We start from the raw sequence: 72,089 nt of genomic DNA, 5'->3' as shown, positions 1-72,089 counted from the left end.
TAAAAAAAAATAGCTGAACCTGATGCTTGGTGTTGTGTTGACTAAACACGCAGTGGCCTGACGGAATCATATTGAATGGCTGGGTTGGAGGCACATCAATATACAGTCCCAGAGGCCCAGTCAAGTAGAAGGGTGTGAATTGGATATGAGATTGGGTCTGAGGGGTGCACTGCAGGGCTACAGATGCTGAGCAAGTTTTGAGATGATGGGAGGAAATAAAAAGAAATGTGGCTTTCACATTATGCTGTTTTGTTTTATCCCTTTTGCTTTTGTGGCCATGAGATTGTTAGTAGATATTGCATAGTGTAGCTAATAGGTGCATATCTGTGGTTGTATGCATGTAACAACCCTATTCTGTCATTAGTCATTTAGTTCTTTGTTCCTCCCAACCCTAGTCCCCAGATGGTCTCAGGACAGGCAGGGCAAGCGGGAGGATAGTGTGGGGCACCTGAACACCAGGGGCCTGTAGGATGGCTTGGACCACAGGTAGCTGCTACCAACAATCATCTATAGTACTTTAGTTGGGGCTTTAATTTTGTAAGGGCATTTTTGAGAATAAATTACACTCACCAGGGAAAATTACCTAATCTTAACAAAATGTTAATTTACACATAATGTGCTGGAAAGGTGTGCATTTAGTCATGACCAATACCCACCCTGATGCTCACTCCCCGCATCTGACTTCCCCAGGGAATGGGCTGTCACAGCTTTGGACAATTCAGAGGCAAGGCATGGTGGGACTCTGGCATCACAGTGGCAGAGGGGAAAGGGATAAAGACTGTCAGGGAGTGGGGGAACTAAGCTGACTGTAGAAGCCATCCCTAGTTCAAGGCACATTGCCTTGAGCAGGGATTCTTCATCTAGGGATCACATTGGAATCATTTGTGGAACTTTTAAAAAATTAATCATCTGCCTGGGTCCTTCCCTAGGAGAATCAGTTTCTGGGTGAGGTATGGTCACCAAGGTCTTTTTAAAAAAAAAAAATATTAAAGAAGTTGTGGGTTTACAGAACAATCAGGCATAAAATACAGGATTCCCATACACCACCCTACCACGAACACCTGCATTGATGTGGAAAATTTGTTACAATCGATAATAACACTTTTTTGTAATTCTACTTTTTTTTAACAGTAGTTACATTTGTTACAATTGATGAAAGATCATTAAATTAGTACTGTTACTGTTGTTCATCGTTTACATAAGGGTGTTTTTCCTCCATATTCCTGACCTATTCTTCTTCTTATTATTTTTCATGCAAATCTTCATTTTGTTACTCATCTACCCATACACTGGATAAAGGGAGTGTCAGTTGCAATGTTTTTACTGTACATGGTCACATGATAAATGCTATATGGTTATATAATCATCATAAAAATTCAAGTCTACTGGATTACAGTTCAACAATTTCAGATATTTCCTTCTTGCTATTCAGATACACTAGAAACTAAAAAGTAATACCTACATAATGAGTCAGTAGTCATAATCATTTGTCAAATCCTAATTTCTCAGTTACATCTCTTTCCTCTCATTTAATCATTCAATCTTCAGGGATAACTGAGCAATGACCATTTCAGTTTCTTTGTGTTGGAAAGGGGTGTCGACCTTATGGTCACCTAGGTTTTTAAAAGCCCCTTGAGTTGTCCTGTTGTGCCCCATTGATTGAGAACCTCTGATTGGTGCAACAACCTCAGGCCTGAGTCTGATGATCTTACATATGGGCAGGGGCAATCTCATGGGGGCATTGTGAGATCAGTCTGTAGGTGGCAGGACCCCAGGAGCAGGATCTGGGGTCTAGGAACAGACTCTAGGGACCAGGATCTAGCCCTGGTCCCTGCTGGGATTCACAGTGGGGCTCTCCCTCACCAGCAGAAATCCAAACCATCGGTAGGGAATCCTGGGACCCAAGGCCTCTCGGCTTGTTCCTCACACACAGAATCTGGCTAATTGCACGGGAGACTGTCCATTATAGTCACTGTAGCTGGGACCCTGCAGCTGGATTTGGGGAGCGGTCAGTCTCATGTGGGGAAGATGAAGGTGGAGGAAATGAGGCAAGAGTCTACACTAGTCCCACGTCACTGGTCCAGGGTAGATGGCCTACACACCAACTCTGCAACTTGGGGTTTGATCCAGGCTGTTTATTTATGGGTCCACGTGCTTCCAGGGATCTGTAAACCCCTTGAAATTGTGAAAAAATTTTGTTCATCAGATTCTCAAAGCAGTTCTATACTCAAAGGTTGCGGAAGCTGGTCTGGTTGTTCTGATATGAGGGATCTGCTGCCTTAGCTGTACGTCCTCATGGCTTGCTTCCTTGTTTGCCTGTGCTCCTGCGTCTCTGCTAGCCATTGATCTTCCCTGGAGGCCACGCCTTCCCTACAATGTGTGCTAATTCCCTGATTTTGGTGATCATTTCCAGGCCACAGGTATGCTCTTTCTCTCACCTGCTGCTGATCTGCCTCTGAGCTCTCTCTGGCTGATACTGACAGCTTCTGCCAAGTCTGCATGCTGTCTCCACTTCTGCTGGTTTGTGGTTCATCCCTAACTCTTGAGACTCTCTTCTCCATGGGATGGACTATTTACTTCACTGCAGAAATGCCTCCATTTAGGAGGGAAGTGAATTGGCTTCTTGGCATACAGCTGCTAAAAAGACCCACTTCCTTTTCTTTGGGATGAAAAACAAATGTTCACTTCCTGGTATCTCAATTTTCAGTCTCTGCTTACATAGGGTTACCATATTTAGCAAGTAAAAATATAAGACACGGTTTAATTTGAATATTTGGGACATATTAAAAAATTTCTTCATTGTTCATCTGAAATTAAAATTTAACTGGATGTCCTGTATTTTATCTGTTCATTCTATGACTGCAGCAAAGCAGCTGAACTTTAAGGTAGTCAGATGAATACTGGAATACTGAGTTACACATATGCGCAAACGCATACAAACAAAACTTTTGAGTCTGACGGTTTCATTGAAGCTGTTAGGGTAAAAGACTGCTAGTTGAAGCCACCTTGGTGGGTGATCTCACTGCCCTCCCCCCTACATGGGACCTGACTCCCAGGGGCGTAAATCTCCCTGGCAATGCAGGAGATGACTCCCGGGGATGAATCTGGACCTGGCATCGTGGGATTGAGAACATCTTCTTGACCAAAAGGGGGATGCAAAATGAAACAAAATAAAGCTTCAGTGGCTGAGAGATTTCAGATGGAGTCAAGAGGTCACTCTGTTGGACATTCTTACGCACTCTATAGATAACCCTTTTTACGTTTTAATGTATTGGAATAGCTAGAAGTAAATACCTGAAACTACCAAACTCCAACCCAGTAGTCTCAACTCTTAAAGATGATTGTATAACAATGTAGCTTATAAGGGGTGACAGTGTGATTGTGAAAACCCTGTGGTTCGCACTCCCTTTATCCAGTGTATTGATGGATGAGTAGAAAAATGGGGGCAAAAACTAAATGAAAAATAGGGTGGGATGGGGGGGTGGAGATTTGGGTGTTCTTTTTTTATTTTTATTTTTTATTCTGATTCTGATTCTTTCTGGTGTATGGAAAATATTCAAAAATAGATTGAGGTGATGAATGCACAACTATAAGATGTTACTGTGAACAGTTGATTGTACACCATGGATGATTGTATGGTATGTGACTATATCTCAACAAAAATGAATTTAAAAAAAAAAGACTGCTAGTTGTCATCTAACATCCATTTTCCTCTATTTTTTTAGTAATAGGACTTCTGAATTTAATCTGAGGACAGAAAAAGAGAGAAAAGCATACATTTGCAGTTTCCTTTGCATCTAGCTGTTGCCAGAGGGATATGAGTGGGTGAGATATATACAACTTTGGGGTCATGCTCTCCACTCCCCTTTCTCTCTCCCTGACTAGAAGGCAGACATGGTGGCAGGAGCTGGGGCAGCCATCTTAGAACATGAGGTAGATGCTTTGAGCATGGGAGAGCAACAAAATAGAAGGAACCAACACCACGTCAACCCTGATTGCTTATATCCAGACTCTTATGTGTGAGAGAAATACTTTTCTATCTTTTACAGCCACTGTTATTTCGACTTTTGTAAGACCTGCCTAACTGGTATTCTGACTATCACGAGTATCACAGTTAATGCTCTAGAATAATTCCAGGTGATGAGATTTGAAGAGTATTCTCTAGGCAGCCCTGTTCTTATTCGCCATTGACTTTCCCTCCTGTTTGTTCCAGAGAAGCAGCTGAAGCAAGACATAGGTCAAGGAGAGGGCAGGAAAGTGGCTGTATCGATGATTTTTTTAAGTAATTTTATTGAGATATATTCAAACACAATATAACCCATCCAAAGTCTACTATCAATGGCTCATAGTATTGTTGCATAGTTGTGCATTCATCACCACAATCAACTTTAGAACATTTTCATTACTCCAAAAAAAAAGAGAGAGAGAGAGAAAACCCAAAACATCCTGTACCCTATTACCGCCCCATCATTGACCCCTAGCTTTGGTGTGCTACATTTGTTACTGTTGGTGAAAGAATATTAAGATATTACAGTTAGTTATAGTCCATTTTTGCAATAGTTATGTTTCTTCCCTTATAATACTCTATTGTTAACTCCTTGTAATAGTTTTAAACATTTGTTCTAGTTCATGGAAGACATTTTTTATACTTATACTGTTAATCGTAGTTATCATCCATGATAAGATTTACTGTGTTATATAGTCCCATGCTTTATCCTCTGGCTTTCCTTTTAGTGACATATATGACTTTAAACCTCCCCTATCAACCACATTCACACACCATTCAGCACTGTTAATTAAACTTACAATAATGTGCTACCATCACCTCTATCCATTTCCACACATTTAAATTTAACTTAAAAATTCTGCACATCTTAAGCAGCTGCTCCTCTTTCTCTAGCCTCATTCTATCTCCTGGTAACATACATTCTAGATTCTATGTCTATGAGTTTGCTCATTATAATTAGTTCATGCTATTAGTGAGACCATACAATATTTGTCCTTTTATTTCTGGACTCATTTCACTTAACACAATGTCTTCAAGTTTCACCCATGTTGTCGCATGCTTCAGGACTTCATTCCTTCTTACTGCTGAATAATATTCCATCTTATGTATATACCACATTTTGTTTATCCATTCGTAGGTTGATGGACACTTCAGTTTTTTCCATCTTTTGGCAATTGTGAGTAATGCCTCTATGAAGGTGGGCAAGTGTGTGTTCACGTCCCTGCTTTCAGTTCTTCTAGGTATATACTGAGAGTGGGATTTCCAGATCATAAGGCAACTCTATATTTAGCTTTCTGTATCAGTGATTTTTCAATGTGAATGAGAATGACCTGAGGAACTTGTTAAAATGCAGATTCCCTGGCTCTACCCTCTGAGATGCCAAGTTAACAAGTCTGATATAAGCCAGGGAACTAGCATTTAAAAAGTATCCCAAGTCATTCTGATGCAGGCAGTACTTGGACCACACTTTGAGAACCACTGATTTAGGAGTGGAGACCTCCACCGTGCTGGCCTCCTGGAAATTCTCCAGTGAATTAATTCAGGGAGCTTCTTAATTGCTATAAAGATGCTGTTGATGGTGGTGTTTAGCCATTCAGAAAGAGTGCCTTGGAAATGAATACTTGGAAATATTCAATGGGACACTCAACGAGATGCAGAAATTTAGAAAGTTATGAAATTTAGAAATGTATCCAGTTACTCTGGATGGTCTGTGAATCCCACATACATGCACTAATTAGGTAACAAGACACAATTAGGCTATTTGGAACAATGATTGAAAAATAAATGTTTTAAGGGACAAGAGGGCAAAATTTAAGCACTCCAGTTTTCATGCTCATTTCTTTAGTTCACAATGTTGACTGAGGAGTCAGGGTAATTACATGTGGTAATAATGCTTGATAATTATATATTTGCCTGTGTTTACATTGGACATGAACTAGGGGAGCTCTCTTTCTAAGTGAACCCTCATGGATGCCCTTTCACAGAGAGGTGCCCGAGAATGAAGTTCACATAACAACCAAGCAACAACAAGTGGCGAAAATTGCGACACCAACTACAGGAGAACAATTAGGGGAAAACTTTCAGTCACGTGTGGCATAGGTAGAATGAGGGAGTGAGACAGGGGCTGGAGAGAGGTAAAAGTGCCAACCGGCCAACCAACCAACCAGGTAAACAGCAGAGTGTTTTTTGAACATCTATGTGCAAGGACCCTATGCTTGGTACTGTGTGTGTGGTCAGGGGTGGCATGAGGGGGTCAGAGAGACTTTTAAAATGAGGAACTTCCAATGTGTCTGGGAGGAACAAAACACCTGAAAGGAAGGTACCACCTAAGCAGTGTGGAATTAGTGCCAAATCAGTACTTTAGGAACTCCAAGGATGGAGAGACTGGGACGGCGAGGACAGTCAGGAGAACCTTTTCAAGGAGGCAGCTCTCAGATGTCAGTCAACAAAAATGAACTGTTTTTGGTCTTGGGGGTACAGGGATGAGCAAGCAAGAGTCCTTCTCCTGAAGGGGCTCCTATTCTAGTGGAGGGAGGCCCAGCATCAATAATCTTAGAATAATATTATTAGATAGAAACATCAGATTTAATAATCAATATTTATTACTTATTAGTAACATATAATTGAGAAATAATTGCGATATTTTCAGATACTGATAAGAGCTGTGAAGAAGCTATGATAAGGTAAAGTGGTGGAAGTGAGTGGGGCTGGGTGGAGGCAGGTGGCAGAAGTGGTGATTGGGGAAGGCCTCTCCGAAGGGTAGATGCTTAATTGAGCCTGAATGATGAGAAAGTGCAGTGTGTGGAGATTTGGGAAAAGCATGTATATGAAGGACCAGCAAGCCCTGAGGTTGGATGGAGGTGGTTTGTTTGAAGGACAGAGCATCGAAGGCCACAGTGGCCACAGAAAGGGTTAGGAGGGGGTGGCAGTGTGCAGAGAGGGGCTGGGGAGAAGCAGGGACTGGCAAACAGGAACTTGAGGCTGGGGAATAGAGTTTAGATTTTATTCTAAGGATGAGAAGCCTGTGGTGGAGTGTCTCAGGAGAGGAGAGACATGATCTAATACACGTGTTTTAAAAAAATCACTCTGCTGTGAGGTGGTGGACACTGGGGGGCAGGCGTGGTGCTGGACTACCAGTGAGGGGCTATTGGGTGGCCCAGACTCCTTCATTCTCTTCCTGAGCAAGCACAGGTCGGCAGGCCAGGTGGGGCCCAGAGTGTGAGAACAGCCGGAAGCCAGCAGGGCACATGGAGAAGCTGGGAGGCCTCCAGTGTGGCTGGGATGGCTGTGTGGGAGTGGGGGAGGCCGGGAGGGGAAGGCAGTCAGCCTCCTTTTGCTGTTTTGGGAAAGGGCTCTCCAGCTTGGTGTGAGTTTAGCATAAGGTGTTTGATGCCCAGAGATCTCTGTGGGAAAGTGGTCAGAATTGCAGGTAGGATGGAGCCCAGAGGGCCTTTTGCACCTGAGAAACAAAGCCCCATCTGACTGAGGGGGCACCCACTGAAGGGAGATGCCTTCAGCCCCAACTGTGTGCCAGGGGCTTGGCACAGAGCTCTCCTGAGCCTCCCAACATCTCTCCAAGGTGAAGCTCGTCTGAATCCTCACTTCACAGAGGAGCAAACGGAAGTCTGGGGAGACTTTCAAAGGCAACGCAGGGGCCAAACCATATCAAACCCAGATCTTTCTGAGTCCTTAGTTGGTGTTCTTAACCAGTACACCACACAATCTCCACGATTGGTCAGCTGTTTTCCTGCCTGTTTGTTTTCTCCCAATACTTTTGTCCCTTTCTGACACTTGCTTCTCCTTTCTCCTCAGCATGTTCAAAGCCAATGACTGGTAAAAAATGTTTTTAACCTGACTGGGATCTTGAATCTTAAATCCAACCTTAAAAAAAGGGTGTGTGTTTATCCAGCAGGGAGGATCAAGCCCTGTGTGTTATACACATCAGCTCATTATCCTCACAAGATTGGGAAGTTCTCCATTTTGGAGGGAGTTTGACTTACTTGCAAAATGTCACACAGCTAATGGGTAGAAATGATTCTAAGTCCTATCTCAAATTCCTTTGGTGTTTTTGGCCTTCCATCAACAATCTATCCTGCTCTGAGTCCTTTCTCAAGATATCTCCTTTTCCTTTCTTGTTGCCCATAACACTGGCTGTAACACCTAACCCTTCCTGCCTTACCCCATCTGAGTCATGCCTCTGACATTGTCTCTGTCACTCCTGTCCCTGGAGTGTGGGAAACTTCTGTGACTCCTGACACCTTCCTACCTCCTGTATGCTCAGGCCTTTGGCTTCTCTGGCATACTTAAGGACAGACCCTTGGGTTCCACAATTTGTTCCTTGGCTGTGATGGGAGCTTTAATTTATAACCTGCAAATTGCAGAAAATCTTTTCTTGTTGGTGATAGGCTCCTTGAGTCATTACTTCCTGTGTCTTCAATTTCTTCAGCTGTGCAGGCAAGCTTATAGCACTGAAAACAAATAATTGCATGGAAAAACAAACTATTCCAGTTATCTACTGCTACATTACTAACAGCCCCAAACTGAATTGTATAAAAAATAGTTGTGTTATTGTGCTCATGGATTCAGTAGGTCAGGAATTTGGACAAGGCATAGTGGGGAAGACTTGTCTCGGTCCATGATTCTTGGGGGCCTAGGTGGGGAAGCCTTTAATGGCTGGAGGTAACTTGAACGACCAGGGGCTGAAACCATCTGAAATCATTCTACATTCTGTGTCTGGCACCTGGGCTGGGCTCAGCTGGGACTGTTGACCAGAGTGGCTCAGGTGTGACCATTTCACGTGACCTACATGTGACCACTCCAAGTTGCTTGGACTTCCTCACAGCATGGCCTCAGGGTAGTCAGGTTTTTATATGGAGATTCATGGCTCCAAAAGCAAATGCTCTAGTGAACAGGATGGGAGATGTATGGTCTTTTGTGCCATGGACTTGAAAATCACACAGCATCACTTCTGTCAAATTCTATTGTTCAAAACAATCACAAATCCACCCAGGTTCAAGTAGTAGTGACATAGACTCCACATATCAATAGAGGGAGTGTCAAGGAGTTTGCAGATATGTTTTAAACCCAGCATGTAAATAAACAAAAAATCTTAAAAACAAACTCCTAGTTTTTAACTCCTCAGAAAAATCTCTAAAGCCTGGAACAGCAGTTCCTAATCTTTTCTGCACAACAGCCCCTCCTACTTAAAGCAAAACAGAAATCCCTAAAACAAAACAGTTTTTATTGTATTTTGTAAAAATAGCACACACTCATTGCAAATAATTTAATGCAGCTATACACAAAGAATTCTGTATAGTACAAATAAAATAGAATATTCCTGAAATCTCACCACCTAGAGATAACCACTATTAACTTTTGAGGACTGTCCTTTCAGATATGTCTCTATGCTCATACACATATAAATATATGAATAGCTTTACATAAATAGGACCATACTATTCAATTCCCTTGAAATCTGTTTTTTTTTTCTACTAAATGATATGTCATAATCATCTGTCCATGTTGCAGCAGGAACTGTTGATTGCTTATCCAGAAGCTATTGGTCCTTTCTTCCTTTCTAACAGAACAGGTCCGTTACTCAGGTGTTCATCCTCCTTGAGACAGCAACTTGTTTCCAGGAAGGCAGACTCCATCTCCAACCCCAGGGGTCCGTTACTCTGCCCAGTGACTGGGGTAGCAATGGGAATGGAATGTAATTCTGGCTGCTGTTAAGTGAGGTCAAGACTGATGGTGGGTTTAGGGAAAGGGTTTCCTTGATGATAAAAAGATGTTTTGGAAAAAACAGCCTCTCTTCTTCTATCGTATATTGTCATTCCTGTGTATGATAGCTAGAAGTAGAGCAGTTCCAGTTATGTGTGAATTTAAAAAAAAAAAAATACATTAGTTATTGTTTAATTTAAATGGGTCAAATTGATGTTTTCTTAATAGCCAAAAGTATTCTAACTGACACACATCCACAAATAAACTTATACAAAATCGCTTTTTAATTTCATGTATTTATTTAATTAATGATAATTTTGAATTTACTTTTGGTAACTGGCTAGTGTTCTCCTGTATGGATATAACACCAGTAACTCAGTAAAATTGCTGATTATTAGACATTTAGGCTGTTTTCTAATTTTTCTGTCATGATCAGTGATGCTGATGAATATCAGTACTTTTATTTATTCAATTTTCTGGCAATGCTGGGTGAATCCATAGACTCTCCACTCTCTGATAAGAAGCCTCTGGAACAGAATTCTGTGGAACCCACAGAATTGGCCCCACTAATGCAGTTTCTTAAATCTGACTGTTTGTGGAAGACGAAAGCTTGCAGCCTCCGGTTATCCCCATTTTTTTCTCCCTGCCACTGGAAAGCATGAACTTCAGAATAGGACAGAAATGGCTAGAAACCCTGTGCCACTTCCTAGCTGGACAACCTCATGAGCCTGTCTCCATCCTCTGTGTAATGAAAATAGAAATATCTGCCTACAGAAGGGGTTGTTGTCAGGATTAAATGGGATGATGTATAGGAAGCACCTCGTGCAGTTCCTGATCCGTAGTGAGGGCTAAAATGATAATTATTTTTACCTTTTATTATTTATCTTCTGTGTGGAAAAACAGGAATAGGAACTACTGACCTCAAAACTTGGCAGTGGGCACTGTTTGCTTTCTTTCTAGAAGGACTAGAATATGCTAGTATTTTTTTTGTAAACTTTTAAATTTGAAATAATTCTAGATTTACAGACTTGCAAAGATAGCATGGGGAATTCCCATAAACCCTTCACTCAGCTTCCCCTAATGTCAACAGCTACATAACCAAGGCACTTTTATCAATAGTAAGAAATTAGCATTAGTACAATACTATCAAAGTCAAAACTATAGACTTTGTTTGGATTTAACCAGTTTTTCCACTAATGTCCTTTGTCTGTTCCAGGATACAATCCAGGATACCACATTGCATTAGGATCTGCTGGGTTTTTATGGATACGAAGCCGTTTCTTTGGAGGACTGAACTGAACACTTCTGCTGGCAAAAATATCCAGACCTAACATTTATTGGGTGTCATCAATTTACCATCTGGTTGTGAGGTTCTTGTCCTCATTTTACAGATGGGGAAACTGAGGCTCAGGGTAATTGAGAGGTCACCCAGAGGGAGAGCTGGATTCCAAGTCAGGCAGCCTGGTTCACGCTGAGCTGCCTTTCGTGGAGGTTGCATTCCCCAGGCCCTCACCAAGAGCTGGTCCTCCAAGTGTGGCCGAGAGGGGAAAGGGGGTCCTGCAGCAGGGGCCCCTTGCCCATGGGTAGAACTAATTTTGGCCTCCCCTCCCCGCTCTGAGTTACCTCTGAGCAGCCCAGCCTTAGCAGAGACCCTCCACACCCCTTTTCTCCCACCCTTTCCCTGTCGACTCTGACTCTTTGGGAAGCTGCCTCTTGCCAATCTTGCTGTGCACTTGGCCACAATGCAAAGGCGCCTCCTGGTGTTTGCATTTGAATAGGGACATGAGTCTGAAATCAAACAATGAGACTCGTGGTTGGAGTGGGGGCGAATGTGGACAGAGAGCAGCTCCTCCTACACCACCGTGAGGGCCCTTCCTTTGCTTCTCCACTTATCCAGAAGGCTTTTCACTCCGCTGGCTTCCCTTCTCCACCTCCTTTCCAGCTCTGCTCTTGCTCCTGGGGATGGGAACAGGATGCCCTTTCAGGCAGGGCCGCATCAGTACAGTCTGAAGTCTCCCCACTTTCCCACCCAGAAAACTGTTCACTGCCAAGTGAGAGGCAGCAGGCAGCCAGGTCTTGGGCTTGCTCTTTGAGCTCCCAGCTCCATCATGTCCTCCACCCTCTCTGTGGGGTTCTAATGACAGCCTATCTAGTACCAGGCAGGGGGCCCCTGCACCTTCTGAAACCTTAAACAACACAGCCAGCCCGGAGATAAACGTATCATGTTATTCAATAAGGAAACAGAGGCGCTGAGTGGTCAAGCAGCTTGTCCTTTGCCACTCGGCCGGTAAATGTTAGAGCATGGACTTGAACTTTGGTCTGGCTGGCTCCTTCCACTACACCAAATGTCATCATGACTATTGCTCTGGGTCATTGCCAAAACCAACCTCGGGTTCCTGCTGGCAGGGGTGCCCAGTGCTGTCCCGGGCTGCTCAGGGTCAGGAGCCCAGCTTCTGGGGACCAGGCTGGTGACAAAGCTCCTTTCTAAGGCCCCTCCTGAAGGCGGAAGAGGGCTCTTTGCCTGGCAGGCATGAGGGCCCTGGTAAGGGCCTGCAACCTGTCAGGGCACAGGCATTTCCTCATTCGAGTGACATAGCTTAAGGAACGCTGATAGGGGACTGCGTCTCTATTTATCCAGGCAAACTTGGCCTGGCTGAGGTGTTTCCTGGGGCTTTAATCCTTTTGTTGACATGAAGAGAGTTCACTGAAACTAGCATTGTGTTAAACTGGAACTGCATTTCAGCTGCATGTCTGCTCTCAGTCCTGAAACAGAAACCAGGATTTTGGGGGAGTAATCATAACATTCAGAGCTGCAACCTGGGGGGGATCATCTGAGTCACCGACAAACCATTTGCACCCTTCTTGCTCATGGGTGGCTTTGGGTCACTGGATCAACACTGGGAGTCTTTACTAAATAGTATGAGTAAGACGAGCTAACATGGATTGAGCTCTTACTATGCACTAAGGACTTTACGTGTATTAACTTGGTTAATCCTCATGACAGTGCTGAGATAGGCACAATTATTATCTCCACTTTATAGATGAAGATGTGGAAACACAGAGAGGTTAAGAATCTTGCTTAAGGTCACACCGCCAATAAAGGAGCTGGGCATTGAACCCAGGTCACACAGCCAATAAAGGAGCTGGGCATTGAACCCAGGCAGTCTGAATCCAGAGTCCATTATTCTGTTTGCAGGTATACAACACAGGCACTGGTCTGGAGGAACATAGACCAAAGGGTTTAAGCTGGCTGTATACAGGTAATTTCATTTTCTTTTTTTACTTCATGTTTTGTATTTCCTTATTTTCTACGATATACGTTTTGTGGGAGCAAACAATAAAAGGATTTATTATAGAAAAAAGGGGAGGTCCTTATGAGTGCATGGTACATGGGGCACTGGACAGGGCTCTGTCCTGGGGGTGTCCACAGAAAACCTGTGTGGAGAGACCACTGTGGCTCAGGGGGACAGTCGTTGACTCAAAATAAGGGAATTGCTTATTCAGTCATTCGTGTGCTCATTTGATTATTCGTTCATTCCTTCAAAAAGGTATGGAGTTCCTACTGTGTCCAGGCACTGTGGTAAGTGCTGGAGATACAATTATGCCTAAGACAAGGTCCCTACCCTCCAGGTAATCACAGTACAGGAGGGGAATCATACTTTTGTTAAAGCACCCATTAACTCATATTGGCACGTAATAGTTTGCAAGTTCTGTCTTCTCTACCAGAATTTGAACCCTTGAAGGCAGAGACTGGATCATGTCCACCTTGGTTTCTCCAGTGCCTGGTACAATTACCTGGCACATATTTCAACCATTTATTCATTCATGTACTTTTGCATGCATTAAGGTATTTTTGCATGGCTGTGTGGGTGGTTGAGTACACAGTGTGCAGCAGAAGGACAGCTTGAGTGGTCGTTTCTCCAGTTTGAAGGAAGCCAGGAAGAAGGTAGTTATAAAACTCTCCAAAGACACTTGAGTTAAGAATTGAGTTGAGTTGAGAAAGTTTTCACCAGGTGGGGGAAAGTAATTCCAGATAGAGGGAATAGCATATGAAAAATGACAGTGGTGTGAAGCTGCCTGGTGCATTTGAGGCACTGCCAGTAATACACTATGGCTGGGTGGGAGAGAGGTGTGGAGCCAGAGAGGCATGGGGCAAGAGGGGCATGCTGGGGCCATATCCTGGAAACCTTCTTTGTGATGCTAAGGAGCTGGACTTGAATGTGGTCAAGTTACAAGGAGAGAGAATCCAAGGATGGAGTGAAGGTTATATGTGTAGATGGGGGCTAAGGCATAGGAAAGTCACTGTTTCCTCCTCCTCCTCCTCCTCCTCCTCCTTTTTCTCCTCCTCTCTCTTTCTTCTTCTCCTTCTCCCCCTCTGCCTCTCCCTCCTTCTTCTGGTCATTTTTTTGAATGAGCCTCCTTCCACTCCTCCTCTTTGTTCTTTTTAATGAATCGTCCCCTCAGCTCTGGGGAAGAAATGGAAGCATCAGAAACCAACATCTTTAAGCACCTACTGCATGCTGAACCCTGCTGCCATCTGTAACCCTGCCATCTGCCCATCGCCAGCCCCACTTCCCAGGTGAGGGAACTGAGGCTCGGAGACACAATTATCTGTGTGACTTGCCCATACAGCCAGTAAATAGCTGAACTGAGGGCTGGACTGAAGAGCATTAGATCCCAGAAGCCACCCTCTTTTCTCTGGGCCAGACAAAACAACCTCAAGTGGAAAATCATGCTTCTATCTTTGCAAAGTGCTTTCATGTCCCTAGGCTCATTCAATTCTTACCATGACACTGAGTGGTAATTGTGCAAGTATCATCATTCCCATTTTACAGGGGGAAAACTGAGTTGCGGGAAGGTTACTGGCTACGTCTGAGTGATTGGAAAGTTTCAGGATTATATACATCCAAAGTACAAAACAGATACCCAATTGAAATAAACAAAAGTAAACCCCAAGACGGTTTCTCCGTGCAAAGCGGCTGGCCATGGAAATTCGCCATTTGCTTGCATGAGGACCTTTTTGCAGCTGGAATAGCCTGAGGGGTGAATCCAAGTGGCTGAGCTAATCCCTTTCTCTGCCTTCTGCCTGCTTCCTCTCGTCACCTTCAGCCGCCCACCCCCACCCCCACCCAGGGGACATCTGAGGCTTCTCCACGGAATCCCTCATTTAGCTCCTGAGACCCAGCACAAGTCTGGGTGCAGAATGTTGGTGCAATTTTGACAAGATGCTCACAGAGGTTCAGTGACTAGTTTTAATTAGGCCATCTTTGTTTACGTTTGATGTTTATCAGCTAATTGGCATGGCAAGGTGTGAGTCACACAGCTTTCCCCTGGCATGGAATCAGTTTGTCAGAGAAAAAACCAGGAGAACAAATGATCCCAATTATGAGAGAACCCACCGGGCTAATTATCGTCCCACCAAGGATGGCGCCTCGCCCCTCCTGCTGCCGTGGTGGCTGCTGTGGCTGCACCGAGCACCCAGGGAGCCCCTCACCCTTCCCCCCAGCCCCAGAAATCCAGAAACCCAGGACTGGGCTCCCAGCTGGCTGCCCGGAGATTTATTTTCTCGAATTCAAAACTCAGGAGTCCCTTCAGCTCAGACACTTGAGGGCAACCTTTCCCCTATATCAAGACCATTCTCCCATTTAACCCCTTCCACTGACAATTGCTCATATATGTTGTACCTTTCCTGCATGCCAGGGACTGTCAGAAGCATTTTACAATTATTTTTCCCAGTAACAGTCAGGTCCCATCATCATCTCCATTTTTACAGATGAACTGAGGTATGCAGACATCTGATAACTTGCTCAAGGTCACCCACTTTATGGACGACAGACCTGCGCTTCAGACCTACAGGATCTGTCTCCGTGGCATCTGCTCTTGACCCTCAGACAATTCCTGGAGGCTCAGAGAGCCGTAAAATCAATCAGGACTTTTCAGGCAGATTTCTAGAAGCCACTCTCCCTCTAACTATCAAAGTTCACCTGCCTGCTAGGACAGGGCTGTCTAGAACTTTCTGGAGTGATTGAAATGGATGACTGCAGTATCCAATACAGTAGACATGAGTAGCTACTGAGCACTGGAAGTGCAGCTAGTGGGACAGAGGAACTGAGTTTTTAATTTTATTTAATTACAGTTTCAGCTGAAATAGCTGCACGTGGCCAGTGGCTACTGTGTTGGAGAGCTTGGTTCTAGCCTGTCAGTCCGTACTCCTCAAAACACAGTTATTCCCTAATCAGCCACATATTTGTGTCCTTTCCTTCCTGTCCTCCTTCTGCAGCTTCCCGGCCTCCCCCGTGTGCTTTCTCTGTGTGGCTCTGTGTGGTAAGGGTCTCTTCGTTTTCAGTATCCTCCCCCTCCTGGTTCTCCCAGCCGCCTCCAGGCCGAGGGGCTCGTGCGGAGGAATGTGGCTTGGCTGCCCTGGAGTTGAATGATGATCCTGGACCCTCGGAATGTCCACAAAGCCCCGCACTCTCCGTCTCCCTTGTCTCCCTCCTTCGCCGGGGTAACAGATGGCCCCGGCTTTCACCAGCCGGGCCTGAGCACATTGTCACTCCCAGCTGAAAGTGAAATATTCAGTGGCATTTAAATTAAATAGACTCTAATGCTTCAGTAATATTAATTACGTTTTCATTCATCCCTGGCCTAATAAATCAATGCGTAAAGAGGGGATGCTCGGGAGGCTGGCAGCCGAGTGGGGCCACTGGGCCTTTGTGTGAGCCCGCACACAATGCTCCCATTCTTACCGGGCTGCGGTGGCCCCTGCAAACATCTGTGCTCAGCCCCACTTGAGGAGGAGCCAAAGTGGTAACATTTACACTCTGCTCATCCAATTTGTCCCTGCACCAGGGCCTGAGTTAACGGGAAATGGGAAGGCCACACGGAAAACCACATTCAGAGCTGGGGTGTATGCATGGATGTGAGTGTGTGTGTGTGTGTGTGTGTGTGTGTGTGTTTGGAGCTCAGGAGTTTGCAAAATTTCAGGGGCCAAGGTTGAGGACTGATGGAAAGGGGAGTCTGTTAGTCTTTTAGCTCTGGGACCTCTGTCATGGCTGCAGGATTGGGTTAGATCAACTTCAACCTGTAGGTAGGAGGAAAAATAGGAAGGAAGGAAGTGATGAAGGAAAGAAGGAAAGGGAGGGAGAAAGTGTTAACAGCTATCCTTGAATGATTGCTTCTTGTATGCTGGGCCCTGTGCTAAACATCTCACCGGCAATTTCTTATTCATTTCTTGCAACAATCTGTGACATGAAATAGCAACTCTTATTGGCCCATTTTACAGATGATGAATTTTGTTGTGGTTCAGAGAATTTAAGTAATTTGCCCATGGTTCCCGTCCACATCTGTCTGATTCCCAAATCCGTGCTTTTCATCTCTAGGTTATACTTCCATCAGAAGAAAGAACAAGGAAGGGATCTCTAAGGGTGTGGTCCGGGGTGGGGGGCAAGGGTGCAACGTATGAGAAATTTCCAACGTTCCCCTTGGTTTCTGAGCTTTTTGGCATTTGGGGAGGTCCGGCCCACCGTGCAGTGCACCCACCCCATTCTGGGGCTATACATATGTAAAAGACGCCAATAAAACAGTCCGAGAGAGCCTGGTCTCCTAAATCTTCCCAGGACAAAACCTCCCACTTGTGATGCTTCAAAGCTGCCCGGAGCTACCAGTTTACCCCCAGAAGTCCCGACTCAATGCCTCTGATTGGAAAATAAATAGCCTTGCACATAAAAGACGCAGGCCAATTGTTAGCCCAGGAATGGGAAAGTGCTGTGTGCACATCACTGTAAGTCCACCCAGAGCTGGACTCCTCCAGTGAGGAAATTTCTCTTTAGGATGATGGCACAGGACTTGGTGTGTGTGTGTGTGTACACATGTATGTGTGTGAGAGACAGAGAGTGAGAGAGAGGGGGGACCTAGGGGGAATTGAGGATTTCAAAAATTGTTCCTTAGAAGATTTTTAAAAACAAGATTTAAAAAAATAAATGTTAAAATTCCAGAAGAAATTACGTGTTCAGTGTAGAAGGCTAAAAGATACAGTCAAAAGGAAGGGAAAACATTTGAACCCTTGCAGCCAGAGTTAATGCTTAGTGTTTTTTCTTCCAGAGATCTCCCTCTCTTCCTCTACTTAGCAGAAACTAGGCCATAAGATGCAAAGTGCTTCACAATCTGCTTTTTGCCCCCTTAACATGACAAAAACCTTTTCCATGGCATCTCATCTATATCTCCAACATTATTTTTTGCATGACTAGTATTGCAGTTTATGGGCAAGCATGGTTTTTTAACCAATCCCCAATTGTTGGGAATTGGGGTTGTTTCTATTTTTACCCTTTCACAAGGATGCTCTAATGAATTTCCTGTGGCTAAATAGTGATGCATGCACATTCCTGATTATTCCCTTCAGATAAGGTCCTCAGAGAAATTGCTAAGTCAAAGTGAATATAATGCATATTTTGGGGGCAGAAATCCTGAGTGTCCATTACGATGATTTTTAAATAGACTTTATTTTTTAGCGCAGTTTTAGGTTTACATAAAAAGTACACAGAAAATATAGAGAATTTCCACTATGGTTTTTAAAATATGATTTAGAAAGTTAAGTCTCAACTCTTCACCCAATTCCTGTCCAATGTAAGTGGCCTCACCCTCCATCACCTCAGACCAACATTTGAATTGGTTGGATTGTGCACACCCAAGCTGTGGGGCCGACTGGTCATCTGTTGGTGGATTATGGCTCAGCACCTGCAGCTCCAGGGTAAGGGCAGCATCAGGACTCATAACTCAGGAAAGGGCTGACCCCATTAGTGTCCCACTGGGACCCTCAGTGGAGTTCCCAGCCTTTTTGATGTAGTCAGCCTAGCTCCAACACCAGCTTCACCTATGATTGGCTGTGCACCCTGTGGGAAATCACCCAACCTGTCTGAACCTCAGTTTTCTCATGCACAATTAAGTGGGTGATACTGTGTCTAACCACTGGATTACTGTGTAGAGTAAAGGTATGCAAGACATTGAGCACAATGCCTTGCTATGTGGTAAAGCTTCAGTAAACATTTGTTTCTACACTGTTGTTACATTGACCCACAAATGTCCTATTCAACCCGTCTCTTAATTATTCAAGTTTTTTCCTCGGAGGCAGCAAGAGAGGCCTTGAATTGCATCCTATCTGAATCTGGCTACACCCAAGGATAAGATGGTTTAATTCAATCTAATATTTATTGAGCGCTATTACAAGCCCGGCTCTGTGCTCCGCACTGCGGGAGTGACTGTGCCTCTGGGATCCCATCATCTAGTGCAAAAGCTGCAAACGTGTGCCAGGTCCAGTGTTATATGTAATGAGAGGCCTGAATAATGTGTATGGACCGAGACATCTCCAGTGGCATCTTATGGGAGGAGGAATTTGATGTTGAGCTCAGGGAAATCCAGTAACTTGTCTAAAATCATACAGTTAACTACGACATGGAACTGTGATTAAACTCTAGGTGTGTCTGATTTTTAAAATCCCTGCTTGTTTCAACATATTACATTATTCCACATTATTCTACGTATTAATAAGCAAATATGTGGGCAAAGTCACTTTAGATACACTAGGGCTGTCCAATAGAACTTGTCATGGTGACGGAAATGTTCTATGCCTGCCTGTCCAATATGGTGGAGCCACATCTGAAAAGTGGACACTTGAAATGTGATCAGTACGATTGAGGAACTGAATTTAAAATTTTATTTAAATGTGGCTAGTGGCTACTGTGTTGGACTGCACGGGTCTAGAAAGAGGAGATTGATTTAAAGAGAAGGGGCCATGTTGAAGATCAGAGCTTCCAATGATTAAGAAAGTAAGGGATTTTTAAAAATAAAATGGGAAAAGGAAGGCAGACTCTAACTTGAGAGCAACTGTTAATAATAAAAAATTGTTTTCACAGAGGCCAAATATTTCTCCACCCTTGGAGCAACACATCCATTTGGTTGATTTGCTCTGACCATGCCATCTTTGTGGCTCTTTGTCAGATATTTTGGGGCCAAGCCAAAGCCCATGGGGAGGGCTCCCTTTGGCAAATGAATTCCCCCTTCTTCTCTGTTTTGCATTTGGCATTAAACCGAGTAACTGTCTCATGCTGAAACCACCACACGTGTCTAATTCCCATTTTGTTCTCTGTCAAATTCAGGCAGAGAGCTGATAGAATAGTTGACACTTTAAGGTCAGAGAAAACTTCCTATCTGTACTTCTTAACGGTTGGAGCTGTGCTAAGGCACCCTTGACAACCTCGGGGGAGGCAAGTATTCCATTAAAAGTGTTCAAGTGCTGCAGAACAATCATGGGTAAGCTGTGTCGAGGTTGTGGACGTCAGATTGAGAGAGGGAGGTAGTTGAATTAAAAAGATTCTCTACCCACCCCCAATTGGAGTCTTTGTAAAGCAGGTACCTTTGCTCCACAAAAATTCTTATCTATTCCTACCCCATAGTCAAAGTTGGATCAGGAACCCCCTGAGGTCAGGGCTGTGTCGTATTCTTTATTGGGCCTGACACAGTGCTTAGCACATGGAAAGTGTTCAGCAAATGTTGGTTATTGTGGCTGAAAGCTTGCTCAGATTTTTATGTCTTCACCTAAATATAAAATAATAGTCTTCATTTGTTTCAATGAGCATCGATACACTAAATAAATTCATTGCAAATTTGCATTGATCTCCATAAGGACCAAACGATCATCCTGTATACGTTATCAAGTACCTCTTATGTGCCATCCCCATGAGATGGAAGGAGCAGAAGGGAATCACGATTACCAGGTGTCTACTTGTGCTAGGTGATTTGATAGGTGAATTCGCATACCTTTTCTAGTATAATTCCCACAACCACCATGGAAGAGGGCTTAATATCCCAATGTAACACATAAAGAAGCTGAGACTTGATGACAGAAACAATCCAAATTTACATGGCCAGTAAGTGGCTGAGATAACAGTCCACAGCTTTTAGTCCTACCCTTGGAATGGTTTATGGAGCACATGGATTGAAATTTACATAGGTGGGCTTGCTGTCGCTAAGGACAGGAGATTGGGGAGATGTCTTAGGCAATGTTATGGGCATCTCAGTGTTGGAGAGGTGGGGAGATGCCTTCTGCCTCTTTCCCAGGGAAAATACCGTGTCCTGATGCATCAGAGTGATTTAGGATCACAGTAGATAGCACCTCTTTCTCATCTCACCCACTCTTTCTCACCCTAATTTTTTAAAGTTCTCCTACTTGTCAATAGGGACACAGATTGATTTCTTTAAACTTCTAAAGAATTTCCTTAAATGCAAGACCTTTTTTCTTAATTCTATCCCCCTGTTCAATTTTCAAAGCTCACTTACAATGTATTAGCCAAGATTCTTTCTGTTTCAAGCAGCTCTTGGGGTTGAAAAGGCCAGATTTCAGGTATAGCTGGATATAGACACTCAAATGATGGTATTTGAAATGCCTCCCATGATCTTTTGTCTCTTCTTTCCTTTCTTTTGGCTCCATTATCAGGGAAGGCCACCAGCAGCTCCAGGCTTGCTTCTTACCAGCTTAGCCTCTTCTGCAGCAACAGTGCACCCTTTCCCCAATAATTCTAGCTTTGAAAGAAATGTAGCACTGTAAATAATGTTGAAACTGTGAGCCATCTCAAGCTAGATGTTCATGCTGGGGCTGACAGATGTCAAGTACTGTTGTGTTTCCCTTGAAAATTTAAAGTAAAGCCTGGAGGGTTCTCTGTGGTTTTGTTGTACAGTTTGGGAACCATGGTTCTAAGGACTCAACAAGTAACAAGAACTAAATTGTTCCTGGGTCACATTCTTCCCTTGCGTGATCTGCTGCTTTTCTCTTTCCTAATTCCTGGCTTCAACCCTCCTTTTTTGTAGAGTAGCATTTTGAATCCCTTACTGAGATTTTATTAATACATCAACTTTAGCAGGTTACTTATTCCTACTAAACCTCAGTTTCATCAGTGAAAAGGTGGTTATAGTATCCTCCTTATATGATTGTTGTGAGGATTAAATAGGATTCTGCATTTTAATGTGCTGAGCACAGTGCCTGGAACATAAGCAATGTTAAAAGTTGTGGCTTTTGTTTTACTTACTATTATTATTGTTATTACCATTGATATTCAAGGGAGGTATATTAGTCAGCATTAGGCTCACCTGTGAGTGATAGACATCCCAAATTAGGTGGCTAAAAAATCTGGAATTTTATTTTTCTCTCATGCAAAAGTCCAGGAAGGTGGTCCAAGGCTTGTGTGATATAACCCAGTGCCAGGGATCCAGACTCTTTCTAGCTTGTTTATCTACTATGCATAGCCCCCTTTTCAGGTGCACCTTATGGTCCAAAAAGGCTGCTCTAGCACCAGCCATCATGACTAACTCCAGTCAGAAGGAAGAAGGAAAGGGGAGGAGAAAGTTATACTCATTTTTTTCCCAAGAAATTGCACACTCCACTCCCAAACAAATCGCAATGCCAGAACTTAATCCACATCTGGCTGAAAGGGAAATGAATGCTATGCTGGGTCACCATGTGCCAAGCTAAAAGTTCCTTTACTACAGAGGAAGTGTTAGGCTCTGCCACAGAAGGGCACAGGGAAAGGGTTCTGGAAGCTGGGCTCCCCCTGGGTAACGGATCTCAGAGAAAGCCATGGTCTGCTTAAGAGGAAATATGGTGCATCTTTTGCCACATGAGGAATGTAAAATTGATTCCAGAATTTTTAAGAAAGCTGTAAGCTAAAACTCAAGTCTGAGGCTCTCTCCCCTGAGCCAAGGAGCTTCTAGTTTAGTCTGTCTCCTCTGACTGCCAGCCTGGGCTGTGGAGAGGCAGAGCCCTGGCCCCAGGCAAACTTGGTTTGAGGCCAAATTCCACGACTCTTGGGGCTGACTGGCAGCCACTCTGTCTGAGCAACCTGGGGGATCCTGAGAAAAGAATGAACATCCAAATCCCAGAACAAAATCAGCAGCCATGGTGCTCCTGCCGCCTGGCTCTGGCTGGGAAGCCACGCGGTGGGGAGGATGAGGTCATGGTGACAAATGAGGGGAGGGAAGGGCTGTGGAGTGTGGCACACACGTCTGCCGAGGAGCCCGAGATCCAGGGGCCCAGAGGAGAGCCAGGCCTCCTGGGCTCAGTCCCGTGTTCTGCTGTGTGATCACAGGGAAATCCCATCATCTTTGGACTTCAGTCTATCCAGCTAGAAGATGGGAGACACATCCACTGTCCTCTGTGCTTTATAAGGCTGCTGTCAGTGGCAGCTATGCTTAGGAATGTCCAGAAAGTCAATGGAGTTCTTCAAAGAACAAGGAGTTCACCTCGGGAGTTATATTGCCAACTCAGGGCTAAGAAAAGAGTTACTGAACAGCTGTTTAAAAAAATCAACCATGGATCTGTAATCATGTTTTGTTTTGTTTTGTTTTTTTTTACAGAACAATAATATCTTTATTTAATATAACTTTTTGTGTGCATAGAAACCATATAAGTACAAAACATGAGGTTATATAGGTGATTATATTACAAAAGGGGAAAACCAACTAGTATCTAAGTATTGCATTCTGAATAGCGTTCCAGGTGTAGGAACTCCAGGATCTGTATCACATGATATTTTAAAGCCAGCTAAAGGGCTATAAAGATAAGTAATCAGATACTAGGTAAGTAGTGATTATTTATCAAGGTAAATGTAGTAAAACAGATTGAGGCCCCAAACATAACGTAAGGTTGTTCACCTCTTGATGTTGAATGGTGCATTTCATGGGAATGGTAGTTTAATTTGGAACTTGGAGGCAGAAGGTAGATAAAAATGTGGTTGCCACATTATCTGCAACTTATAGGTGTGTTTTCAAACGGGCATTCATGATACTTGCCTTTCAGTACCTAGGAAGGATGGTCAACTTTTGCTGATCTGCAGGGACTCTTGTTCAGCATGTAATTTTCCACTCTTTGAAGAAGATCAGCTTTATACAGTGTCCTGAAGAAAATGCAAGAAGGGTGCCTTGTGCCTGGTGTCATTGTGGATAAAATGTGTATGGTGAGTCTAGAGCAGGCTTGTCCCATGGACCTGTCTGCTAAGATGCAACTGTTCTAATCTGCACTGTCCAATATGGTAGCCACTAGCCATATAGGGCTACTGAGCACCCGACATGTGACTACTGCAAATTAGGGACTTAAATTTTTGTTTTGTTTTATTTTAATAAATTTAACCTACAGTTTAAAATGGCCGCATATGAGGTGTGGTCACTGTCTTGGGTCTAGGGTCATAGTCCTCAGTATATACATGTGTGTATGTGATGGGGGGTGATGCATGCATTCACGCATGTGCAGGAATGCTGCAGAACTTCCCATGGATCTACTTAAAACTCACCCACAACGCACAAATATCCCAGGCGCCAAAGGTGGAGCATCCTACCATGTATGGAAAACCTTCTACCTGAAAAAAGCAGAAAATACATGGAGCCCAGGAAACAAGGCAGGGTCGTGTAGAATTTCTTTGCTGTACATCTTATGAATATTTTGTTAAAAATAGGTCATTACATTTATAGTTACATCATATCTAATGGGTCATGGGATCAGACCCAGAGCCAGGAGGTCTAAGGCTGGTCCTGTCCTTGCTAAAGTTGCTTTGTGAACATGGCATGTGACATCCCTCTCTGGCTCTGTTTCCCCTGCTTCGTGAAAGGGTTGAATAGATATCTGTTTTTTGAGTGAAAAACATAAAGACGGAAAACCTTACTTCAGCCTAGTCTAAATCCATAGCAGGTTTGGTCAAGTGTGTACCATGTTCTACAGGATGCTGCAAAGGAAAAAAAGGCCTTGTGGTTCAATCAGCTTGGGACACCCTGGGTTAAGGTTAGATTTCTTGACTGCAGGACTTCTCAGAGACTTTAAAATGTCAATGTGCACTAGGTGGAGGATCCAGCTGCTGTCTTTCCCAAGCTTAGTTGACCCCAGAAACTTTTCTGTTTGAGAAGCGTCATGCAGGAGAGACTAATGTTTTGTGGAACACACTTTGGCAAATGCCAATCTTGAGGCAACTGAAGTAGAATCTCAACTTGGGCCTCCCCCTGCCTCTCATGCTTGGTGTGTCAGGGATAGGGTTCTTTGCTCAGCAAAGGGCTGAATGGTGCCTTCCTCCTCACAGGTGCAGCTCCCCATGGCACCAGCGCTCTAGCTGCCCTGCACAGCCTGTTTCTTGTTGGGGCTATGGAAATTGCAAATTTCTCCTCTCAAGATCAAGTGCATGGACCCAGAATATGATGCTGCTGGAGGGACAATGTTGACTGAGACCCCCGGCTGTAGCACGACCTCTGTGGGAGCTGGCAGCACCTCGCAGAGGGCAGAGTTTGGTTCTGTGCTCGTACAATGGTTGTAAATTCTGCTGAGCTCTATGGATCCATCTGGATGAAAAGGTCTGTGTAAATGCAAGATCATTATCATTATCAGCTGTCCCAGTTGGAGCCCAGCGATTTGCAAGCCCACAATCAATGAGGCCTGTCCAACAATCCCATTCTACATGGCTTGAAAAAAGGTGTAATTACATGGAGCTGCATGTCCTCTGGAGAGACAGCAACATTCACGTCTGCTCCCAGAGTGGTGGAGAGAGGAATCTCCCAGGCCCTCATTAAGAATATGGAGAGAGGTGCCTCCAGGACCTGCCCAGGCCAGGGAAAAGTAAGAAAGTGCATCTTGGACAGATCCAGGGCTTTATCCTAGTTGTCACGAGGTGAGGAAATAGCACTGCCTCTGCCCCTCTGCAAGTCAGTTGCTCTCAGGAAACTGCATAGGTCCTTTCCCACCTATTTTATTTTCCCTGCTTTCATCTAGAATCTAGAAAAAGACACAGATTCTTCCTTTCTGAAGTTGCCTGCACACACACAGAGGCCAAGAGAAGCTCCCTACCTGAGCTGTCCTGAGCTGGAGAATGCATGCACAATAAGTGAATAAGTGCCACAAATCTCTGGCACTTCTAGCTGTGTGACCTTGGGGAAGTTCCTTAACCTCTCTGAGTTTTCTGAAATAGGGATGGCAACCCTTACCTGCCTGAGAAAAGGGAGCCAGGACCAAATGGTATTTTGAGGCCCTTTGCCCATTAAGATGAAAAGATTTTTATTCTAACTCAGAGTCCTTTGGTGCTATAAGAGGGAAAAATAAAGAGACAAACTTCATATTTAAAGCAATTCCTTCTGCCTCACTTCTTGTATCCAAACAGAAGATAACAGAAATCATGCAGGGGGCTTGAAGGCCAGCTCGGAGTCACAGTGCCTTTGAGAGCCAGGCTTTGAGGAAGTTCTCCAAGGCCAGCGTTTTCACTGCACAACTGCCAGAGCAGTAGCCTCCTGTCAGCCTCTGGGGCCCGTGTCCTCATAAATGGGGGAGGGGTAAGGGGCACGTGGTCCTCTCAGGGGCTTGCCTTGCCCTGAGCTCTGGTCTCCCGATCTTTAATGAAGCAGGAGGCTTTTTCCCATCTCCAAGTGTGCCTCACACACAATGGACCGAGTCATTAACCCCACCACTTGACCTCCCCAATCCTCTTGAGAAAATGCCCAGGGACCTTACCCCGTCAGCTCTAGAGATGCTGTGTCCAGGCCACTTTTGCCTCCAGAACGGTCAATTGTGTCCTTGGGAGTGTCCCTAACAATGATACTTCACTCAGGTTCATTTTAAACTATTAAGAATCGTCTCTGTGACCCAGCAGGGTGAGACTTTGGCCTTTTGGTGTGGGGGAAGCGACCATTCTATGGAAAGTCTCTGCTTGACACACAAAAAATTTTCTGTGACCTGCGGCCACCTCTATGATAAATTGACTGGGCGAGGAGTCCAGCTTGCTGACCTCCCAGATGGCCAGAGTCCTGGGTTATACTTTGTGTGACAGGACATTCCAGTTCACCGAGGGATCTGCTTTGCTGTGTCTGGATGAGCGGAACCCAGCTGAGCTTGAAGAGTACTTCAGCCGAGATTCGGAACTGTCTGCTGGGCTATGCCAGGGACATCTGCTGGCCCTTTGCTCTGCAGCTGTGAGTGCTCCCCAAACCACTCTCAATTTAAAACAGTGAAAACAAATGTAGCCTCTTGTTTATGACTAAGACTAAGGGCTCTTACAGCTTCCCTGCAGTAAAAAACACATCTTGGTGGGAATTGCTAATTTATCAGTGCATGGGGCCCAGTTTATGAAGTCTTAATAGTTAATGCTTTACAAGTCTAATAAAAAAATTAAGACTCTACTTCCTGTCATTCTTAAATATGAGCCTGATTTGTCCTGTTCATTAGATCTTTATGTCTGTCTGGGACAGGGATGTCACATCTTAAGGCTAAGTAACATTTAGAGTATGGAGGGAAATGTAAATAATGCCCAAGACTGCCCCCACCCCAAATCATAAAGAAATAAATAGGCTGCCCCAGGTTTACTAGCACACATTTTATAAGCTGTGCTTTACAATTCTCGTGAGCACAGCCTTTTATTTGGCCGTAAACCCTCCCTTGATTCCATTTGTAAGCTCAGTCTTAGAATGTGAAGGATCTCGTTAGCTAACATCAGCTGAGGAGGGCCCTTCCAGGTTGCTGATGATGTTTCTAAAATATGGTAGGTACTGGGTGAGGTGCCTATATGTTTTTCCACTTAAGCCTTACAACCAGATCCAGAAGTAGATTTTATTATTTTACAGAGCAGGAAACCAAGGTTTTGGGGGTATTAAATAAAGTATCCAAGACTCAATAGCCTTGGAATTGGGGTTAACTGGGGGTGCTGGGATTAATGCCAGGATATTCAGCTCTTCATTCTCTGTTCTTCTGACTATTCCACACTATTTATTTTGCCTTTGTTGGCTATTCCTCATGCTACCAAGGGGTAACCTTGTGACCGGGCTTAGAGTTATGTAATTTCTCTAAATCTCAGTATTCTGACCCTTTAAAGATTCTAATGGTGACAACTTGGCTAGGTTATGGTGTCCAGTTGTTTGCTCAAGTAAGCACTGGCATGATTGTTACTGTGAGGGTATTTTGAACATGGATTTGCATCTATAATCAGCTGATTCCATCTATGGCTGATTGCATCTACAACTAACAAAAGGATTACCCTCAGCAATGTGGGGAGTCTCCTTGTTCAATCACTTGAAGGTCTTAAAAGCCAGGACTGAGGATTTCATAACCAGAAAGAGGAATTTGTGCCTCAACTTCAGTCAGCCAGCTTCTCCTGGGGAATTTGGACCCACTTTTATCAGAGTTCCCAGCTTGTGTCTGGCCCTCCAGGATTCATACTTGCCAGCCGCCACAGCCTTGTGAGCCAATTCTTTATAATAAATCTCTTCATATCTGTCTATATCTCTATTTCTATGTATATCCTTTTGGTTCTGTTTCCCTGAAGAACTGTGATCAATACAAATAGAAAAAACAGTATTTGTCCCATTGCCCTTCTTGGTTGCTGTGTGGACAAAATGTGACAGTATATGAGAAGGGAAAAGACAAAGGCTTTCTCCACCTTTAAGGTTTGTGGCCAGTCCTATCCAATCCACTCAAGGAAATGAGAATTGCTCTAGGTGTGTGCAGAGAATAATATGGATGAGATGTGATTCTAGAGTAATAAACCATCTTTTTTTTACTCTATTCAAGCACATCTGACAGTATAGGAGTTAAAAAACACACACACACACACCTTAAGATGAAATTCTGTCCCATTGAGACCCTGCAGAGAAGAAAATAATAGGTATCAACCACCTTTCCTCAAAGCTTCCTGAGCCTGATGCATTAAAGTAACATGGCTGAAGGGAGGCTGGAGGTGTACAATGTTGGGGAGAGAGTTTTGTGACTTGCATGGCTTTTCACTAGGTCAGTTAGCAGTCTCCGTGACAGCAGGGGCAAAATTGTTACACAGAAACACCCCTGAGCTGCAGCAGCCAGGGGCCATGCTAAGTTGTGCCATACAGGATGTGTTATTAGGTTGAATTGTGTCCCTCCAAAAGACACATCCAAGTCCCAATCTTTAGTCCCGAGAGCGTGACCTTATTTGGAAATAGAGTCTTTGAAGATGTAATTAGTTAAGATGAAGCCAAATGTTAGGGTGAACCCTAATCCAATATGACTCATGTGCTTATTGGAAGGGGACAAGAGACCCAGACTGACACTGGGGAGAGGGCCATGTGGAGTTGGAGGAGGCAGGGATGAGAGGGACACCCCTAAAGACCAGGAATGCTGGGATTGCAAATACCAGAAGCTAGAAGGGGTGAGGAAGGATCCCCTCCTGTATGTTCCAGACACTTTAATTTCAAATTTCTAGCCTCCAGAACTGTGAGAGAATAAATTTCCATAGTTGCAAACCACCCAGTCTGTGATACTTTGTTACTGCAGTCCCAGGAAAAAAACAGGAGTTTTCAGAGCCCACATTTCCGCCCATTTGGAAATTTTTCAGATTGAACCTCAGGAAGAAACTCAACTAGCCAAGAAGAGGGAGAAAAGACAAGGACAGAGCCAGAGTCCCACCTAACATGGGGCTGGCAGGCCAAGGCGCACCGAGTACAGGTTAGAGGGAAATGGAAACCATAGCACCAAGCTCATTGAGAGAAGCCGTTTGGGAGAGGACTGAGGAATGAATAGAGGGTATTTACAAAGTATATTGAAGACAGCATTACTTTTGGCAAAGCCCATGTAATATTTTTAAAACGTTTAATTTTGAGACAATTTCAAATATGCAGAAAAGTTGCAAAAATATGCAAAATGCTAACATACCATTTTCCCCAATTCACTGATAAACATTTTGCTATATTTGTTTTGTCATTCTCTTTCTCTATATATATGCACATATTTTTACCCTGAACCATTTGGGAGCAAGTTGCAGACATGATGCCCCTTTATTCCTAAATACTTCAACGTGGGTTTCTCAAGAACAAAGTCATTCTTTTATCTAACCTTGGAACAATTATTAAATTTAGGAAATTTAACAATACTTTCAATCTAAATCCAGGGGCAGGCAAATTTTTCCTGTAAAAGACATTTTCAGCTTTGGGCCATACAGTCTCTGTCCCAACTATTTAACTATGCCGTTGTAGCACAAAAGCAGCCGTAGACATCATAAACAAATGACTGTGGCTAAGTTCCAATAAAACTTTATTTACAAAATGGGTGACAGGGCGGATTTAGTCCAAGGGCCATAGTTTGCTGACCCCCTGATCTAAGTTACAGTCCCTATGCACATTTCACCAATTGTCCCAGTAATGTCCTTTTCAGTATTTTTTTTTTCTGACTCAGGATTTAGTCCAGGATTACATGTTGCCCTTAGTTGTCATGTCCCTTTAATGTGCAACTGTTCCTCACCCTTTCTTTGTCTTTATAATTGACACTCCCGAAGAGTGCAGGCTATTTATTTTGTAGACTGTCCTTTCATTTGGGTGTCTCTGATGCTTCTTCACAATTAGATTTCGGTTTTGTGAGTTTGGCAGGAATATCACACAAGTGATGCTGCACCCTTCTTAGTGCCTCACATCAGGGTGGTGCTGATTTGTCCCATTTTGTCACGTTTTGTCACATGGTGCTGGTTTGTCCCATTCTTGCTGTTGAAGCCCATGTTATTTAAAATAGGGGATATGAGCAGTTTCAAACAGAGTAAGAAATGCTTCAGCAGACAGTGGCAAGGACCTTGGCACCAGAAGTGACACTGGGGCAACCTAACCTGGGCAAGGAGAAAGGGCATACACACCTGACCGGAGCATAGAATAAAAATAGCAATAAAAGTAGTTATTTGTAGAACTAATGAGATATTATTTATTGAGCATTTATGTGCCAGGCCCTGTCAGCATACATTCTCTCTTTTAATCCTCCAATAATGCTGTGAGGCATAATCTAGTATTACTACATTTCACATATGGGAAAAGAGAGGTGTGGAGGGTGTGAGGAATTGCAATAGGTGGCCCCAATTCTTCTCTCCTCCCTATATCTACTAACTTTGCCATGTGACTTTGTAGTTCTTTCCACGAAAGGGGCAGATTTTATTTCCCTACCACTTGATACTTAATTTTGCCATGTGGATTTTTTTGGCCAATAGAACAAGTTAAAAATAACTGTGTGAGGGTTTCGAGCTTAGGCCAAAGAAACTTTGTGTGTGTGTCTGCTTGCTCTCTGCACTTCTGTCATCACCAAGAGTAGAATACGGGTGGGCTAGCCCTCTGGTTCCAAGAAGAGAATGAGAGACACATGGAACAGAACTACTAGCAGCCAAGCCCAGTGTAGATTAACCAATTCATAGTTGACCTGTAGAATTGTGAGAAATAAAAATTGATTATTGTTTTAAGTAAGTGAGTTTTGGGATGTTTGTTATGCAGCAATAGCTAGCTTGTACAAAAGGCTTAAATAACTTGCTGATGCTTACACAACTACTAAATTGTGCAGCCATGTTTTGCAGAGACACTAAGGATTCCAGAAGCTTCCCCTTAACTTCCATGTGCTTATCATGTATTGTCCCTATACAATTTATGCTTAAGCTTATAATATGGCACACAGTATATCGTTCTCATTTCATAATGTGGATCTCATCCCAATAATCTTTTTATTGACTTTATAAAATCCATGTGTTCTTAGAGAATCAAGTATCCTTTAAATGTTGAGAGTCATAGATACCTTAGAGAGTCTGATAATAGCTCTGAACCTCTTTACCTTTTCCTTCTCCCTATAAAAATTCCATGCAAAGAAACACACAAAATATTGCATCCAGTTTTGGGTGGGTCATGAGTTCCTAAAACTTTTCCATGGACTGGTCAGAAATTTATGGACCCCAAGTCAAGAATCTGGATTTTACAAAATAATCTGATCCGGGTGGTTACAACTAAGATTGTTAAATATGAAAAACCAGCTGGACATACCCACTTGCCAGGTTCTTTCCTTTCATTTGTTTAGCATTTTCTTTACTTGCTGTGAAGCTATTTTGTCCAGTCTCATACCTGCCCTGCCTCCCCACCCCAAAGTCCATTGTCTACACTCGCAAAACGGAAAACATCTTTGTGGTGACCTGAAAACAAGTGAGTTTTGTCAGAATTGATCTCCTGTCCCATTTTCTTTGCCTTTGCCATAGCTACTACCATATTCTGCTTTGCTAAATTTCCATATTAAACAAGACCAGAGCAAGTGGTATTATACTACTTCAACCAGTGACACTCCCCCCCCCCCCCAATCCTTCCTTTCTTGTAGGGCTTGGTGTTAGGTTTTCTGCCAGGCCAGGATCCATTTAGCCAATCAAAAAATGGCTATTTAGTACATGCTATGAGCCATGTACAATGCTATAAAAAATAGTTACAGCTAACATTGATTGAATGTTTTCTATGTATTAGGCACAGGGATAAGTGCATTTTATCTGTCATCTCATTGAATCCTTACAACAAACCAGGAGGTAAATTGTATTATTATCCACTTTTTATAGTTGTGGAGAAAACTGTGGTTCTGGCCTAATAGTTCATAAGGGACCTGAACCGTGACACTACAGCCCATGTTCTCATCCACTGGCCTTCTCTAGCACTATTACTGGTCTCTGGACTCCTGAATTGTTCTTCGGGTCATCATTTATGCTAACTAAAGCCAGTATCTGTGTCCTATGATGGTATCTTGGCTCTAGTTTATTCCATGAGTTACAGTTCTCCCCATCCCTATGAGCTTCTATTCCCAGGATAGAATTATTGTTTTGGTTCCCACTGCTCCGTTTGTTCCTGCCATCTCAATTCTCAGGAATTAGGCCCTTTCTCTGAGCCCCAGTATGACAGATTGTCCTAGGTAGACTTCCTGGTTGATACTTGGTTCCTCCCTGCCTCCTGCCTCACCCTGTCCCTGACAGCTCGAGACAGGCAGGTCCCCTTGGAAGCCACCATGTTGGTAGTTGTTCAGTCTCACGAGCTGCCTATGCCTTCTCTCTGTGGGCTGAAAGAGCTAGATGTTTCCTGGGGGAGATGGAACATGGGCTGGGCCTTGAAAGCTGGCAATCTGAAAGGAATGGGAAAAACATTGCTCATGAGTGTAGGGATATACTAAAAAGAGTCTGTTTCCATGAACATAAACTGACATGAATTCAGTCACACAATGATGCTTTGTGTCCACCATTTTGGTGGAATCTTTCCTTTTTGAAGCAGTTGGCTCTGTACCACAGCCCAAGGAAGAGGCCTACTTTATTAGACACATACAGACAATAGAAGACTGTCCTTTGGATAAACAAGACACAAGGAGCTGATAAAGAAACACATCATCCCTTTATTAGAGGCAGAGTAGAAGGTGGTAACTAAGAGGTCACCAAAAAATGTCAAGGCTCCTACGGTTTTGTTTTGTTATGTTCTAATCTCTCTCTGGTCAAACAAGGACAAATGTTATCTAAATGCCTGAGAGGCAGCAAGTGGGATGGAAGGACCAGGATCCTGATAGCAGTGGGGAAGTCAGTGGTGAGTTCACAGGGAAAGACCCAAGGTGTTCCTACCCAAGGCCTTGAGGAGCTGCAATTTTTCAAGTGGCTAAAGGTGGCAAAAAAGAACCAGTTGGTTATATATAGGCAGGCCATGGGAAACTGATGAACTTGTCAAAGTCTTAAAGAAAAACAGTAAACTTCCTCATCTGTGTCATTACCATTGAGTCAGGAAGCTCAGCAGGTCACCTCAGACCATGTGGAGTGGGCTTTAAGAGCAACATGACAAACATTTGAGCAACCTGATTTACAGTGCATGGAAATGTGGATTCCAATTGGGTTATAGGTGAACTGGGAGGATGTCAGTCAATCTGTTATAACTTCAAGGTCTCTGGCTTTGCCAGCTGCCTTGGGGTGGACGTGGAACCCAAAAGAAGTAGCTGGATGCAAGGTTTGCTACAATCCCAGTATCCTCCATCCCCTATCTCCTTAGGGAATCCTACACTTGATGGGATAACAGGATTTCTTTGGAGAGAATAGAGGGCATAGCAGATGGAGGTGAGTGACCTTTGTTAACCTCTCCTTGCCATCTTTACAAAGTAGTATTGCCTTCTTGTTGGAGACAGGGGCTGTCTTCTATCATGCCTCTTTTTCCATAGGTTGAAAGTTTAAAAATTTGCTCAATTTCTGAGGAAAATGCTTCAATCCATTCTTAAGGTCCAGAATTTCCACTGTTTTCCCACCAGACTTTGTCTGAAAAGCTAAGAATAGCAAGCAGGGTTTTTCAAGCAAAGTTAGGGAGAGCAGAACTAATTTCTGGACTCTCAAGAGGCCCTATGGGCTGGAAGATGCAAATGAATGCTAGATTGATCATTGATAAGCTGGAAAACCTTCAACCCCAGGCTCTCTTGGTAGTTTTCTCTGACCTCCTAGGTCCTTCACGTCAGCCCACTGCAGAATTAATGGCTGCCCCATCTTTCATCCCATCATACTTCGTGTGTGTGTGTGTGTATATGTACATATGTGTGTGTGTGTGTGTGTGTGTATGTTTATGTGTATATATATCTGCTTTAGAATTTATCACACTGTTTTTTTAATTGGTTATGAATTCCATGAGAAGAGAGGCTATACCTTTTTTCATTTTTGCATGCCTCAGATACAGAAGGTATTCAATAATAATTTGGTTGATTTGAGTTACATTTTCATACACCTGCCAGAATAAAAATTCTTTAGAATGGAGTATATGAAATACAAACTTTCATAAACATGCTCTTTTCATTTTTGTAGTCAAGTTTTCCTTTAAGTCACCCCATCTTGTCCTCCAACAGACCACCTTGCTTTCCCCCAGGAGTCCAGGCAAACTTCCTCTCTGCTTTCTGTCAAAGATGATGAATTCCCTCCTATTACAGTCTTAGAAATATAGCACAGTAATTTCAAAATTATTTTTAAAATGAAGCAACACTTCTAACGGGTCTGATATATATGCTGTTATTACCAGATTCAAAACGTGTAAATTACATGATAGTGACCAGAAATGCTTTTTTAAAAGCAGGGTTCAATTAATTGAAGCAGTCCTTTACAGAGGTGGGTTTTCCTCCCACCAGTGGACTTTCTCTAATACTTTTTTTCAGAGAGTTATTATTTGATGTGAAGACAAATTTTCCACTTTGGAGTTAATCTGGACTCTAAAGTCCTCCGTATTTTTTTTTTTTTTTAATATATGAGTATTATAGAATTAATCACCCTTGTGCCTTGTTTGGGGCCTGAGGGGCCAATATATAGGGAAGTTGTGTCCACACACCAAGAACAGAGACATCTGGTCTAGGGATTAAGTATATGTACATATTAAGGAAGTTTATCCTGTTAAGCATGGAAACTTTCCTATTATTTAACAGTTTTCAGTGGAAATCTCTTTCAAATGCTTTACATGCTCACCATCTTTCTTTTTTGCGTTCCTCTGCCGATGTCTTAAATTCTCGGTCAGTGCTGCACATAGCTCACCCTTTTCCTAGTGGCTTGGGGCAACATTGCGATAGAGATTAGCTGTTCTATAAGGAAGCCCTGGGCTTTTCATTTCTAATTAACCCATCCTGGATGTCCGGGTGTCCCTCATCTTCCCACTCATCTCCCAAATGGAAATACCATTTTTTTTGCCAATAGGTATTTGGGCTAATAGGTATTTGTTGAAAATTTCAAGTAATAGGAGATATATAAAATGGAAAGATAATTTGGAACATGTGTTTTCAGAGTTTTAAAAATGCATGCAGATTCCCGGACCCCGCCGATCGTCCCAGAGGCTCTCCTGTGCGCTCTCAGTGTTGCCAGCCGCCCGCCCCTCACCCTGCGGACCGCGCCTCCTGCATCATGTGCGGTATATTTGCTTACTTAAACTACCATGTTCCTCGGACAAGACGAGAAATCTTGGAGACCCTAATTAAAGGCCTTCAGAGACTGGAGTACAGAGGATATGATTCTGCTGGTGTGGGAGTTGATGGAGGCAATGACAAAGATTGGGAAGCCAATGCTTGCAAAATCCAGCTTATTAAGAAGAAAGGGAAAGTTAAGGCACTGGATGAAGAAGTTCACAAACAACAGGATATGGACTTGGATATAGAATTTGATGTGCATCTTGGAATAGCTCACACCCGTTGGGCAACACATGGAGAACCCAATCCAGTCAATAGCCATCCCCAGCGCTCTGATAAAAATAATGAATTTATTGTTATTCACAATGGGATCATCACCAACTACAAAGATTTGAAAAAGTTTTTGGAAAGCAAAGGCTATGATTTTGAATCTGAAACAGACACAGAAACAATTGCCAAGCTTGTTAAGTATATGTATGACAATCGGGAAAGTCAAGATACCAGTTTTACTACTTTGGTGGAGAGAGTTATCCAACAATTGGAAGGTGCTTTTGCACTTGTATTTAAAAGTGTTCATTTTCCTGGGCAAGCAGTTGGCACAAGGCGAGGTAGCCCACTGTTGATTGGTGTACGAAGTGAACATAAACTCTCTACTGATCACATTCCAATTCTCTATAGAACAGGCAAAGACAAGAAAGGAAGTTGCAATCTTTCTCGTGTGGACAGCACAACTTGTCTTTTCCCTGTTGAAGAAAAAGCGGTTGAGTATTACTTTGCTTCTGATGCAAGTGCTGTCATAGAACACACCAATCGCGTCATCTTTCTTGAAGATGACGATGTCGCAGCAGTGGTGGATGGCCGCCTTTCTATCCATCGAATTAAACGAACTGCAGGAGATCACCCTGGTCGAGCTGTGCAAACCCTCCAGATGGAACTACAGCAGATCATGAAGGGTAACTTCAGTTCATTTATGCAGAAGGAAATTTTCGAGCAGCCGGAATCAGTTGTGAACACAATGAGAGGAAGGGTCAACTTTGATGACTACACTGTGAATTTGGGTGGTTTGAAGGATCACATTAAGGAGATTCAGAGGTGCCGGCGTTTGATTCTTATTGCTTGTGGAACAAGTTATCATGCTGGTGTAGCAACGCGTCAAGTGCTAGAGGAGCTGACTGAGTTACCTGTGATGGTGGAACTAGCTAGTGACTTCCTGGATAGAAACACTCCAGTTTTTCGAGATGATGTTTGCTTTTTCATTAGTCAGTCAGGTGAGACAGCAGATACCCTGATGGGTCTGAGGTACTGTAAGGAGAGAGGAGCTTTAACCGTGGGAATCACAAATACAGTTGGCAGCTCTATATCAAGAGAGACAGATTGTGGAGTTCACATTAACGCTGGTCCTGAGATTGGGGTGGCCAGTACAAAGGCTTACACCAGCCAGTTTGTATCCCTTGTGATGTTTGCCCTTATGATGTGCGATGACAGGATCTCCATGCAAGAAAGACGCAAAGAGATCATGCTTGGATTGAAACGGCTGCCTGATTTGATTAAGGAAGTACTGAGCATGGATGATGAAATTCAAAAACTGGCAACAGAACTTTATCATCAAAAGTCAGTCTTGATAATGGGGCGTGGCTATCATTATGCTACTTGTCTTGAAGGGGCACTTAAAATTAAAGAAATCACCTACATGCACTCTGAGGGCATCCTCGCTGGTGAGTTGAAACATGGGCCTCTGGCTTTGGTGGATAAGCTGATGCCTGTCATCATGATCATCATGAGAGATCACACTTATGCCAAGTGTCAGAATGCTCTTCAGCAGGTGGTTGCTCGGCAGGGGCGCCCTGTGGTGATTTGTGATAAGGAAGATACTGAGACCATTAAGAACACGAAAAGAACGATCAAGGTGCCCCACTCTGTGGACTGCCTGCAGGGCATTCTCAGTGTGATCCCCTTGCAGTTGCTGGCTTTCCACCTTGCTGTGCTGAGAGGCTATGATGTTGATTTCCCGCGGAATCTTGCCAAATCTGTAACTGTAGAGTAAAGAGCACCTGAAACTCGGGGCAGTTAAGCAACAGATGACACCTTTTGTATTTAAAATCTTGATTTAAAATATCACTCCTTTACACCTTTTTTAGTAAATTCTAATTTATATATTAGTTACAATTATTCCACTTAATTAGTGGTTTTTGTGAAAATTACCTCTTATATTTTTCCAGTGATTTGTGGGGGAGTTTGAATAATGAACTCTATATCAGAAAGAGATTTTAGCTATCATTTTCTTTTAAGAATACTGGGTGTTGAATTTCTGGGCCCTCCACTTCAATCTGAGAGGATTGCACGTTTTTAAAATAATTGGCATTTGTTTTACTATGCATCTATTCAGTCAGACCAGTGAAAGAGTAGTGCATTTAACTGGGATATCGAAAGCCAGCAGCAAAGTATGCTAACTCTTGGACAAGTGAATTAAGATTTTGCTAAGCTATATATAAAGAGAAGATGCTGTGATTTATTTGAAACATGTTTCTGTTTGTTTTTAAATCAAACTGTAAAACTTAAAAACTGAAAACTTTCTGGTGGGATTTCTATCTAAATTAGGTTAACCTTAGTTTCTCAGACTTTTTTGCCTCTTATAATCTGTAGGTCGAAGTAATTTAGGAAGCAATATATTATGGTACTGCATTGGTTTTTTCTGACCCTTAATAGAACGTATTTGCACAATTTTATAGCACAAGTTTAAATTTGAGCTGCTTTGGACAACCAACAATTTGAATATGAATTTAAAGATAGGTTGTGTAGGTATTGGATGTCATACTCCTTATTTTCTCATCAACTAAAAGTGGTTATTTATATTTCATTCTATCTACAGGTTATCGATCATTTTTTAAATGACTGCTGAATGACATATTTTATCTTGTTCTTTGAAACTGCAACAGAGAGCTGCTATCAGATGTCTCAAATTAAATCAATACTGATAAATCGATGTTATACCTCTTCAGTTTTGTCCCAAGGAAGAATTTCATGTAGTTAATTTTAACTTTCCTTCATTGCTTCCTTACATAAAACTACTACCTTAGTGCCAGTTTGGAAGCTCTTTGCAATTGTTTGGAAGATTTGCAAGTCTTTTGACTAATCATTTGCCTCTAAATTGCATGGTGAGCTAGCCTCAGAAAAGCTATTTGCTTTATACTGATAATGGTGAAGGATTGCATCAAATTTAGTATTATTTCGTTGTCATTTTTCTATTTGTATTTTCTGTGTTCTCCTAGAATATAGGTAAGAATGAAGGTGATACAAATGAAAAGATATTGAGGTACCTTCAGCTGATTAGTGTCAGAAATGGAAGTTGACAGCCTAAAATATTTAGGGTAGAAATATTAGTTTGACACCCAAAAAGTTGTAATAATTTCTTTAATGGAGTTTTTTTGTGTTTTTTTTTGTGTGTGTGTGTTGTTGTTTTGTTTTTTTTTTTTTTTTTTTTTGCCAAATCTTGGGGGCTGATTTGGATTTGTTTGCATTTGTTTTTGTTAAGTCCTTTCATGTGTTTTCGCTTTAAAATTGTGAAGGTGCGATATTTAGCACAGTTATTTAAGTAAAGTCAGTCTTTGCCTTTCTTTTTTTGAATTTCTTAATGAAGTTGAGTTTTTATTAGATATTGTTTCTGCAAGAGAAGCATAGAATTCTGCTGTGTATTAGGGTTAGAGAAAGAATTGGCATATTTTGAGGTAATCTGGCAGGACTGTCATAGATGGAGAATAGAAACCTAATTGTTTTTAAAAATAAAGTAGTGTCACTATTTACATCATATATTTAGCTACTATAGCTATATTTAACTTCCATTATTGTTTCTAAGACAATTTTCTGTAAGCCCACTAGTTTTAGTATACATATGAATGCCATTATTTCTTATGTTGGGTACGTTAGCTTTTTACACACACCATTTGTATAGATTTTGTAGCATTTGATTCAGAATTCTGAGTTATAACTAGTATGTGAAAGCAGTCATTAGCTTGAATTTAGATCATTTGTCTTTCTATCTCTCTGTGCCTCTCTATCTGTAAAATATACACACACACACACATATTCCAAGCTATGGTAAGTCCTTAACTGAATATCAAAAGCTGACATTTAGAACAAAGAAGTGGTATTTTCCAAACCAATGTGGTTTGTCCTCCCTCTTCCTTCTCCTTGCTCCCTACCTCATTTAATGTTATGATTTTTAAATGCTTTTATAAATTAATTCTGAACACAAAAAATTACTGTAATATGAGCTCAGTTAAAACCAATGTTATGTGCTCGCTTCAGCAGCACACATACTAAAACCAGTATGATTTAGGATAAGAAAATCTGACTTTTCAAGAAAGATATTCTATAAAAAGACTCAATAGGAAAAAAGGAGTCCTCTTTCTTATAGTACATTTAAAGTTTAAATTCACTCATATATAAGTTAGAGCTTTTTTAGGCAGGAGATTATATCTGTGTAGCACCTAGCTCATGGCCCAGGAAATGATTATTACTTTGGAGTAAGGTTTTCTAACTTTTTTAAATCACCATGCTATAGTAATAAAAGAGAAAAATTAATGTTAACTTTTTAGTTTGTTACAACTGTGTCGACAAGTATTTACTAATACCTATTATGGACAAGTCACTGTTCTAGGAATTGATAAATATGAGCAGAGTCGAGTTGTCCCCAGGATGTCTCATCATTGGTGAAGACAAGGTCCATTGGAAGGCACAGAGTGATAGCATGGAAGTGTTGAGTTGAGCTGGGTTGTTAAATGTTGTGAGTGGATATGTTTACTTAAATAACTGTACAAGTCTTGGGGTGTACCTGTTCATAAGAGGTGAAAATGCACTTTGTGAAGAAAGCTAGTGTCACAGGCTGTTAACGATCCATATATCTATGGTACTCTAAGGAACAGCTATGATTAATATGCAAAGATGAAAAACAATCAATCATCAGGACTACTCAAAGGGAACTGACATTCGGTGCTGTGCGGCTGAGGTTATTGGTTAAGAGAACTAACACAGGTTTTCTCTTAGATTTCTTGGAAGGTTGTTCCTGAGATGATACTGTCTTCTGAAAGCAGGTCTGTTGTCGCTGGTTAGTTGCTAGGATGGGAGGAAACAGACCTTCTTTGACTCCTTGTTAAGATTCCTCTGAGATTTATTTCTTTTACTCTTTAAAGAAGGAAAACCAACTGAAATACTTACTTTAGCAAACATTATTAAAAGCCTTTTAGGTAATGTTTTTTTCTCTTTTTAAAGATTAGGCTATACTCTAGTAATAAAAGAGAGACTAATACTGATTATTTATTGTGTGCTTCAACTTAATTGATTTGTCTAAAAAGCACAGTGTCATTGAAAAGTAATTCATAACTCACATTGAATTTGTGAAGGCCAAAGAAATCAAAGGGAATGGTAAAGAAATATTTTACTCTTATGATAATCTACATATTTAGTAGATTTTGTATATAAGAATACCAGATAGAGTGTTTTACCCATGGAAACAGATATTAGATTACTTTACTTTGTTTTCACTGTTAAGAGTCTCTAGATTAGAAGTTTTAACACTTAAGTTGGGTTTTTATCCACAATATTTGAAGATTGTTAATATTTTAATATCTCCCTAGCTTTATGAATTTAACCGTATCTTCAGATCTGTGACAATGACAACCAGCAAGACCGATAATGTTAGCTTCCTACCAGTAATATCCAAGATTAAAATTAAAATCGTAGTTAACTAGCAAGACTGTAAAGTCATGCCATATTAACTTCTAAGTCTGTAATAGCTTAGTATCAAAATGTTAATGGAATATACCATAAATAATGGCTAATGAGAGCAGCTTAGGACATTCTCTAATTACTTATCTTACTATACTGTTTTCAGAATGAATATAGAAATGATCCTATTGAATTTTAATGTTCTGTAGTTGAACACATTTTTGCTTAAATAAAACTTTTGGTTTTTGCTTAAGTTATACTTCTTGTGAGCTGGCAATTTTAGAATCTCCTTGCTTTGTTTCAGTTTTCTGTTCTTTGGAATGAATGTTTAGCTTTCTGAGCCAATTGATCATTTCTTCCTCATATCTTGTAAGTCCAGCAACTCAAAGCCTGAACTGTGAATAAATTACAAAAAACTTGCCAAGAATTACATTTTATAGCAATTTGCCAGTATTTGAAGTGTTCACATTTTTGCAGTTGTGATATTGTATGGTACTAAGAATGTAGCCCATGTTTAGTTTAGTTATGATAAACATTTCTGACACTAAAAGTTTATTCACTACCATTGCTTTTTAAAAGAAGAAATGATTGCATAAATAGGTATGAAAAGCTGTATCTCTCCACCCAACTTCTCAGTTGTTTTAGAAAGGCATGTTAGATAAAACAGAGTACTTTCTGATATCATACTCCACAGATACTTCATTTTTTCAAGTCTTAAAAAAAATTTTTTTTGACAATAATATGTCATTTGTTGCAAATTTCCAAGGTATACAGTGTTCAAACACTTGGTTTGAATGAAGTGATATTTGCAAAAGAAGGATATTTAAGGTGGGTGAGCATGCATTTCAAATCTAAAGTTTCTGTAGTATCTGGCAATCTATTAGTTTTAGAACAAAGATTCCCTTTACAGAATCCTTTCATGAACAGCAAGCTAGAATCTCCATCCCTAGCGCTTACAGCACTTGCTGTGTTTTGCAGGAGACAGAGTTATGCCAGGGTGGTTTGAATGAATAGATTTGCTGTTTTTCCTACCTTTAACATTGAGCACCCCCTCTGGCCTCCCTCCCTGCACGTTGCTCTGCAGCAAAGCCTAGGGCTGCCACATCAGCATTGATCATTTTCCCCACAGGCCACTTTTTTAACATAAAATTCAGCTTTACTTCTAGTAAATAATTTCTCTAAATTCCCTCAAATTGGCTGTCAGTAAGAATTTACTGAATGTGTTCTAAAGGCCAAGAAATAATTTCTTGGGAAATTAAGAGGACATTTTACATTGTAGTGGCATTTGGGCAAAAATTAATTCTTTAACTTATTTTGGACGAGGGAAAGAAGTAAAGGTTCATTTTTTCTCAATCTGAAGGTGAATCGTTTTCCCTTATTTTTAAGATGATGGAGGAGCTTTATTAACTTAACAAGCACCTAGGAGCTATAAACTAATCTTGTAATAATGTACAGAAAAGGTACCAAGTTATAGTTCATTTAAACAACTGACCCTTCCCAGGAAGTGTATATGTAGTAAGGATAAGTTCATGATTCTGTTTAGGTTAACGTGTTTGCAAGAGATGACTGCCAAGGTTGAAAAGGCACATTTGTGGACTTCACATAAGCATGACACATTGACTCCAATTCCAAGCTTCAATTATGCTTTTTCTCATAGGATATCTGGTAAAAGGCCATATTTGACTTTTTATATTTCAAGAGATTTTGAGTATAATTAATTCTGAGGATGGGAGGAAAGGAGCCTTTTTAGCTCCTTGTTAAGATCTCTCTGACTTGGTTTTCCTTCTGCGCAAAGTAAAAGAAACTGAAATATTTGCTTTAAGAAACATGTCTTTAAAAGCCCGTCTTCAGGTCAGTGAAAATATGGAATTAAAGAATGGAGCTTGTAAACAATTTTAGAGATGCTCTTTTGATAGAATTGCAATTCTTCCCATTCATATATATTGTTCTGCCTTTCTGTATGTGAGTATAAAAATTAGAGTGTTTATACTTATTAGGATGAAAGTCGTTGGCATTTTTTCATATGCTTTCGATTTCCATAGCATACTGAGTGATTTAGAAGCATCTGATAATTCAAAAACCAGAACCACCAAATGAAGTATATCATGGAACTCACAGATAATCAAAAAATTTTCGATGGCTTTTGTATACCCTGGTGATTAGGAATTAATTTTTGCCTCTGTTACTCAGCTTTGTGTGTTTTGAAATGAAGAAAAATATGGTGAGGTCTTAGAAGAAAAATTGCCAGAATTCCCAAAGCATATAATACAAGGAAATACTCAATGAGAAAGAATTCTAGGTACATTGTACCTAAAGGGCGAATAAGGGAAACACTATTGTGAACTGGGTATAGCTCCCTGGTACTTAATAATACTTTCTTCATTTGTGAGAACCCAAGGTTGATATCTGTTAACTGTAGATTGTCATACAACATCTAGGCTTCCGAGGCCTGAATGTATCGTGATCACTGCAGTTTGTTTCTGCCAGCAGCCCCCTTTCTGATGACACTGTCCTCATTAGGAAGGCCAGGTTGGCATCAGTCATTGGTGTTTTACTATGACAAGTTCAATGTGAGATGGCCTCATGAGACAGGTTGATACGTTGTCTTGGAATAATGGCCCTAATGGGAGGGAAAAAATCTGAGACAATAAAGGCTTAATTTCTAGGCAAGAGAAGTAACATTGCATTAAATTCTAGTTTCTCTCTGTTAGACTTGAATATGTCTGTCCAGTGTGATTTATGGGGGCTTTGTGCTTTTTTTTTCCCCCTCTTGTACTTTGTATGTAGAGTTGTTTTGAAATATCAAAGCATATTTGCTCTGAATTTTATTTTTTACTTTCTTAATTTTGTATTTAGCCTTTGAATAAAATATAAACCCAGTAAAAAAAAAAAAAAAAAAAATGCATGCAAATGCGTGCCACTTATTAGCTGTGAGACCTTAGATAAGCTTGTTAACCTTTTCAAGCCTCTGTTTCCTAGTCTATAAAATGGGATAATAGCTACCTTACAGGTTTGTTGTGAGGATGAGCTGAGTATTTAGCAGAGGGTCTGGCACATAGCAGATGTTCAGTAAATGAACATTTTTTGGTAAACTGGTTTAGGGTATCGTATGGTTTTAAATATCAGTTTTGTGGGCTCTTCACTGCTATCAATTTATCAGCGATATTTATTGAGATGTGAACACATATAGTAATGTCAACATGCATTGAATACTTTCCATGTGCCAAGTTATTATCTATTTAAATCCTCACAATGCCTATGAGTTAGTATTCCAGTTTGCTCAAGCTGCTGTTATGCAAAATACCAGAAATGGATTGGCATCTATACAGGGGATTTATTAGGTTACAAATCTACAGTTCTGAGGCCATAAAAGTGTCCAAACTAAAGCATCAACAAGAGGATACCTTTACTGAAGAATGGCCAATGACATCCGTTAACACCTCTATCAGCTGGGAAGGCACATGGCTGGCATCTGCTGTCCTTTGCTCCTGGGTTCTGGTTTCAAAATGGCTTTCTCCAAAGTGTCTCTGGGCTTCTGTCTGTCTTAGCTTCTCTCTCTCAGCTCTTGTGCATCCTCACTTGTTCTCCCAGGACTTTCTTTCTAAGTGTTTGGGGATCCTTTCTTAGCTTCTCTGGGATAAACTCTAGGATTCATCTCTTAGTTTAGCATCTCCGTATGTCTTTGTCTGCATCTCCAAGCATCTGGTCTGTGTCAGCCCCTGAGCTCTTTTAGGGACTCCAGTAAACTAATCAAGACCCACCTTGAATTGGCAAAGTAACACCTCCATGGAAATAATCTAATCAAAAGGTCTCACTCACAGTTGGGTGGATCACATCTCCATGGAAACAACCTAATCAAAAGATCCCACTTATAATAAGTCTGTTCCCACAAGATTTCATTTAAGAACATAGTCTTTCCTAGGGTACATAACAGTTTCAAACTGGCATAGGCAGCTACTATTGTCTCCCTCGTTTTACAGATGAAGAAACTAAGGCTTAGAGGCTAAGTAACTTGCCCAAGTTCACACAGCTAGGAGGGGGAAGAGCCAGGATTTGCACAGAGGAAAACTGATGCCACATCCTACATGCTCATTCATCACATTATTTTGTCTCCCAACAGATGGAGAGAAAACAAGATAGAAAAATGACAAGGATCTAGCTAGGAAGGTAAATTATGTAGTCACCAAAGATCACTAATTCACAAAGACAAGATGTCTACTCTCTCCTGGGCGTATCCTGTCCCATGGCTTCAACAGAGCTCCACATTGCTGACTCCCACTTCTCCATTTTGGACCTTGGCCCTCTCTGGCCCTTGGATGCTCTGCTCTTACTGCAGGTGGCCCAAATCTAACTGAGCTCCTCTCCACCAGCACCATCCCATGACCCTGTCAGTAAGAGGTTCCACTGCTCCTCCCTTCACAGGCTTCGAACCTCAACATCACTCTCCCCTTCCTCTTCCTTGGTCCCTATTCTCCTCTGTTGCCATATTCTGACCTTCCCTACTTTGAAAGTTCCTTCATTTCTGCTGGTTAGTCTTGATTTCCAATCAACCCCCTAGGCCAAGACTTCATTACCTCATGCATGGAAAATAACAAAAGCTTCACCCCTGCATTTGCCACAGCTCTTCTTATAGTCCACCCCTGTAACACAACCATCAATTATGCTGCACCATATTGTCTATGACATCAAAGCTAAGCTGGGCTCTGGTGCTCCTTTATACCCAAACTCACTTTCCACTGCTCGCCACTTGAGATATCTGCTCCAGATCTTAACATTCACCATCTCCCTTACCACCTCTTGCTTGCACCTGCCTCCAGGATATTTCTCAAGTTTTCTTCTTCTGTTTGGGCTGCCACTTCCAATGTGTCCCCACTCCATCCCACCCCTCCTCTTATAGAGAAAAACTCACAATTTCTTTAGATCCATAGAAGTATGGATTTTTATTACTAGAAAAATTTTTGGAAACCGTCTACTCAGATTTTCCAAAAATGTGGACCCCAGCTACCCTCTTTCTTATTTAAGATTCAACTAAAGAGGCGCTTCCACCATGCTGCCAACTCTGACTTCCTTAGAGAACATGATGTTTTTCAGTGTTTTGGGTAACATTAGTTCTGTTTGCTCAGCTGGGCTGTCAGCTTTTTGAGTGTAAGGACCAGGTGTTCTTATTTCACATTCCCCACAGCACCCAGCGCAGGGTCATGTACACAGAATTTGCTCAATAGATAGTTATTAATTGATGAATCAGTGAGGCAGACAATTACATAAATTAAGAGGGTCCCAAAGAGACTGCTGTAATTAGGAAAGACTCCAGGAGAAATTAAGATTTGTGGTGGGCCTTGGAGGATGAGCATTCTTATTTATTTGTTTTGGCCGGAAACAAAAAATTTAATCTGGAGAAGGATTTTTCATTGCTTTGAGGTAAAGGAGCAGTCTGGGAGACCTGGGGAATCACATCCTTCCCAGGGCTTTATACATCACCACATGCCACTGGCTCCCAAATTTGTATCTCCAGCCTGTACCGCTCCCCTAAAATCATGACATATATCCAACTGCTTGCTTGACATTCCCATCTAATTGACAGCACAAATTGCTCATGCCCGATTCTAACCATCACTGCTTCTCCCTCACCCCCTAGCCCTGCCACCTGCTCTGCTCACAGTCATTCCCATCTTAGTAAACGGTACTTCCATACTTCTAGTTGCTCGGCCCTAGAGTGGGTTGACTGGAGTCCTCCAAAATTCACATCTACCATGAACCTGAGAATGTGACCTTATTTGGAAACAAGGTCTTGGCAGATGTAATCAAGTTGTGATAAGATCATTTTGGATTCAGGTAAGCCCTGAATCCAATGAGACTGGTGTCCTTATAAGAAAAGGGAAATTTGGGCACAGAGCCACAGGGGAGAAGGCCACATGAGGACAGAGGCAGATTGCAGAATGATGCAGCGACAAGCAAAGGAACACCCAGTACGGCTGGCCAGCCAGGAGCTAGGAAGAGGCAAAGACGGATTCTTCCCTAGAGTCTTCAGCAAGATCCTGGCCCTCCCTGCCAATAGCTTTATTTCAGATTTCTATCCTCCAGACTGGGAGAGAATAAATTTCTGTTGCTTTAAGCCACCCAGCCCCAGGAAACGAATACAGGACCCAAACCCTGGGGACATCCCTGGCTTCTCTGTCAAACACTTCACATTCGATGCAACAAAAGTTCCAATTGGTTCTACCTTCAAAATATATCCAGAATATTTTTATTTATTTATTTATTTTTACCATTTCCAACCCTGCCACCTTACTTAAGCCTTCATGTTACACTGTGGCTCAAGATCCAGCAATGACTCCCCAATTCTCTCAGAGCAAAGCAAATTCCCTTCCAATGTCCTACACAACCTGGGTCCCCAGGACCTTTCTGACCTCATCTCCTACCACTCTCACCTTCACTTATTTTCCCTCCAGCCACACTGGACACCTGCCATTCCTCTACCTTGCTGGGCAGGCTTTGGCCTCAGTGCCTTGAAATTTGTAGCTCCCTCTGCCTGAACCACTTTCCCCCCAGGTATCTGCTGGGTCGACTACCTTACCTCTTTCAAACTTTTGCTCAAATACCATATGTTCCTTTTTGCCCAGGCAGTTCCAGTTTGCACCTGTTGTCCTAGTGAAATTATTAATTGTTCCCCCCTTGCACTCTTAAACATGTCCCAGTTTAAATGATAAATTACATGATCACCCTATTCAAAAGTCACTTTCACAAAAATGCCCACCCCCAACCATTAACATTCCCACTTCCCCTTACTCTGTTCTATTTTTTCCATTGCATATATCACTTTCTACCCTACTTATAATTTACCTGTTTATTGTAAATTGTTTACCTATCATTTATTGTCCTTCTCCCTCACTAGTACCACAAAAGTAGGAAATTTTGTCTTTGTTCACTAATATTATTCTGTAACCTTTTAGTGCATAATAGGAAATTAATAAGTGCTTAATGAAATAATATTTTGGAAGGCAAAATATTGGAATTTCTTGGAACTTTATATAGTTTATGAGGAAAATGGGGCTGAATATGTGATATCAGGCAGTCTTAGAAAATCCAGGATGTGTGCTTGCTGTTCTGACCTGCTTACAAAGGATTTTGAGGTACTTTATTAAAATCAAGGTCGGCATCCCATCTTGATGAGGTATGTGAAGAGCATGTGTTCAAGGAACATGTGTATTGGAGATTGTCTTAGTTTGCCAGACCTGCTATGACAAATATCACACAATGGGTTGGCGTAAACAAGACTTCAAGGTTTTAGAGGCCAGAAGTCACAAACCAAGGCATTGGCAATGGCATGCTTTCTCTCAGAGTCTGTAGTGTTCTGGTGAGGGCTTGCTGCAATCCGTGGGGTTCCTTGACTTGTATCTCTACCTCCATCACGAGGTGATGTCCTTGGTCTCCTTCTGTGACCTTTTCTGACTGCCTCCAAATTTCTTCTCTCTATAAAGCCTCTAGCAATAGAGATTAAGACCTATCTCGATTCAATTTGTCCTTTTAACTAATAATATCTTCAAAATATTCTATTAACAAATAAGTTCACACCCATGGGAACATGGATTAAGATTAAGAACTGATATTTTGTGAGGCACATGATTCAATCCCCAACAGAGGTAGATGAAAAGGGATTAAGGAAAGGGATTAGAAGATAATTGTACTGGGGATCTGAGTCTATGGATGGTTGTTGCAATTGACCTAATGCTTAATTTTTTTTTTAATTCAGTTTTATTGAAATATATTCACATACCATACAATCATCCTTGGTATACAATCAACTGTACACAGTATTGAACATATAGTTATGCATTCATCACCACAATCTATTTCTGAACATTTTCCTTACATCAGAAAGAATCAGAATAAGAATAAAAAATAAAAAGAAAAAAAGAACACCCAAACCATCCCCCCATCCCACCCTATTTGTCATTTAGTTTTTGTCCCCACTTTTCTATCCATTCATCCACACACTAGACAAAGGGAGTGTGATCCACAAGGCCTTCACAATCACGCTGTCACCCCTTGTAATCTACATTATTATACAATCGTCTTCAGGACTCCAGACTACTGGGTTGGAGTTTGGTAGTTTCAGGTATTTACTTCTAGCTATTCCAATACATTAAAACCTAAGAGGTGTTATCTATATAGTGCATAAGAATGTCCACCAGAGTGACCTCTCAACTCCACTTGAAATCTCTCAGCCACTGAAAGTATTTTGTCTCATTTTCCATCCCCCTTTTGGTCAAGAAGATATTCTCAATCCCAGGATGCTGGGACCAGATTCATCCCGGGGAGTCATATCCTGCATTGCCAGGGAGATTTACAACCCTGGGAGTCAGGTCCCACGTAGGGGGAAGGGCAGTGAGTTCACCTGTCAAGGTGGCTCAGTTAGAGAGAGAGAGGGCCACGTCTGAGCAACAAAGAGGTACTCAGGGGGAGATTCTTAGGCACAATTATATGCAAGTTTAGCCTCTCCTTTGCAGTAATGAGCCCCACAAGGGCAAGTCCCATGATGGAGGGCTCTGCACATCAAACCACCAGTCCCAATGTTTGCGACATCAACACCAGTCCAGGTGAGGAAGTCCAACACTTCTGCACCTTCCCCCAGCTCCTTGGGGTGGGGGGGTGGGGGGGCTGTAAATACATTTTTTATTCTCTGCCCAAATTACTTTGGGATGCTAACACTTAATTTTGAACATCCTAGCAGCCCAGGCAAAAGGCAAATGAGTACATAAGTCCATCCCCGCCCCATTGTGTGATGAAAAATGAAGGCATCAGTTCAATAGAAGACACATACTTCAAAGTTTTACATTTCAAGAGGAAATATTCATGTTGATATTTGTAAGTAGGGTAACAGCACATCACAGTTTATACGTGCTGTCCTCGGGAAATTGTTAATAGTGTCCCCTGTTCCCTTCCGTCCCAAAAATGTCTTGGTTTGTACAATACATTATAAGAGCACACTATTTGTAAGAGACATTGAATAACATGACAGATAATGGCTTCAATGTCTGTCCTTATAGGAGGGGATACAGACAGTTTCCTCGTACAACCTTTAGAAAAAGCAAGGCCTTGAGGATGAGTTGGGTTCCTTCGAGAATCAGGACACCTTTGAGCAGCTCACAGTTCATACTTGTTCAGAATCAACTAGAATTTGGGAACATTCTCATTGGCGCGAAGTTTCTGTAGCCATCTGGCTCTTGATGTCAGGGTCCTGGTTTCCAAAAGATTCATTAATAGAGAGCCCCTTCTTGACTTATGTACTCACTCTCTTTTGCAAGCAGCTGGTGGGTTCAGTCAGAGAGTTTTCTTTGGATCTGTATGGGTTGCTGGGAAAGCTCCTGTGACTGCTGCTTTCTGTATAGATTTGTTGTGTTTTTAGCACATGTCCCCTCCTACCCACTAACAAGATTACTTTTTTCAGGGAATAATAAGATTTAGACCACTATGTACTATATTTATAAAGTATAGATTTTGCATGAAAAGTTAAATTATTCATTTCAGACTGTTCAATTGTATGCTAAAAACAACAATAAAAGGCTACCTGGCTGAACTCAAGGCATTTTCTAAAATTCCAATCCATTTTCTAAGAATATTGCCTGAGTTTTATAGCACTTCATGCAATTCTGAACTGAGAGTGCAAAGACTTGATTTGTTACCTTGCCTCTGGCCACTCTCAGTTGTATGAACTTGGGTGAGTCCTTTTACCTCTCTGAGCTTTCATTTCCTCCTGTGTAAGGTGAGGGGTGGACTCTATTTCTATAGTCCCTTGTAATTTCATTGCCATGATTCTCTTGTGGAGCTGAGGTATCTGTTTATAAGTTATAACTTGAGCACAGGTAGGCAAGTATTTATCTTTCTTGAAAACCTGACCTCCTGGGCTGTCAGTCCCAGGAGCTCCTCACAGCTCAAGCAGTCAAGGCCAGCCTGAGGCCCAAACAGAAGGCCGATGAAGTTTGATTACCTCCTTGGTTCCTCCTTCCCAGCGTGCCACAGGAGGGCTCTCCAACAACCTGTCCAGACTGATGGTCTTATGGCAGCCCTCAAACCTGGGAGTTCTTATTGTCACCCCTCTCTCCACATTCATTAATATTAACACATCACATATTTTGGAGCACTGATCACGAACCATTTACAATGCTAAGTATTTACCCACATTTAATTACCACGAAAACTCCACCAGGCAGATATGATAATTATTCCCATTTTACAAGCAAGGGCCTGAGTTTCAGGGAGGTGGAAAGACTCACCAAAGGCCACAAAGCAAAGCAGCATTCCAAACCCATACTAAGCTGCTCCATTAGACCACTGTCAGTCTTCAAGGTGGCAGCCATTAATCTGATCCATTAAGCAGGGGCTAGTGGGAGAGGAGACCATTAATCAGCCATTCCCTCCAACCTAACATGTCCAATGAGGAAATGTCAGGTCAGGGAGAACAGGAGAGAAGGAAGCACTGCCCTTCAGAGCTATATTGCTCAGAGGGTTTCAAGGTCACACCAACTGAAGCCTGGGCCATGGGGCCATGAGGGAGGATTTGCCCCTTTGCCCCCTCAGAGTGGGCCTGAGTTGAGCAGGGCAGGTGAGCCTGACACACTCTCTTCTCACCTCAGCTCCAAAGTGACTTCCTGTTTCAAAGCCACTGAAGTGGATGCAAAAGGCAAAGAGAGCCCCAGGCCTTGGCACCTCCTCCCATCCTGCAAAGGTCAGCACAGTCTTACCTAGAACTGCACTGAGGAAGCAATTTCCCCAAACACTCTGGGCTGGGAGATAACTTGCTCCCTCCTCTCCCTTTCATGCTTCTCCTCCATCCCACAGGGCTCTAGCATCCTGCGCCACTGAAGTCTTTGGAGAAAGAGGTTTATGGGGCCTGGTGGTCCTAGCAGGAGAGGGAGGCAGGGAAGGAGGGTTACTTCTGGTCTGGTCTTTCCCCCATCCCACAGAGTACCCCTCCTTCACTGGAAGCCTCCTAACCTGAAGAACAAATGAGACCCCCTGGGATCCCAAAATAGCTCCCTTCACAGCTGCACAGCATCCATTTATAGCACAGCCTTCTCTGCAGCACCAGGCTGCTTCTGACGGGGGCACTTCTGAGGTCAGTGCTCGCGAACACCAGGTTCAATGTCGTTTGAGTACAGAAACGCTGATAAAGGACCTATTATGGTCTCGTCACTCTTTTTCAGGGCTTGCCCCAACCCTCAGAGACTTTGAAGGGCCAAATTTGTTTTGACCCAGAGCCAGACTGCTGTACCTCCAACAATAACCCAGAAGCTTGTCAGTCCCATCCCCTGGGCCCCAAAGCAGGTGACAATGTTCTCTTTGGTGGCAGTAGGACATGCAGTACCAAATTTATGCTTGGGCCTAAGGCCAAGTAAATCTGACACCCCCAGGGAAGCTCCCCCATAGATCTTTTTGTATATAATGCTCATTTATTAGCAATAAAAAAAAATGGTGCTCTTAATTGACTATCTACTCCTGTTATTCATACCAATTCTGAATGTCACCTTATGGAGTGAAGGCTCCCCAGCCCCACCCCAATGAGATGGGTTCTGAACTTCCTCCTCATACCCGATCTAAAATAAATTAACTTTGACCCACTTTCTTGCAAGTCGCTTATTTAGAGAAGGGCTGAAATAGTCCACTGATAACCAAGTGTATTTTGCTTCTTCACTCCTGACTCTGAGCAGGGCCACGAGGTCAAGAGTGACCCTGGCTGGCCTCTTAAATTTTAGGTAGCCTTCCTCTGCTTTCTGCAATGGCCAGCAGAACTTGTGTTCTTGAAACAAACCTTTTTTTTTTGTTAAAGCAAACTCAGGCCTCATCGGAGCTTGTTCAGCGCAGTTTTCTGGAACCAGACTTCCCTTCTAAATTTGCCGCACAGGAGCAAGTCTTGGCTGATGAAGGCCTGGAGTGAGCTTTCTGAAGCTGGGATGCTGTCTTGGCACATCTGCCTTGTTAAGGCAGCAGAGGCCCTAGAGCAGGGGCACCAAGAACCTGGGTTGCATAGCCACACTGCCTGGGGTGCTACGAAGTTCCTACTGACGGCCACGTGTGAGCGCTCAAATCAGCTATATCCGCTCCTGAGGGTCAGGCTCCTGTCCGCAGAGGGGGTACAGCGACGATCGTTTGCTGACATGAGATATTCACACAAAGCACTTGGGACATAAAAATGACTCGGTTTAGCCATAATTATTATTTTGACATGGGAATATCAAATATCACTTAAGATCTTTGTTACATCTTCTTTTAATGGCCAATACTTTAAAAAATTAACCATACGATGCCAGGTCATCTTCTTTCTTCCCATTGTACTGTGTCTCCTTCCCTCCGAACCCTTTCGTTGTCAGGAAAGGCAAGTGGCACAGAATGCCAGAGGACGGTCTGTGGATGTTGCCTTAAAACAAAGAAAGAGAACCTTCTCAGTATTTCTTTAAAACAGAACTTGATTTTTCTTTTTTTTAAAAACTTTATCAAAAAAAAAACACAAACATTTCAAACAAAATAAAACAAAGGAATAGGAAAAACAAATAACATAAAATAATTATATTGCTTCCAACATGCTCCTACCATACCCCAAGAAAATTAACAAACCATAGTCATTCCTGAGCACTCCCGCATCGTTAAAATTATCCTCAACATCTTATCTGAGAACTCAATTTTTCTGTAAATGAATCTATTTATTTATTTATTTACTTTGAACGCTCACCCTGCTGAATGGCAGAATCACAATTTCAGTCAATTCAGAGCCTTTCACTTTAAACCAGGGATTGGGTTTTTATTCTGGGAGTGGGTGGCGAGAGTGAAATGGACTTGGAAGTTAGCTGCTCCTCAGTCATCAGCCTATAGCCCTCTAGCTTCTGCTGTGAGGCCTTTGTTTCCTTTGGGCTTTGAATATTTTTCAGGGGTCACTTCTGCAAACTGGTCTCTCTTGATTTGGCTCTTTCTCAGTTGCCCTCAGCACACACTGGGGTTTGGGAAATTTGTGGAGCTGTCTGAGGTCCTGTCAGTCTCTGTGCCACTATTGGGCTCTCAGAAAATCACTTCACTTCCCCCACCCCATGGTGTTCCGTGGCATATGGGAAATCTATGGGAGGCAGTCTCAGACTGGCTTGTCTGTATATAACACCTGTGGCCTGGTTTGCATCAGAAAACGTGGAAGCATGGCATTTTCCTGGGCTCCACTCAAGAACAGACACGACCCCTGCCTTTTTCCTGTCTTGAAATTGGCCTCAGGTGTAGAATACTTCTTCAGAGTTGGTTGGTATGTACACTTGCTCTTTCTTCTTCTCTAATTTTCTCTCCTCTCTAGCTCATGGCATCTTTCACCTAGGAATAAGAAAAACTGTTCAATCATGTGTTTTTAAAAATCTGCTTTTTGTACTATAAGTTTTTATATGCTTAGTCCTTCTGGATCTACATTTTTTTTTTTCTTTTACTTACGGAAAATTTCAAACATATTAGAAGTGTTAAGAACAGTTTCTTGAACCCCATGTACCCATCATTCAGCTTCAACAATTACCAATTCATGGTCAATCTTACTTCATTTAAACCCTACCTACTTCTCTGCTGTACCACCTGATTATTTTGAATCAGATTCTAGATATACTACCACTGCAGCCATGAATATTTCAGCATGTATCTCTAAACTACAAAAGATTCTTTTTGTAAAACACAGCCGCCATACCATTATTTTACCTAAAAATCACAAACTAGTATTTACTTAATAGCATTAAATATCTAGGCAGTGTTCAAGTTTCCTCAACTGTCTTGTACATTTTTAATACTTTGTTGTTCAAGTCAGGAACTAAGTAAGATTCACATACTGCAGTTGTTTGATATGAATGTCTTTTAAGTGTCTTTTATTCTATAGGTTCCCTCCCTCTACCCCCTTAAATAATTTGTTGAAGAAGCTGAGTCATTTGCTAGTAGAGTTTCTCACCATCTGGATTTTGCTGCTTATAGCCTTGTGGTCTTCCTCTGCCCCCTGCCCTATACTGTGGTAGTCAGATGTAGAGGCATGATCAGATTAATAAGCGTACTTCATAGGTGGTGAGGGTGGGTTTCTATAAGAAGGCACTGATCTCCAGCAGATCCTGTTTTCTCTTATGTTAGCAGCCATTGATGATCATTGCCTAGACCCATTATTTGCAACCTTAGAGGTTGCAAAATTTCAACAAATATTCTAATTGTACTGTTCCTTATTCATTTATTAGCTAAAGTAATTTAATAAAAAGAAACTCCCCCTTATCAGCTATTTGGTTATCTAAGGTAGAGTTTGAATAGAAAAAAATACAGCAAATTTTTGATTATTAGTTTTACTTTTACTAGTTTTCAAAATATTATGTAGCATTCTCCAAAGGTGATCTTTTTTTAAAGTATCATTATGAATTCATGGATTTAAACATATTTGAAATGTTGAAATCCATTGCAGTTATTTTTGCAGAACCTCATTTTGTCCTTCTTTGGCCAATGGAAGCCTCTTCAAGTTGGCCCCTGAGTCTTTGATATGATAGCAGTAATTTTTGAGAACTTCTTTGTTATTTGGTATGATACAAATGTTTCCAGGCTCCTTTGCATATTTCCTGCACCAGATATGGAACCAGATATTTCTCTAAGGATCCTCAGTTATCTTGATGGGGAAAAGGTGATTCAAAATCACAATCTGGGCCACAGAACTATGCATTCCCATTGGGTTGATTATTGTTTCCAGTCTTTTTCAGAGGATAAAGGTAAGAATGAAGAAAAAATACATCATGAGTTCATATTCATAAATCATTTCAAATTCAGGACTACAAGGTTTTTACTTTGCTGCATTTATCTTACGTCAATTTCTCCTTTCTTCTTTTTGTAAAAAATCCTGGTTCCCAAGGACCCCAACATGATCACACATTTGCTTTAATACACAATACACACCCAACAGCATTAGAATACCAATTGTACCACCAACAATACAATGACAGAAAACATTTTAAGGTGAGTGTGTGTGTGTGTGTGTGTGTGTGTGTTTAGTTCTTTTTGCCTTTGGATAATATCCACTTGGGACATACAGTTAAATAACTGTGTTTTAAGGGGCATAGTCTTTTTTAAATGCAATTTTATTGAAATATATTCACATAACATATAATCATTCAAAGTGTACAATCAATTGTTCACAGTATCGTCATATAGTTGTGAATTCATCTCAACAATCAATCTTTGAACATTTTCATTACTCAAAAAAATAAAATTAAAATTAAAATAAAAAGTATATCCGAAACATTCCCTTCCCCTCCTCCCCACCATTGTTCATTTACTTTTTTTAAAATTTAGTTTTATTGAGATATATTCACACACCCTACAGTCATCCACAGTGTACAATTGATTATTCATAGCAACATCATACATTTGTGCATTCATCACCAGAATCAATTTTTGAACCTTTTCCTTACTTCAAAATAAAAATAAAAGCAAAAAAGAACACCTAGATCTTTCCATCCCCTCCATCCACCCATTCTTCAACTAATTTTTGTCCCCATTTTTCCATTCATCTGTCCATACACTGTATAAAGGGAGTGTGAGCCACGAGGTTTTCATGATCACACAATCACACTGTGCAAGCTACAAAGGTTATATAATCATCTTCAGGAATCAAGGTCACTGGGTTGCAGTTCAACAGCTTCAGGTATTCCCCTTTAGCCATTCCAATACACTAAAAACTAAAAGGTGACATCTATATAGTGCATAAGAATACCCCCCAGAGTGACCTCTTGGCTCCATTTGAAATCTCTCAGCCACTGGAACCTTATTTTGTTTCATCTCTCTTCCCCCTTTTGGTCAAGAAGATCCTCTCAATCCCATAGTGCTGGATCCAGGCTCATCCCCAGGGGTTGTTTCCTGCATTGCCAGGGGGATTTACACCCCTGGGTGTCAGGGGCATAGTCTTTTGAGATCCTCAAATCAAACTTCTGCAAATCAAAAGCTTTGACTTCTGAAACACCAAAGCCAAGAATTAGACTTTTTTGTTCTCCTGTCTTGAGAAAATAGATGCCACACATGATCTAGCTGCTTACACGGGGGAGGCTTAGAATAGAATAGGAAATATCTGGGAAAAACAAATCGGTTAATTGTGCAAAATGCCATCCCATCACTTTCATTGTTCAGAAATATGCTTTATTTTTTGGTGTCGATATGAACCTATTATTTCTTTCAAATGTATTAATTAAGATGGGATTATGTATTTATTTGCATGTATATGTGTCAAATTTTCTCAGACGAAAGATCCTAGTACAGGCCAGCCACAGATTCTATTGCTAACATTACCTGAGTCATTTAATGAGGGAAAAATCAATTTCTTTTTGAGACTTACTTGATTAGTGTAGTGAATGTTGGCACAAGTCAAAAGATTTATGTCTTAGAAATTTTTTTTGTTGCGGTTGTTGGCTGCTGCCTCTTTCTTTCCTGCTCTGTGCCATCTAAATTGAACTAAAACACATGAGCCATACAGACGAAGGGACTCCTGACTGCAGAGCTAAAAGTGAATGCCAAGAAAAAGGCAAAAGCAAGTGTGTTTAGTTCTTTTTGCCTTTGGATAATATCCACTTGGGACATACAGTTAAATAACTGTGTTTTAAGGGGCATAGTCTTTTTTAAATGCAATTTTATTGAAATATATTCACATAACATATAATCATTCAAAGTGTACAATCAATTGTTCACAGTATCGTCATATAGTTGTGCTTGAATTTTTTTTTTTAATCATTTTATTGAGATATATTCACATACCATGCAGTCATACAAAACAAATTGTACTTTCGATTGTTTACAGTACCATTACATAGTTGTACATTCATCACCTAAATCAATCCCTGACACCTTCATTAGCACACACACAAAAATAACAAGAATAATAATTAGAGTGAAAAAGAGCAATTGAAGTAAAAAAGAACACTGGGTACCTTTCTCTGTTTGTTTGCTTCCCCTACTTTTCTACATATCCATCCATAAACTAGACAAAGTGGAGTTTGGCCCTTATGGCATTCCCAATCCCACTGTCACCCCTCATAAGCTACATTTTTATACAACTGTCTTCGAGATTCATGGGTTCTGGGTTGTAGTTTAATAGTTTCAGGTATCCACCACCAGCTACCCCAATTCTTTAGAACCTAAAAAAGGTTGTCTAAAGTGTGCGTAAGAGTGCCCACCAGAGTGATCTCTCGGCTCGTTTTGGAATCTCTCTGCCACTGAAGCTTATTTCATTTCCTTTCACATCCCCCTTTTGGTCAAGAAGATGTTCTCCATCCCACGATGCCGGGTCTACATTTCTCCCCGGGAGTCATATTCCACGTTGCCAGGGAGATTCACTTCCCTGGGTGTCTGATCCCACGTAGTGGGGAGGGCAGTGATTTCACCTTTCAAGTTGGCTTAGCCAGAGAGAGAGGGCCACATCTGAGCAACAAAGAGGCATTCAGGAGGAGACTCTTAGGCACAAATACAGGGAGGCCTAGCCTCTCCTTTGCAGCAGCCGTCTTCCCAAGGGTAAAACTTATGGTAGAGGGCTCAACCCATCAAACCACCAGTCCCCTATGTCTGTGGTCATGTTAGCAACCATGGAGGTGGGGTAGGCGAATACCCCTGCATTCTCCACAGGCTCCTCAAGGGGGCACTACATCTTTTTTTTTTTTTTTCCTTGTTTGTCTTTTTTCTTTTCTTTTTTTTTTTTTTTAACTTTCCCTTCTTTTTTCAAATCAACTGTATGAAAAAAAAAGTTAAAAAGAAAACAAACATACAATAAAAAAACATTTCAAAGAGACCATAGCAAGGGAGTAAGAAAAAGACAACTAACCTAAGATAACTGCTTAACTTCCAACATGTTCCTACTTTACCCCAAGAAAGTTACATAATATAGCAACATTTCAGTGAACTTGTTCCTACTACATCCATCAGAAATTAACAGACCATAGTCATTTCTGGGCATCCCCAGAACGTTAAATAGCTTATCTGCTCTTCTTGGATTATTGTTCCCCTACATTCTACATTATAAACCATTTGTTTTACATTTTTCAAAGTTCACATTAGTGGTAGCATATAATATTTCTCTTTTTGTGCCTGGCTTATTTCGCTCAGCATTATGTCTTCAAGGTTCATCCATGTTGTCATATGTTTCACCAGATCGTTCCTTCTTACTGCCGCGTAGTATTCCATCGTGTGTATATACCACATTTTATTTATCCACTCATCTGTTGAAGGACATTTGGGTTGTTTCCATCTCTTGGCAATTGTGAATAATGCTGCTATGAACATTGGCGTGCAGATATCTGTTCGTGTCACTGCTTTCCGATCTTCCGGGTATATACCGAGAAGTGCAATCGCTGGATCGAATGGTAGCTCTATATCTAGTTTTCTAAGGAACTGCCAGACTGACTTCCAGAGTGGCTGAACCATTATACAGTCCCACCAACAATGAATAAGAGTTCCAATTTCTCCACATCCCCTCCAGCATTTGTAGTTTCCTGTTTGTTTAATGGCAGCCATTCTAACTGGTGTTAGATGGTATCTCATTGTGGTCTTAATTTGCATCTCTCTAATAGCTAGTGAAGCTGAACATTTTTTCATGTGTTTCTTGGCCATTTGTATTTCCTCTTCAGAGAACTGTCTTTTCATATCTTTTGCCCATTTTATAATTGGGCTGTCTGTACTATTGTCATTGAGTTGTAGGATTTCTTTATATATGCAAGATATCAGTCTTTTGTCAGATACATGGTTTCCAAAAATTTTTTCCCATTGAGTTGGCTGCCTCTTTACCTTTTTGAGAAATTCCTTGGAGGTGCAGAAACTTCTAAGCTTGAGAAGTTCCCATTTATCTATTTTCTCTTTTGTTGCTTGTGCTTTGGGTGTAAAGTCTAGGAAGTGGCCTCCTAATACAAGGTCTTGAAGATGTTTTCCTACATTATCTTCTAGGAGTTTTATGGTACTTTCTTTTATATTGAGATCTTTGGTCCATTTTGAGTTAATTTTTGTGTAGGGGGTGAGGTAGGGGTCCTCTTTCATTCTTTTGGATATGGATATCCAACTCTCCCAGCCCCATTTGTTGAAAAGACCATTATGGCTCAGTTCGGTGACTTTAGGGGCCTTATCAAAGATCAGTCGGCCATAGATCTGAGGGTCTATCTCTGAATTCTCAATTCGATTCCATTGATCTATATGTCTATCTTTGTGCCAGTACCATGCTGTTTTGGCAACTGTGGCTTTATAATAAGCTTCAAAGTCAGGGAGTGTAAGTCCTCCCACTTCGTTTTTCTTTTTTAGAGTGTCTTTAGCAATTCGAGGCATCTTCCCTTTCCAAATAAATTTGATAACTAGCTTTTCCAAGTCTGCAAAGTAGGTTGTTGGAATTTTGATTGGGATTGCATTGAATCTGTAGATGAGTTTGGGTAGAATTGACATCTTAATGACATTTAGCCTTCCTATCCATGAACATGGAATATTTTTCCATCTTTTAAGGTCCCCTTCTATTTCTTTTAGTAGAGTTATGTAGTTTTCTTTGTATAGGTCTTTTACATCTTTGGTTAAGTTTATTCCTAGGTACTTGATTTTTTTAGTTGCTATTGAAAATGGTATCTTTTTCTTGATTGTCTCTTCAGTTTGTTCATTTCTAGCATATAGAAACATTACTGACTTATGTGCATTAATCTTGTATCCCGCTACTTTGCTAAATTTGTTTATTAGCTCTAGTAGGTGTATCGTTGATTTCTCAGGGTTTTCTAGATATAAGATCATATCATCTGCAAACAATGACAGTTTTACTTCTTCTTTTCCAATTTGGATGCCTTTTATTTCTTTGTCTTGCCGGATTGCCCTGGCTAGCACTTCCAGCACAATGTTGAATAACAGTGGTGACAGCGGGCATCCTTGTCTTGTTCCTGATCTTAGAGGGAAGGCTTTAAGTCTCTCACCATTGAGTACTATGCTGGCTGTGGGTTTTTCATATATGCTCTTTATCATGTTGAGGAAGTTTCCTTCAATTCCTACCTTTTGAAGTGTTTTTATCAAAAACGGATGTTGGATTTTGTCAAATGCTTTTTCAGCATCTATTGAGATGATCAATTGATTTTTCCCTTTTGAGTTTTTAATGTGTTGTAATACATTGATTGTTTTTCTTATGTTGAACCATCCTTGCATGCCTGGAATGAACCCCACTTGGTCATGGTGTATGATTTTTTTAATGTGTCTTTGGATTCGATTTGCAAGTATTTTGTTGAGGATTTTTGCATCTATATTCATTAGGGAGATTGGCTGGTAGTTTTCCTTTTTTGTAGCATCTTTGCCTGGTTTTGGTATTAGATTGATGTTAGCTTCATAAAATGAGTTAGGTAGTGTTCCATTTTTTTCAATGTTTTGAAAGAGTTTGAGTAAGATTGGTGTCAGTTCTTTCTGGAAAGTTTGGTAGAATTCCCCTGTGAAGCCATCTGGCCCTGGGCATTTATTTGTGGGAAGATTTTTGATGACTGATTGGATCTCTTTGCTTGTGATGGGTTGGTTGAGGTCTTCTATTTCTTCTCCGGTCAGTCTAGGTTGTTCATATGTTTCCAGGAAATTGTCCATTTCTTCTACATTATCCAGTTTGTTGCCATACAGTTGTTCATAATATCCTCTTATAATTTTTTTAATTTCTTCAGGATCTGCAGTTATGTCACCTTTTTCATTCATTATTTTGTTTATATGGGTCTTCTCTCTTTTTGATTTTGTCAGTCTAGCTAGGGGCTTGTCAATCTTGTTGATCTTCTCAAAGAACCAACTTTTGGTGATATTTATCCTTTCTATTGTTTTTTTGTTCTCTATGTCATTTATTTCTGCTTTAATCCTTGTTATTTCTTTTCTTGTACTTGGTTTAGGATTGGTTTGCTGTTCATTTTCTAACTTCTTCAGTTGATCCATTAGTTCTTTGATTTTGGCTCTTTCTTCCTTTTTAATATATGCGTTTAGTGCTATAAATTTCCCCCTTAGCACTGCTTTTGCTGCATCCCATAGGTTTTGGTATGTTGTGTTCTCATTTTCATTCGTCTCTATATATTTAGCAATTTCTCTTGCTATTTCTTCTTTAACCCACTGATTGTTTAGGAGTGTGTTGTTTAACCTCCAGGTATTTGTGAATTTTCTAAGTCTCTGATGGTTATTGACTTCTAATTGTATTCCATTGTGGTCAGAGAATGTGCTTTGAATAATTTCAATCTTTTTAAATTTATTGAGGCTTGTTTTATGTCCCAGCATATGATCTATTCTGGAGAAAGTTCCGTGAGCACTAGAAAAGTATGTGTATCCTGGTGATTTGGGATGTAATATCCTGTAGATGTCTGTTAAATCTAATTCATTTATCAGATTGTTTAGGTTTTCAATTTCCTTATTGGTCTTATGTCTGGTTGATCTATCTATAGGAGAGAGTGATGTGTTGAAGTCTCCCACAATTATTGTGGAAACATCAATTGCTTCCTTTAGTTTTGCCAATGTTTCTCTCATGTATTTTGTGGCACCTTGATTGGGTGCATAGACATTTACGATTGTTATTTCTTCTTGCTGAATTGCCCCTTTTATTAGTATGTAGTGGCCTTCTTTGTCTCTCAAAACATCCCTGCATTTGAAGTCTATTTTATCTGAGATTAATATTGCTACACCTGCTTTCTTTTGGCTGTAGCTTGCATGAAATATTTTTTTCCATCCTTTCACTTTCAGTTTCTTTGTGTCCCTGTGTCTAAGATGAGTCTCTTGTATGCAACATATTGATGGTTCATTTTTTTTGATCCATTCTGCGAATCTATATCTTTTAATTGGGGAGTTTAATCCATTTACATTCAACGTTAAAACCGTGAAGGCATTTCTTGAATCGGCCATCTTATCCTTTGGATTATGTTTGCCATATTTTTCCCTCTCTCTATTAATATCCTTTATTGTACCCATACCGAATCTCTTTAGTACTGAACCTTTTTCCAAGTCTCTCTGTCCTGTCTTTGTTTCTCTGTCTGTAGGGCTCCCTTGAGTATCTCCAGTAGGGCAGGTCTCTTGTTAGCAAATTCTCTCAGCATTTCTTTGTCTGTGAAAAATTTAAGCTCTCCCTCAAATTTGAAGGAGAGCTTTGCTGGATAAAGTATTCTTGGCTGGAAATTCCTCTCACTCAGAATTTTAAATATATCGTGCCACTGCCTTCTCGCCTCCATGGTGGCTGCTGAGTAGTCACTACTTAGTCTTATGCTGTTTCCTTTGTATGTGGTGAATTGCTTTTCTCTTGCTGCTTTCAGAACTTGCTCCTTCTCTTCTATGTTTGACAGTGTGATCAGTATATGTCTCGGAGTGGGTTTTTTTGGATTTATTCTATTTGGAGTTCGCTGAGCATTTATGATTTGTGTATTTATGTTGTTTAGAAGATTTGGGAAGTTTTCCCCAACAATTTCTTTGAATACTCTTCCTAGACCTTTACCCTTTTCTTCCCCTTCTGGGACACCAATGAGTCTTATATTCGGACGTTTCATATTATCTATCATATCCCTGAGGTCCATTTCGAGTTTTTCAATTTTTTCCCCATTCTTTCTTTTATGCTTTCATTTTCCATTCTGTCATCTTCCAGGTCACTGATTCGTTGTTCAACTTCCTCTAGTCTTGTACTATGAGTGTCCAGAATCTTTTTAATTTGGTCAACAGTTTCTTTAATCTCCATAAGATCATCCATTTTTTTATTTAGTCTTGCAATGTCTTCTTTATGCTCTTCTAGGGTCTTCTTGATTTCCTTCATATTCCGTACTATGGTCTCATTGTTCATCTTTAGTTCTTTGAGTAGCTGCTCTAGGTGTGTCTCTTCTGGTCTTTTGATTTGGGTGCTTGGGCTTGGGTTATCCATATCGTCTGGTTTTTTCATATGCTTTATAATTTTCTGTTGTTTTTGGCCTCGTGGCATTTGCTGAACTTGATAGGGTTCTTTTAGGGTTTGTAGACCAGTTGAAGTCCTTATCTCTAATTTATCAGATCTACAGCTTCGTGGAGTACACTTTCTCTAACTAACCAGCAGGTGGCGTCCACGAGCCACCTGTTCTCCACAAGCCAGATCTCCCCTGCTTAGCCTTTTTGGTGAGTGGGGGAGTGAGTCTTGTGGGGCCCAATTGGTGTACCAAGCTTGCGTGTGTAGTTGGTGTTGCCTGCCCTGTATGTGGGGCGTGTTTCTGGGCAGTCGGGGAGGGGGGGTGGCCCTAACAGTCAAATCTCCCTGATGATCCTAGAGTTTTAAAGCTACTGCAATAGTCTAATCCTTCAGTTCAGTCCTGCCACAGTTTGTCTCTGCCACTGACCCACAAGTCTTTGGTATTGGCGTATGGCTCCTGAGACTTGCAAGTGGGCCCCTCTTCCAGGCTGTGCACCCCGGGTCCTCTGTTGAGGGATGACTGTGCTATGTCACAGGTGAGTGCCGTCCCCCCAGGGCAGTTCTGGGCTGCTGGGCTGTGTTGGGAGGCTCCCAGTCTGCTCAAATGATGGCTGAATGGGGCTCTGTTAATTCACACTGCTCCCCCTTCCCAGCTCTGGGACATTCAGCTGAGGTTGCAGGGAAGGCTAATGTCCACGCCCAGTTTTGTGGTGTGTGCCTGTTATTTGAAGCACTTCCGTCACACTGGGTTGTCTGGGGCAGCTCTGGGCTATGGGGCTGGCGATGGGCAGGAGTGTTTCCTGTCCACCAGGATGGTGGCTGTGAGCGGACACCCCCCTTTTCTTGGGAAGTTGTGTTGTTTAGTGAATTTTCTCAGCCACTGGATTATTGCCTTTTGTCTCAGAGCTCTCTTAGTTCTGCTCTTGACTTGACGTGCCCAAATTTCAATTCTTTGAAGCTTTCTGTATTGAGCTTCTTAGAGTAATTGTTTTAGAAAAAGCAAAAAGGATTTAAAAAAAAAAAAAAAAAAAAAAAAACGGCCCTCCTCAGAGATCTAATGGGTTATTGAAATGCTAATAGACAAAGCAACCAGGCCATTAAGGAAAGGTGCACAGGGCAGAGAGATCAGCCTTGCTTCGGGATTTGCATATGCGCCTCAAGGCCTGATCTCCGCCCTTCCCCTTTCTGTGTTCACCAGAACTCCAAAAATCCTCTGCTTTTATTTTGGAGTTTTTCGTGTTGTTTTTTTTCTATGCCTGTCTCCTCTCTGCTGGGCTGGCTGCTCTCAGAGTCTCTGGTGTCTGGTCTCAGTCTATCTATGGTTGGAGTTTGAATCAGTAGAATGAGTTTCCCATAAGAGCAGCCACTGCAATTCTCCCTTCTCCTTCCTGGAGCTGACAGCCCCTCCTCCCCCGGGACTGAGCCTGGCAGGGAGGGGCGCGGGTCCCCTGGCCGCAAAAACTTACAGATTTCGCTGATCTCAGCAGTTCCACGTTTTCATGAGTGTTGTATGAAGTATGCCCAAAGACAGATTGCTCTGTGGTGTCCAGTCCACGCAGTTCCTGGCTTTTTACCTACTTTCCTGGAGGAGTAACTAAAACATACAGCTCACCAGTCTGCCATCTTGCCCCGCTGTGCTTGAATTTTAAGTGATAGAAGTTGAGGACAAAATAACCCCTCTACTTCTTTATAAATTGGTGAACATCTAAGTTCATTACTGGGTTTATAATAGCCATTTGATAAATCCATATATGAGTTAGACTGGATCAGAAATGGCTTTAGCCTGGACATTTAAACCAACAGCCAATTGCTACAGTGAGTTATGCCAGAGCAGATGTTTCTCTGGATTCTGGCAGCGCTGAGTTTTCAGGTGGACTCCTGTCTTCTAGGGGGCTGCAAAGTCTGGTGTTTGGAACTTGATGAGGCCCTTGTGAAGCTCAAGTCACCTCAAGGTAAAGTGCATCTTTATTGAGTCACCTGTTATTTGCCTGTTCACATAACCTGATTCAAAATTTCTGCTTTTGTCAAGGGCAGGGTGTAACAGTTTATCAATCATTACTTATAGAATATGTTAATATAAATATAATAACATATTGACATAAATGTATTACTTATATTAATATATGTTACCTATCATTTTCTATTTAGTCAATAACCATGCATCATTCATGTTTTCAGATGATGAGTTGCATATAAACAGCCACCCAGTGTGTTGCTGTGTTCTGACTGGTTGCACTAGTTTGAGATCCAATTGGTCAAAGGTTAAGCTAGGGACATCAGGGCACAAGTCTTGTTGTACGTAGGTTTTAAAAGTAGAGCATGCATATAGCTTTTATTTTTTCTAAGCAGACACCTGACAAGGTCCTGATCAATGGATTTTGCAGATGAAATGTTTAAAAACACAATTTGCCTTTTCTTCATTCATTCAATCAACAAATACTTATTAGGTGCTTATTAAGTGCCAGGCACTGAGGTAGGAATAGAAGTTACAGCAGTGAACAAAATAGACAAAAATACCTGCCCTCATAAAGCTTACATTAGAGTGAGGAGCAGGGCAGACAAAGACAATTACAAAGAAATAATAGATATATATAGCAGGTCAGGTAATAAGTGCCATGGAGAAAAATAAATGAGGAAAGAGGGATAGGGACTGTTGGGGATGAGGCTAGAGTGCTGCTTTTAACAGCATGGTCAGGTGGCAACATTACAGAGGTGACATCTGAGCAAGCACCTGAAGAAGGTCATGGAGTGAGCCAGGTGGAACTCTGGGAAGAGGGAACAGTGAGGCAGCACAGAAAAAGAATTTTACCCCAGGTCTTTCAGAACTTAAGCCCAGGCTTATCATCATGCTGCTATGGGACAGTCCCAAACACACTGAGACCAGGTCCTACTCAGTGCTGCTCACGTATGCACGCACAGAGAATCGTGGGGAGGTCTAGTTAATATGTGGATTCCTGGGCCTATCTCCAGAGATTCAATTCAGTAGGTCCTTGCCAGGGTCAGAGAATTTTTTTAATACAGTTTTACTGAGATATATTCATATACCAGATAATCACCCAAAGTGTACAATCAATGGTTCATGGTATCATCATATAGTTGTGCATTCCTCACCACAATTAATTTTTGAACATTTTCATTACTCCAAAATAAATAAATAAATAAAAAAGAACATTCAAAACTTCCCATATCCCTTATGCCCCTGTTCTGGTTTGCTAATGCTGCCATTATGCAAAACACCAGAAATGGATTGGCTTTTACAAAGGTGGTTTATTTGGTTACAGTTACAGTCTTAAGGCCTTAAAGTGTCCAAAGTAAATCATCAGCAATAGGGTACCCTCACTGCAGAAAGGCCACTGGTGTCCGGAAAACCTCTGTTAGCTCAGAAGGCACATGGCTGGCATCCGATTGCTCCCAGGTTGCCTTTCAAAATGGCGTTCTCCAAAATGTCTCTGTATCAGCCTCTTGGGGCAAACTCTGGCCTAGTAGCTCCAAAGCATCAGCAAAACTCTGCTTTCAACAGCTGTCTTCAAAATGTCTCTGTAAGTTGCAGTAGCAAGCTCCTTCTGAGCTCTTATATAGTGCTCTAGTAAACTTATCAAGGCCCACGCTGAATGGGTGGGGCCACACCTCCATGGAAATTATCTAATCAGAGTTATCACCTACAAGTGTGTGGGTCACAACTCCATGGAAACAACCTAATCCAAAGGTTCCAACTTAATCAACACTAATATGTCTGACCCCACAAGATTGCATCAAAGAACATGGCTTTTTCTGGGGGACATAATATATACAAACTGGCACCCCCCCATTATTTATTTATTTTTTGTCCTTGTTTTCTTACTCATCTGTCCATACACTGGATAAAAGGAGCATAAGTTGCAAAGTTTTCACAATTACATAGTCATACTGTGAAAGCTATATAGTTATACAATGATCCCTAAGGTGGATTACAGTTCAAGAGTTTCAGGTATTTCCTTCTAGTTATTCTAATACACTAAAAAGGGATATCTATATAATGCATAAGAATACCTTCCAGAATGACCTCTCAACTCTATTTGAAATCTCTCAGCCACTGAAACTTTATTTTGTTTCATTTCTTTTCTCCCTTTAGGTCCAAGAAGGCTTTCTCAATCCCATGATGTCAGGACCCAGCTCATCCCTGGGAATCAAGTCCCACGTAGGGGGAAGGGCAATGAGCTTACCTGCAGAGTTGGCTTAGAGAGAGAGGCCACATTTAAGCAACAAAAGAGGTTCTCTGGGGGTTACTCTTAGGCATAATCGTAAGCAAGCTTAGCTTCTCTTTTGCAGGAATAAGTTTCATAAGGGCAAGCCCCAAGACTGAAGGCTTGGCCTATTAAATTGGTTGCGAGAATACCAGAAATTTCCCAGGTGGGGAAGTTTAATATTTCCACATTTTCCCCCAGTCCCTCAAGGGGGCTTTGCAAATACTTTTTTTATTCTCTGCCCAAATTATTCTGGGATGTATCAGGGCATCACACTAACCTATACAAACCAACAAGATTTCGCTTCCTATTCAAGGTTCCATGTAATTATGGTGTTAGAATAAACTGAACATACAAATTAAATTAGATAGTGTGCTACAGAAAATACAAATTTTGCACCAAATAAACACTTCTTCCTTTGGTCTCACACAGAAGTCGAAGTTTTAAAACATAGTCAATATCGTCCTTTACCCTTTAGTCTGATTTACATTGGTCTTAACCAGATCAGCTTCATTCACATCTTTAATTAAGTCTGATCTCTTTTTCAGCTTTTTTTTTTTTTTGTAACTGTTGCTGTATAGGGTAGTGCTGATGTTCATAGTTGCAGAACTCTAGCTCTGAGTCTCAGGTGTCACATAGATACCCAAATTCTGGGGAATGACCAGGTTATATACATAGAGCTCAGTATCTCAGAATTTAGATATAACTGTAACAACTCAGGAATAGATGTAACTGCTGTAAGAGCTTACAATCTAGGAGCCTTTACAGTAAGCCTTCCCCTGATAACCTGTGCTCTAAGATTCAATTCTAAGAGTTTGCACATTGTATTTATTCCATATTAGTGAGGCATTATATTTGTCTTTTCGTTTCTGGCTTGTTTCACTCAACATGCTGTCCTCAAGCTTCATTCACCTAGCATCTGAGAATTTGCATGTCTAACAAGCATCTAGATAATGCTGACGATGTTGTCAGGGATCACTCTATGAGGGGCACTGTTAAAGGACCTTGCTAAGCAAAATGGGGCATAAAGAGCAGAGAAAGTCTTGTGGGTTTCTTGGGATGCTTATAGATGCTGCTGTTACTTAACATTAATTTCCAACAGCCTCACTTCCACCTTACCCACTCTCCCTAAGAGGAACAAGTGTTCTCTACTCAACACACACACATCACAGACACTCACACTCACGTATTTGGTCAACCCAGCCCCCCAAATAAACTTCAGTCATCACTTAATCTAATGTTAATTAAGAAGTTCAGTCCCTGAATCAGAAGTCCTGGGCCAGTTCATAGCTAGCTGTGCCACCTCGGGTAAGTCACTTAACCTCTCTGGGCTCTTGTCTCATTTGTAAAATGAACAGATGGGGTGAGATGATCTCAAAGGTCCCTTCTAACAATAAAATTCTCTGGCTCCTGCTCATGCTAATTCTCTAGGGTGATGAATAAAAGGAAAGTTTCTGGTATAATGTGAGCTTCCCATGAGCTACAGATTGTAGTTTTAAATTTGAGGATAAAAATACACAGAAGTTTTGATTTATTGCAAAGTTTGGTAAGAGAGGGAAGCATTTGGAATTTGCAGTTATTCAGCGAAAAGACGTAAACCTCTTCCTAGCAAAGCATTAGCCCCACGCTACGAAGTAGGGAAGAGACCATAAGAGGATGGAGAGGGAAAGTAATTGGAGAAAGTACACCCAAAGTACACCCAGCATGCAAACAGTGCATGCCTCCCTGTTAACAAGGCCCTACCTGCCATTCTGGGGCTCTTGCTTGGGGCCAACACCCCACAATGTGGGTGTTGGAGTAGGTAATTTTCCTTTGCCACATTTCCTCATCTTCCAGGTTATGAGGAAAATGGTTTTCCCTTTCTCACTGTGGCTGGTACCTGTCTGTGGCCCCCCTCAGGTTCTCAACAGGCAGAATAGCTGTGATTTCTACATTCTCCTAGGATGCAGGAGTAGCACAAACTGACCATGCAGCCAGAAGACCAAGCTCCTACTAATGAGCATGCAAAACACAAAAATATTGAAAAAGTGGTAAACATATCTTTTCTAATATCAGTAATAACTGAGGACATTTATTGAGTACCTAGAATTTGCCAGCTGCTGTGCAAAGTCCTTTTCTATGATTCCCCTATGAAAAAGGTACAGTTATCATTTCCATTTTTCAGATTAGGGTGTTGAATGTCAGATAAATTAAATTACTTTCTACCAAAGTCATACTAGGTGATTAGGCTGGTATTCCACTGAGAACTGTCTCCATAGCCTGTGTGCTCAACACTATGTGCTATTGCCTAATTTCCATGGGTAAAGCTGTTGTGTCTCCTGTAACAGGAAAGTTGGCTTTATAAGTCTATAAACTGATGTTCTAGTCTTGGGGCTGCTTGTGGTTAGGAAAACTGACATTGCTACACTATTTGGCTTACAATTAAATGCTTCTGTTTAGGCTACGACTTCATTTGATCTCCCCTTGTCCTTGCTTTTTGATTCGGTTTCAGTCCTCTCTCAGGAGTGATTATAGTCTGCCTTTCCAAACTCCTGAAATACTGACCCAACACAAAAGCCTTCTGCTGGGACAATTTGGTTGCACTCTAACTTGTGCCATAAAGCTGCTCCTCTCACCCTCTCTTCCTTGAAGGAAAGGGAGAGAGTTATTACCCAGGAGCTTCTTGACATTGAAAAGAAGAAAGAGGAAAATAAATGCCAAGCTTCCAGACCCTCAAGCCAATTGTTGAGGTCACTTCTTCCCAGTCTTAGTTCCAAAGGGCCTGGGGAGCACTGCCTGCCCACCCCTCAGAAAGAACAATCCGATTGTAAATATGATCTGTGCGCCTAAGAACATTTGAATGGTAATACTCAAGCAATTACTTTCCTTTCAAGATCATTAAACACAAATCGGACTTGTATTTTAATAGGGCTGGCAATGTCGTTAATGGTGGGAGGGGGGCACATAAAGGGTAAATTTTTTTTTTCCCCTCTAATGGGTAAATGTTTACTTTATTGTCCTTTCTGACAAGCTTTGCTGGGGGGTCGCTCAATGCTTCAGAGACATTCCTTTGCTTTCTTGCACCCCAGAATTCTACCTCACTTTTTCAAATGCACCTTCAGAGCATTTAGGAGAATGACACTTGTAACAAACACCATGACAGCTCTGCCTGTCCTCACCGGGTGTCCAGTTTTTCTCACTCACTGCCTCCCACGCACACAGCAGGGGTCCATTCCAGAAGGAATGAATGGTGTTTTTACACAGCAGGCTCCAGTCTCAGGACTTAGACCCCAGCTCCCCTCTGTCTTCCTCTTGTTTTAGGGAATACTCAGGGATGCTCAAAAAAGTGCCAGAGCAGACTGTCCAGAAGACCCGAGTCCTCTGTGGACATTCAGGGTAGAAGGACCAGCCACGTGAGAGGCAGGCCTGTAGAGCTTATTCTCCTTCCCCCACCTCCCCAACTCTCTAGTCTCCAGCACCTCTGGGGCCACAGAGAAACAAGCTGCTACCAGGGGAGGAACTGGGCACTGATGTCTGCAGAGGACCTCCTGGAAGGCACTCCAGCTGGAGTGCTGACCCCAGGGCTGGGGTGGTCCTTTCCTTGTCCAGCCCCCCTGTGCCACTGCTGGTCCCTTTGCTAGTGGGTCACACTGTAGACCCTCCTGTCCTGCCTCTAGCTCCCTGTGAAAGTGGCCTGGGTGGCTGTCTACAGAGGGAAGTTTCAGGTTCACCCAGAAGCTACCTGTACCCCAACTCTTCCATCCAGGAGCTGGCGTCTCATAGTCCTTTGCCAGGGATGTGATGCTTTTCATTGCTCATTGAGAAATTGGACTGAAA

The 72,089-nt window shown here is 41.7% G+C and overlaps 1 protein-coding gene and 1 long non-coding RNA gene across 2 annotated transcripts; both read left to right on the top strand.

Moving 5' to 3' along the window:
- Nucleotides 1-12,920: 12,920 nt before the first annotated feature.
- LOC119537608 lies at nucleotides 12,921-68,201 on the top strand. The gene is made up of 3 exons (XR_005217449.1): nucleotides 12,921-12,987; nucleotides 65,940-66,002; nucleotides 68,162-68,201. It is a non-coding gene; the product is annotated as an uncharacterized LOC119537608 (long non-coding RNA).
- LOC119537607 (glutamine--fructose-6-phosphate aminotransferase [isomerizing] 1) lies at nucleotides 35,342-38,867 on the top strand. Its single transcript, XM_037840144.1, has one exon. It carries the CDS (start codon nucleotides 35,422-35,424, stop codon nucleotides 37,465-37,467), a length of 2,046 nt encoding a protein of 681 aa, XP_037696072.1. The 5' UTR covers nucleotides 35,342-35,421; the 3' UTR covers nucleotides 37,468-38,867.
- Nucleotides 68,202-72,089: the final 3,888 nt, after the last annotated feature.

Source organism: Choloepus didactylus, chromosome 6 (genome assembly GCF_015220235.1).
Source record: "Choloepus didactylus isolate mChoDid1 chromosome 6, mChoDid1.pri, whole genome shotgun sequence".
NCBI classification, from domain to species: Eukaryota; Metazoa; Chordata; class Mammalia; order Pilosa; family Megalonychidae; genus Choloepus; species Choloepus didactylus.
This window is presented reverse-complemented; position numbering and strand designations above follow the sequence as displayed.

Excerpts from the sequence above, each read along its gene's own strand:
- LOC119537607 (XM_037840144.1), top strand. The coding sequence starts at position 35,422 with ATGTGCGGTATATTTGCTTACTTAAACTACCATGTTCCTCGGACAAGA.